General features: G+C 43.8%; 1 long non-coding RNA gene across 1 annotated transcript; it reads left to right on the top strand.

Moving 5' to 3' along the window:
• The first annotated feature begins 44,215 nt into the window (after positions 1-44,215).
• LOC115460461 lies at positions 44,216-64,913 on the top strand. The gene is made up of 4 exons (XR_003940504.1): positions 44,216-44,319; positions 63,199-63,364; positions 63,502-63,583; positions 63,954-64,913. It is a non-coding gene; the product is annotated as an uncharacterized LOC115460461 (long non-coding RNA).
• The last annotated feature ends 7,176 nt before the right edge of the window (positions 64,914-72,089 follow it).

Raw genomic sequence — 72,089 nt, 5'->3', positions numbered from 1 at the left:
AAGGTATTTTTCTGTCCCTGGAGAGCTCACAATTTAAAAACAAAATCACAAAGAACTAAAGCTCAATTAGAACCTGGGTCCTTTGTTGCCCAGCGTACCGTACTATCCATCAAGCTACTTCTCAACTGTATATGGAGGTTTATTAAGATGTTAATTTAAAAAACACTTTAGCACCATGATCCTAAGTAGTTCCTGAAGCTGTCATAGGAAGTAACATTGAATGCATATGACACTGCCCTCTATAGCTTAGGAGGACTGTGCACAGCTTAAACTTTCTCTCTCTCCCCCCCCCCCCCCCCCCCCCCCCCCCCCTCTCTCGGTCAGGAAAGAAAATAGGTATTTCTTTTAGCCTTCACTCTTCACACTACTTTAAATTCCTTTTTTTCTGAGCAGTGCTGCAAAAAGGCTTGACCCTAGATCCCCCCTTCTTCTTCCTCCCAAGCCCCAGTGTCAGACAGATGTTTTTCTTCTCTCTGGAAAGAAAGACTTGTTGTTTAACAAAACATTGAACAATTCATGCCTGAAGAGCTGTTTGATTTTTAAGACAGCAAGCCCTAAACTGTATATTTGCGGTGCATGCTGCTAACGCCAGACTCCTCTCCCCTCCTCTTCCTGGAGCATATCCAGCTGATGGAGCAATGTGCTGTGTTATGTGAGAGAATCCACACCTCCTCCCCCTATCATCCACTCCCTCCCTTCTGTAGCCAGACCGATAGAAAAAAAAGCTGTGTTGAATGTTTAAACAAACCTACTGGTTTTACAATCTTTTTTATTTTTTCTGTACACAGAGATCAGCAAACATGCTGATTTTAACTTAGTGTGAGCTCAAACAGGCTGACAAGTGGCGTCTATCTCTCTCTCCCCTCAAGCACTTCCCATTCCCTTTTTTCAGCAGTCATGTTAAATGGAAAAATCTGCTGTTTTTAGCCATCAGAGCCTCATACAATGGTCAGTGTGTTTTAAGACATAAAACCCCAGAGCCACACAATGACAATGTTTTTTTTATCAAAAGTCATGCAAAACACAGGAGTTCCTTTAGCAAAGAAGACTATCCCCACATCCCCCTCCTTTTCTATCACAGCAGACAAAGACATGTGAATGAAATGTATAGTCCAGACATGTCTGGACAAGCCTGCAGGCAGATCATAAGGGGTGTAAAAAGACAACATATTGTAGGGAAAGTATTGGGTTAATCATTTTTTACATATATAGCTTCTGGACAAGAAGCACTGTACTTTGTTCCTAGACATGCTTTTGGCTAGCTTATAACACATGTTTATCCAAGCTTAGAAGGTATGATACAGCTGCATGTAAATAAAAGTACAAGAATGTACTAATTGTATGGGTCATGAAGTTCATCCAAAAGGAGGTTACTGGGAAAATGAAACGTAATGATGCAGGTGCAGGATGAGGTAAGACATGGAGAAATGTAGATGGGAAACTGGGTAGATAGACCATATAAGGGAATAGATAATTGGACAAACAGGATAGGAATTGATCTAATGGTGAAAGAAGGTATAAAATAACAGGGGAATTTGTATAGAGTTAGACAACAACCTCCTGCTTGTGTGTTGGATTTATCTCCAGTGTGCTGGATTAATCTCCTGGATGTTGTCTCCTTGCAAGTAATAAAGCTGCTTTAACTGCTTTAAGCCTGACTTGGTCTTGTGGTGTCCGTGAGTATTGGTAAAATTCTTTTAACACATATAACAAGACAAAAAGCATTATACCATTCTAAATACACCACCCAGTTACATTTCATCTATCAGGGGATCAGAAAGAAACATCATCTAAACATAGATACCTATAAAACCCTTAACATACAGAGGGTCAGAAAGGGTAAATAGCTCTTGTTGCTAAGCCACCTAGATTACTGTAATGCCATCTAGGCCGGTTGCAAAGAACAAATCATTAAGAAACTCCAAACTGCCCAAAACACAGCAGCCAGACTCATATTTGGAAAAGCGAAATACGAAAGCACCAAACCCCTAAGAGAAAAACTACACTGGCTCCCACTAAAAGAACGAATTGCGTTCAAAATCTGTACCCTGATCCATAAAACCATTCACTGAGGACCCGGTATATATGTCAGATCTCATAGACCTACCAACCAGGAACACAAAAAGGTCAGCACGCACATTCCTGAATCTCCACTACCCCAGTTGCAAAGGACTTAAATATAAATCAACATATGCATCCAGCTTTTCCTACATTAGCACGCAACTATGGAATGCGCTACCAAATGCCATAAAAACAACGTACAACCTAACAATCTTCTGAAAATTATTAAAAACCAACCTGTTCAAAAAGGCATACCACAATGATCCATCCTAAATATCAGACAAAGAAACTCTTCCAGAACTAGACAAAACCGAACTCTCTATACCTGACTGCTTGTTATGATTGGGGTCAGAACCCCTCTCAAACTTACCTCTTTCCTGGGGGTCAGCTTCTTAGCTGGCTTCTGTTTCTTTTGTCTGTCCTTTCTGAGCTGGCTCTGTCTCTCTGTGTTGGCAGCTTCCAGCAGCATTGGGTTAATTGTTTCACTTTACTACAGCTGTGTGGGTGGACTGAGTTAGCTCTACCTCTTTTTGGGTGTACTGGCTTCAAGTGCTTCACGGTGTTGCATTGGTGTGGGTTGGGTCTCTCTGGGTCAGTGTGCTTTTGCCTAGGTCTAGGGAGTGTGACATCATCAGGGAGGGCCTTGATAAGGAAGTGGTGTTGTTTCCTTCAGAGCTTTTGCAACGGTGGTGTTTGCTTTAGGTAGGGTGGTGCAGTGTGCACTTCTGACTTTGTGTCTAGTTTCCCTGCTTGCTTTTGCTAAGGTCCAGGTTAGTGTTAGTGCAGTGTGCACTGGTGTTTGTGTGTTTAGCTTTCCTGCTTTTCCCTTATGGTTCCCCTGCTTTTCCCTCTTGGTTTTGGAAGCATTGCTGTGTGTAGGGCTTTGGAAGCTCTGTTACTGTTAGAAGTACTTCAGGATTTGGTGTTGTTAGGAACACTACAGATTTTGCTGTTAGAAGTACTCCTGGTGTTTGTGCTATTGGGAGCATTGCAGTCTTTATGTTTGGGTTTTGGTGCTGTAGGAAGCACCTTGTTAGTTTGGTGTCTAGCTTGCCAGATTAGTGCTTAGGAAGCACCTTGTTAGTTTTGTGTCTCGCTTGCTAGGGTAGGGCTTAGGAAACTCCTTGTTAATTTTGTATCTAGCTTGCTAGAGCTGTGCTTAGGTAGCTTGTTAGTTTTGTGTTTAGCTTGTTAGTGTAGAGCTCTGCTTGTAGCCTGGTGCTTAGTAGCACCTGTGTTAGCATTGTGTTTAGTTCCCTGCTCTGTTAGTTTAGGGCTTAGGAAGTCCCTTTGTTGAGCAGGGCTTAGGAGCTCCTGTTTAGTATAGGGCTTAGGAAGTCCTTTTGTCAGTTAACTGTTAGGAACACTCCTGCTGGTTTAGGGCTTGGGAGCACGTAGATAAGTTTAGGTTTAGGAGTACTTCTGTTTCCAGTCCTGGTCCCTGTGTCATCTGGTATCCGGTAAGTCCTGCCGGCCACTGAAACCCAAGGGCTCAACCCTTGGGGGGATAGTGGCCGAGCGCAGGTGAAGCTGAACGGACCAGTCCAGTGTGCTCCAATCCAGTGTGTTCCAGTCCGGTGTGTGTTCCAGTCTGGTGCGCTCCAGTCCAGTGTGTTCCGGTCCAGTGTATGTCCAGTCTGGTGTGCTCCAGTCCAGTGTGTTCCGGTTCGGTGTGTGTTCCAGTCCTGTGTCCTCCAGTCCGGGGGATTGCAGTCCAGTGTTCCAGTCCTGTGTCCTCCAGTCCAGGGGATTCCAGTCCATGTGTTCCGGTTCACTGGGCAGTGCCTGCAGTCCCTGCCGGTGTGCTTGCCCAGTGTTGGTTGGTGGGTTTTGCCTGCTGCTGTCGCTCCTCGGCAGCAGCCCAAGGGCTCACGTTTTCTCCAGAGCTCGGCCCCGCGGGCTCTGAACCTGAGAACCTGACACTGCTTCAGTCACTCTGTCACTAACGACAAATATAAATCAACATATGCATCCAGCTTTTCCTACATTAGCACGCAACTATGGAATGCGCTACCAAATGCCATAAAAACAACGCACGACCTAACAATCTTCTGAAAATTACTAAAAACCAACCTGTTCAAAAAGGCATACCACAATGATCCATCCTAAATACCAGACAAAGAAACTCTTCCAGAACTACACAAAACCGAACTCTCTATACCTGACTGCTTCAGTCACTCTGTCACTAACGAACGTTAATGCACTACCACCTTATTTCTCACGCCGGAAATGAATTGATTATCTAATTTACTCTATAATTTACTCTACCATTTATGAACATATTGCACTATACAACATTGCTGGTCCCTGGCTGTTGCTAAAGGCTGTCGCAGCTGTGCAATGTGGGGACTATGCCAGCACGCATGCCTGAGATGTCACCCTAATGTAAAAGCACAGAAACTACAAGCGCTTTGCAAGAGACAGTGCTTGCAGCATATTGTAGGCATCATTCTGATAGATGGGTATAAAATGGAAACACTGATGTTTGTTTGTTTATTTATTTATTTATTTATTTATTTATTTTATTTCTAAATTTACAAACATAATACACAAGTATCCATTTGTTACATTAAAATCCGGGGGGAAAAACACCACAGAAAAAAAATTAACAGAAAAAGGGAAAGAAAACAATAATGGCACAATTATTCCTTCTGCAGACCACAATACTTGGGAGAGTGGCTATAATGACAAGGAGGTGAAATAAGGACAACATTTTTTTTTTACTTAACAAGAAGGAAAGGCCCAAGACTGACTAATAAAGAAATACTGATGGTTTTTAATGAAACTATTAACACCATCACTGACCTCATGGAATCGTAAAATCAGCACCTAATCCTTTTGAAAAGCTAAATGCTATGGCAAACCGTTTGAAGGAGCGAGGTTATATAAATTATATCCATTGTATTATCCTTGAAAGAAAACTTGGATCCTTTTACAAACGTCTGTAGTTCTCAATATGTTTGCATCTGTTTCAGACTTTGTGACATGTTGAACAGAGACAACATGTAGAAGTGTAGATCACAGCCTGCGCAGACTATGGTCGTTGAATAAAATATATGAAAAGGTAGTAGTAACCGATGTACCATATATCAAAATAATAAAAATCATAAACTAATGAAGCATCACATGTGTTCTTATGAAACTGTGCAAAACATTCAGTGCCTTTGTCTTTTTTCCTACATGTCAGTGGTCCTAAAATATGTGTGGTGTTAATGGCAGTATGGGAGGGTGTTACATAGGAGGGGGGGCTCTCATTTGTCCAGATGTATTCCTTATAGACAAGTTTAACCAGAAACGCTCCCCTGAACAGGATATTATAGTCCAGGGCATGTGGAATCTACAGAGAGCAGTGGCAGTGATGTGGTAAGATTTTTAAATCATTATAATTGTCTCTTTGTACAAACTAACATGATCCTTAACTTACTAAAGGCATATGTGTTCTGTGCAGGAAGAACAAAATCATTTTGTCTATCAGGGACCAGCAAATAAGGACGAAAAAACCCACCAAAAAGCACATTTCCGTCGCCATTAAATGACCACGTAAGTGCTTGCAGGTTCTTAAGCTATTTTGTTAAATCAATCAAGGTATTTAGGTACTTGTGTTTAATGTGTTGGTATTGCATGTATTTTGACAGCGCAGAATATGAACAGCACCGTGAGCCCAATCACTCCTACTGCTCAAAGAAACATCTCACGCAGGATGGAGATTCTGTACAACAAAAAAGTAAGCATTTATGCTTTGAAAAGAGCAGCTGTTTTACATTATGCTGATTCTAATATGAAGTTACTTGCCTATAGATGCAGAGCCTTTTTCCTCAGCATTTGATAGTCATACAAAATGGCACTTGTAGATGCATCCATGTGGCATCCACATGGTGCTGTGTTGGTGGCCATCTTGACAACCCCCTCCCCCCCCCCCAGCAGCAGACACCTATGAATGAAAGGGCGTGCATTCATTAGTTTCATGATGTTCTACCTTTTTTTTAGTAACAGATCAAGAAAAAGAGTCAGTTGGCGAAACTTCATAATCAGCAGACCAGGCGCAGGCGCAGGCACAGTCGTGCACAAAACAAACCCAACCATATCATCAAAAAAAGAGGACAGAACACAAACAGCGCTGCAACCACCCATCACCCCTACTGTTCAAAGAAACATCACAACCAGAGCGGTGGTTCAGCACACCAAAAAAGTAAGTGTCTATGTTTTTTAAAAGAACAGCTTCTGCATCACATTGATTCTAATTCAAGGTTACTTACCTATAGCTGCTGCATCTTTTCTCATGGCTCTTGATAGTCTTACAAAATGGTGTTTGTAGCTGTCACTATGTGGCATCCACAAATGGTGTTGATGGCTATCTTGTTGGCACTTGACAATCTTACAAAGTCATATGTAGTTGTGGCCATGTGGACATCCACATGTTGCAGTGTTGATGGCCATCTTGATGATCTCAGGTGACAGGGACCTGCGATCAAAACAGTGCTTGTTTGTTAATTTCATAATTTTTGTACTTTTTTTATCCCCCAGATCAAGAAAAAGAGCCAGCTAGTGAAACATCGTGAGCTGGGCAGCTGGCGCAGACACTGCGATACACCACACCTAGAGGCAAATCCAATCATGGAGATCCTGCGCAGGCAAATCAATACACCAAACCTAGAGACAAATACAAACATTGGGAAAAACAACCAAGGTGCACAACCAAGATAAGAGGAAAATGTCAGAGCCACCCTCACAAGAAAAAAGGGTGAAAGAGGGTGCGTCATGACACCAACTCAGATATGGACACCACCAGTAGTGATTATGAGGCCAGAAATGATTCTGAAACTGTGAGTGGTTCTGTTATAGACACGGTTTCTGAAAATGTTACAGTGGACCCTGAACCAGTGAGATAAAGTTTGTGAACAGGTGGACTAGAACCTCACCCTACTTTAATGGCATCGGTTATTCAGATGAATTTTGTTTTGTTAATATAGACACAACAAGATCATTCAGCAATGTTCAAAATGTCATACGGCAAGGTATCCAACAAGCTTTAGATATCATAAACAGTGGAGCATTGCCCAAGGATTGCTTACAAATAAGATTTATGCCTGATGGTTTATATAGAGAAATACACATCAATGAGAACATGTCTCATTGTGATGGTTATCAGAAACAGAGGTGGTGATGGGAGTTGTAATAGGCCTTTACAAAGTATTCTTGATAGCCACATTATCGGGGGGAAAAAAGAAGACATTTAGTAGATCTAAATTATGTGGGTAAACACTTGTGCTTTGCAGGGAGTCTCAAGGCACTCACGGCTGCTGTAAAGGTAAAAGATGTAGAATTGTTGCAAAAAGCTAGAAAATTACACGCTGAACAGGGATGGTCAAAAAACAAAAAAGTTATGTTGAGCGACGTAATAGTTTTTAAACAACATCTGGGTGTAAACATACAGGTCCTACATCATACAGATAGAAATGGCTGGTGTCTTTTTAAAACAAGCAACCATCAGCTGTTCCTCAAGACCTATTACTCCATTTTGATCATTTTTATGGCATCTTGGATATCAAACACTTCTATGGCAAGAAAATCTCTGTAAACACTGTGAAACACTTTATAGCCGTAACCACACATGCAAATTATGCTGTCATCTCTGTTTATCCGACACATGCATGGTTCAGGCAGATGGTAGAGAGAGGTCTCCTAACTGCCGGCTGTACTTCCATTCTAGGGAATGTTTAAAACAGCATACAGCCCTGACGTGCAAAAAAGAGATAGAATGCGTATCTCAAATATTTTGCGATGTGTAACTCTTACACAGATTAAAAGCACAAATGCAAAGTCTAAAAATGTCTGCAATGCAATGATCCTTTTCTGAAAGTTGAAAAACATTTATGCTGCATGACACAACTGGCTAGGCCTAAAACATCTGAAAGGTATAGCATTTATGACTGTGTATGTATGCAGGAGTTGGGAATTCAAGGGGGTGAGCTGCCTTCCTGAGTTCTTAGGGTCTTTTATTGGCAAACAGTTCAAGGATTACACTTTCATAGCTCACAATTTGAAAAGGTACAACAGCTATTTCATTGTCAGTCAGCTGATGCATGAAAAGATGGATGTGGGTTTGATATCGCTGGACAGTAAGCTTTTACAAATCAGGGTTGAAGTGCTGGGCATTTGCTTTATAGATTCTCTAAATTTTCAGCCCATGAAACTTAGCAAGTTCCCACAAGCCTTGGGGTTTGAAGGCAGCAAAGGGTACTTTCCTCACTTTTTAACACCATAGAAAATCAAAGCTATATGGGGGAAATGACTGAGGAAAAATATTATGGTGTTGAGAGCATGATGCCTGATGAGAAAGAGGCTTACACATGATGGTACAGCAAGAACAAGTATAAGATGTTTGATTTACAAAAAGAACTTGCCTTCTACTCTGCAGAATGTTTTCATTTTGCAACAGGGGAAATAATGAAAATGACAGAGAGGGTTGTATAAGTAGAAGAAATACCAGGAAGTAAGCCCGCAACCCTAAAGAATTGTACAGACCCATTTCAATACATCACACTTGCCTCCGTGTATATATGGCCATGTTCAGGTTTATATGTTTAAAACCGAGAACCATAGCTCTGCTATCGGCCAATGATTATCAATGGCAGACCAAGAAGAGATATTCAACAGCTGACATCCAGTAGCTGATGTACACTGAGGACAAGGAACATATACATATCAGGCATGATCTAAGAGGCAGCGAAATGTAGGTGGGTGACTACTTTCCTGACGGTTATACATCGTTGACAGCGACCGCACACACAGCCTTTGAATTTAATGGGTGCTTTTACCAGGGCTGCATGATCTGTTTTGATTCTAAAAAACAGAATCCATTAAAAGGCACCATCTTTGAGTTTCTCAACTATAAAACACGGTGCAAGGCAGATGACCTACAAGAGAAAGTATTTGGGAACATGAGTGGGACAGGTTGGTTAAAATGGATAGAGAATATGTGACCCAATTCCATGGGACACCCTTTTTGGAGGGAGAATGAATGCCACCTGTCTGTACTATCAGATTAAACAAGGTAAGAAACTACACTATTATGATTTTACCAGCCTATATCCTGTTGTCAATAAAACTAAAGAATATCTGATCTGTCACCCCCAAATCATTGTGAAAATTGTGGCCCCTTCTCTGATTATTTTAGGCTTGTGAAAGTCAAGGTGCTATGGTTTATGGTTTATTTACATTACCTATACTGTCATGATTGTCAGCTCTCAGCGGTTTACAATAGTTAAAAAAAAAAGGAAAAAAAGAAAGGAACTACAAAAATTAATAGGAAAGAGGATAGATTAAGCACAAAAAGGAGCAGGGATACAAATAGGGGATAGTGAATAGGTGTAGAGAGGGGAAAGAGGGGCGAACAGGAATAAAACCTGGGATAGAAAGAAGGGGTTGGGGGGAGGGGCGGCAAACAAATTGCAACCTCTCAGTTTGAGGTGAAGGCCTTAGTAAACAACCAGGTCATCAATTTTGATTTAAAATGTTTAAATAAGGATTCTGCATGGATATCTAATGGGAGGGAATTCCGGTGGAATTCCACTGCATGGACTCTTTTTCCTAGTACTACCTGTTAGGCTGCACAGTAAGGTCATGTTTCTGTTGTGTTGCATATGCACCGAGACGGGTCAGTAGGAAACATGCACCCACGATGACGGTGAGGGGGCCCTGATGGAAACATGGTGTACCATAGAACTAGAAATGGAATCACTAAAAAGTACAGGGTAGGAGGAATCTACGAAGTTTGGCATTTTGAACAGACCTCTTCTCACCTCTTTGCAGAATACATAAACATATATCTGCATCAAAAGCAGGAAGCATCAAGGTTTCCTTAGTGGTGTACTGATGCTGAACAACAGAGCAGGTACATTTCTACCAGAAAGAAGACGTGCTTTGATGCGCTGATCAGATAAGTGTGAACCCTGCAAAACTGTTCTTACTGTTTGTAGGGAAAATATGGTCAAAGAAGAAATCTACTGATCACAAGCATCGTGAGAGTTCTCAGTGAGCTGCACATATACCTGTTCTCCCCCGATTACGCCATGTCATCGTGTGATCTTATAGACTATGATGACACAGCTTGCATCACCCGGAAGCAGACAAAAGAACTTTGTGCACTACCAGGTAACACTAACATCTAAAGGGTTCTTTTAAAACCATGCACACCTGTCTAGAGCGGTACAGAGTTCTTGACGTGCTACAAGAATGCTGTCTTTATCATGACACAGACTGTCATTTTTGTGAGTGAGGGTGAGTGGAATCTTCCACTGGGAGATTATTTAGGTAAATTAATGAGTGATATCCCTAAGGATGAGCATATCACAGAGTTCGTCTCAGCTTGCCCCAAATCATATAGGTATAAGTTATCCAATGTAGAGACACACATGAAGGTAAAAGGAATCACACTCAGCAGTGAAAACAGCAATAAAATAAATGTTACAGTCTAAAGGACCTAGTTATGGATTATGATCCAAGTGTGCCAGCAGCTGAACAAACAAAAATATTCATCCAGCAAAAAGGGATTGTCAAGAAGAAAGCCCAATAGCTCATAGAGAGTCATGTTCTTTAAAAAAAACAATCCAAAGGGTCATTCATATAAGATATACTACTACTACTACTACTATTTAGCATTTCTATAGCGCTACAAGGCGTACGCAGCGCTGCAAAAACATAGAAGAAAGACAGTCCCTGCTCAAAGAGCTTACAATCTAATAGACAAAAAATAAATAAAGTAAGCAAATCAAATCAATTAATGTGAACGGGAAGGAAGAGAGGAGGGTAGGTGGAGGCGAGTGGTTACAAGTGGTTACGAGTCAAAAGCAATGTTAAAGAGGTGGGCTTTCAGTCTAGATTTAAAGGTGGCCAAGGATGGGGCAAGACGTAGGGGCTCAGGAAGTTTATTCCAGGCGTAGGGTGCAGCGAGACAGAAGGCACGAAGTCTGGAGTTCGCAGTAGTGGAGAAGGGAACAGATAAGAAGGATTTATCCATGGAGCGGAGTGCACGGGAAGGGGTGTAGAGAAGGATGAGTGTGGAGAGATACTGGGGAGCAGCAGAGTGAGTACATTTATAGGTTAGTAGAAGAAGTTTGAACAGGATGCGAAAACGGATAGGGAGCCAGTGAAGGGTCTTGAGGAGAGGGGTAGTATGAGTAAAGCGACCCTGGCGGAAGACGAGACAGGCAGCAGAGTTTTGAACCGACTGGAGAGGGGAGAGGTGACTAAGTGGGAGGCCAGCAAGAAGCAGATTGCAGTAGTCTAAACGAGAGGTGACAAGGGTGTGGATGAGGGTTTTGGTAGAGTGCTCGGAAAGAAAGGGCGGATTTTACGGATGTTGTAAAGAAAGAAACGACAGGTCTTGGCAATCTGCTGGATATGAGCCGAGAAGGAGAGAGAAGAGTCAAAGATGACCCCAAGGTTTCGAGCTGAGGAGACAGGGAGAATGAGAGAGTCATCAACAGAAATAGAAAACGGGGGGAGCGGGGAGGTGGGTTTTGAAGTCAAAATTTTAGCACACTGCCATACAGCTACTGATTATGTCCACACATCTTGTGTAATACACTCAAAAACATTTTTGCCAGTGTTTTATTTTGTGCCTATTTGCATTGCACTTATAATTTTGGGCTTGTATTTTTACACAATGTTTCTTAGGTTATCACTGCTAAAGCACATCAATCCCTGTATAAGGCACTGTTCTCTAACTATTTTATAAAAAGATAAATAAATTTCTTATCTGTAACTTTTCCCAGTCAATAAAACCCAGGAAGCTGCTATACATTTCATGCACGTGACCTTGCCTGCTGGAATAGAGAGGGACAGGGTGTGGGAGTAGTCTTCTTTGCTGAACGAACTCCTGTGTTTTGCAGGGCTTGTGCTGTATTGATAAGAAAACTCATTGTGTGGCTCTGGGGGATTCTACCTTAAAACACACTGACCACTGTGTGAGGCTTTGCTCTCTAAAAACAGCTGTTTTTTTCTTTTAACATGACTGCTGATAAAAGGGAGGGGAAGTGCTTGAGGGGATAGGGAGGAGGGCCACTTGTCAGCCCGTTTGAGCTCATACTGAGTTAAAATCAGCATGTTTGCTGATATGTGTATGGGGGGAAAAAAGGTTGTAAAACCAGTAGGTTTGTTTTAAAAATTCAACTCAGCTTTTTTTTTCTATCAGTCTGGCTACAGAAGGGAGGGAGTGGATGATAGAGAGAGGGTGAGGGGGAGGAGGTGTTGATTCTCTCATACAACTCATTGCTCTGTCAGCTGGATTTGCTCCACAAAGAAGAGGGGAGGGAGGGGTCTGAGGTTAGTGGTATGCACTATAAATACACACTTTAGGGCTTGCTTTCTTAAAAATCAAACAGCATGAATTATTCAATGTTTTGTTTAAAAAAACCAACAACATATGTATGACACTGGGGCTTGGGAGGAGAAGGAGGGGGTTTAGGGTCAAGCCTTTTTGCAGCATTGTTCAGAAACAGGAGTTTAAAGTAGTATGAAGGCTAAAAAATGCCTATTTTGTTTTGCTGCACTGGAGCTTAAAGTAGTGTGAAGGCTAAAAAATGCCTATTTTCATTCGTGACAGAGAGAGAAAAAAAAGTTTAAGCTGCACACAGTCCTCCTAGGCTGTAGAAGGGCAGTGTCGTGTGCATTTGATGTCCGTTCCTGTCAAATTACAACATCTAAGATGGCAGTGAATAGTGTGAAAGAGGAAGTGATCCACTAGTTGCAGCCATCTTGGAAAAGGAGCAGAGTTATGGTGTCATTTCCTGTGATGCCACCAAAAAGGGTGGGATTATATAAAAAGGGGCAGGGTTTGTGGATAGGGTTATGCAAGTAAGGCAGGTCTAGGGTCAGGATTATGCAAAAGGGGTGTGGTATGGGTAGAGCTGTGATGTAATATCCAGTGATGTCATCAAAGGGGGCAGGGCTGGGCATAGAGTGGGTGGGGTGTGAGTGGAGAATGGATGTAGCCTGGGATGATTATCATTTCTGATTGGCTGATGTGACCTGAAGTGGACATGGCCACCTGTCAAAATCAAGGATAATTAATGGTTGACAAATGCTAGTGAAGTATACTACTCACCATAAATGTGTGAGAGGATGGGCTGATTACCAGTGAGTCTGGGATACCCTCCAATCTGGTGACATCCAGATGTGTAGGACATGTCTATAAAGGAACTCCTGATAGGAGCCTATTCTGTAAAGGAAAGTAGGCACTTACTTTTCTTTATAGAGTACTAGGCACAAGGATTTATACCAGCCATAGAGTTGAAATAAATGTTCTCCCTTACATTCAGGAGGGATGCAAGAAACTCATAGTATTCTATAAGTTAAATGTGTTTGAGTCTACCCACGCTCCATCCAGACTCTGCCCATGTGAATGCCCACCTGAAAATGTGCATAAGATTTCTGGCATTTATGTGCTGGTATTGTAATCATTTACAAGCATTTTTGCCACATAAATGTTAGCACCTTCTTTCTTTCTATATTTCTTTATTTGTAACATTTATGTTCCATATTATCCCAAACAAGTTTGAGTTCAATGTGGCTTACACTAAACAGTATAGGATACATAACAAAGAATAATGCATAAGAAAGTAATTTGTTGTAAGAATCCAATTTTTTCAATACAATATCATAAACATAATTTAAAGAATTAGTCCATATTTCATGACACTTGGCATGCCTGTATAAGGAGTTTCTAATAAAAAATAAGTTGCAACTCCTCCCCAATACATTTATCCCTGTGTATCCTGAATTCCTATTTTCATATTTAAAAGATCTTTTACTAAGTCACAGTAGTATTTTTAGCTCATGGCAGAAATCAGATGGCAGTAAATGCCGAGACACCCATTATACTCCTATGAGCGTCTAAGTGTTTACCACTAGGTGATTTCTACCGTGAGATAAAACCCCTACCGTGGCTTAGTTAAAGACCCCCTTAATCAATTAATTTGGATCAAGGAAGTTCTATCAATTGCTTTCACCTTTTTTCTAACTGTTCACTACTCACTCTGATAGGAGTCACAGGCAAGGGGCAAATTTCAAAGGTTTTTACGTGAGTAAACACGTGTTTACCTGAGAGAACATGCTTTTTGACCATCCCCATCAACCCCAGCATGGATACAAAGAAGCATGCTGTTGCACAAAATGTATGCTTCTACTTGTGGGGGAATAGTGGAGGGGTCAGGTGAGGAAAAGCATGCTTATCTTTATTTCAGAATGTGATGTACCGCCTTTAGCAACAGCAGTAGAGGAGTGTACAAATAAAACAATAATCAGGTAGCGTTAAAAAGAAAAGTATAAAGCTCACTGCAGGCACTACTCATCCCCCCTTACCCACCCAAGCAAGCCAATCACATCTCTAGAAAGCGAAGATACTTACCTGTAGTAGGTATTCTCTGAGGATAGCAGGCCTTATATTCTCACAAGTGGGTAACGCATATGACAAGCATAAGAAGAGCTTTGTGGAGCACAATACATACTCCACCATGCATGCACAAGTGCCTTCCTGCCCAGTCACCTCAGTTGAGTATAACAGCAAAAAAGGAAAAATAATAAAGGAGACAACAACTCCAAGGTGGGAGGGATTATGAGAACATAAGGCTTGATGTCCTTGGAGAATACCTGCAACAAGTAAATAACTTCGCTTTCTCCGAGGACAATTAGGCCTATCTATTCTCACAAGTGGGCAGTGGCATACCAAGGGGGGGGGGCAGTCCGCCCCGGGTGCACGCCGCTGGGGGGGGTGCCACACGCCATCAGCTTCGTTCGTTTCCATGCTCCCTCTGCCCCGGAACAGGAAGTAACCTGTTCCGGGGCAGAGGGAGCATGGAAATGAACGAAGATGATCGACGCGTGGCACCCCCCTAGCGGCGTGCACCCGGGGGGGGGGGGGTTCTTTCGCCGGGGTGGGGGGTGTCCTTTCACTGGGGGGGGGGCACTGCACCCGGTGGGGCGGGGCACATCAGCGATCTGCCCCGGGTGTCAGCCCCCCTAGGAACGTCACTGCAAGTGGGGAATCCCTAGCATCCAGACTCACAAAAAACAACAAACATTGGTCAATTGGGAATTGCAACAGTAAGGACATAACTCAGATTAACCTGAAACTATATACAAACTAAGTGAGAGTGCAGCCTGGAACAGAATAAAATGGGCCTAGGAGGGTGGACTTAGATTCTGTACCCAAAACAGTTTCTGCAACACTGTGTGTCTGAACTGACTGTCGAGTCAGGTATCCTGCTCAAGGCAGTAGTGTGATGTGAATGTGTGGACTGAAGACTACGTTGCAGCCTTGCAAATTTTTTTAATGGAAGCTGACTTCAAGTGTACTACCGATGCAGCCATGGCTCTGACATTGTGAGCTGCGAAATGATCCCCTAGGGCCAGCCCAGCCTGGGCATAAGTGAAAGAAATACAATCTGCTAGCCAATTAGAAATGGTGCATTTCATGAGGTCGGGGAAATAATGTTGGCAAGATAATCGACTGGTTCAGGTGGAACTCTGACACTGCTTTCGGCACAATCTTAGGGTGCATGTGGAGGACTACTCTGTTGTGATGAAACTTAGTATATGGTGCATCCACCACTAAGGCTTCAAGCTCACTGAACCTACGAGCTGAAGTAACAGCCACCAAGAAAATGACCTTCCAGGTCAAGTACTTCAGATGGCAGGAATTCAGTGGCTCTAAAGGAGCTTTCATCAGCTGGGTGAGAATGACATTGAAGTCCCATGACACAGGTGGAGGTTTGACAGGGTGATTTGACAAAAGCAAACCTCTCATGAAGTGAACAACTACAGGTTGTCCAGAGATGGTCTTATCCTCTACATGGCGGTGATGATAAGCACTAATTGCACGAAGGAGAACCCTTACAGAATTGGTCTTGAGACTAGACTCTGATGTGTAGAAGGTACTCAAGCAGGGTCTGTGTAGGGCACACAAGGGGATCTAGGGGCTTGCTGTCAGACCAGACTGCAAACTTCCTCCATTTCAAAGAATAGCACCTCTTAGTAGAGTCTTTCCTGGAAGCCAGCAAGACCCGGGAGACACCCTCTGAAAGACCCAAGGAAGCAAATTCTAGGCTTTCAACATCCAAGCTGTGAGAGCCAGAGACTGGAGGCTGGGATGTAGAAAAGACCCCTCGATCTGCATGATGAGGGTTAGAAAACACTCCAATCTCCACAGCTCTTCAGAGAATAACTCCAGAAGTAGAGAAAACCATATCTGCCATGGCCAGTACAGCGCGATCAGAATCATGAGTTTCAACAAAGTTTTTCCCAATAGAGGAATGGGAAGATATGCATAAAGAAGACCTGTCCCCCAACTGAGGAGGAAGGCATCTGATGCTAGTCTGTCATGGTCCTGAAGCCTGGAACAGAACTGAGGGACCTTGTGGTTGATGTGAGTGGCAAAGAGAGTGGAGGAGTGGCCTAGTGGTTAGGGTGGTGGACTCTGGTCCTGGGGAATTGAGTTCAATTCCCACCTCAGGCACAGGCAGCTCCTAGTGACTCTAGGCAAGTCACTTAACCCTCCATTACCCCAGGTCCAAATAAGTACCTGTATATGTAAGCTGCATTGAGCCTGCCATGAGTGGGAAAGCACAGGGTACAAATGTAATAAAAATAAATCCACAGAGTTCTATTGCAAATATTAAATTCATCTCACATCAGTTTTATTTTTATTATCAGCATCATTTTGATTTTTGCCACTTTACCCAGTGTATTTACATGACCATTAAATTGTTTTACAAATGTTTTCTGTGTGGTAATCATAGTGTGTGCTTCGCAGTTGCACTCCAAAGCATGTCAACGAGAAAACTGCAACCTGCACTGACAGGCTGAAAACTACTTCTAAAGAGCTCTCTATCCTCTGATGACAAAGGCAGGCTGAGCTTGTTCTATTCTTGCCTGTTGCATGCTGCAATATTCTGTTCTCATTTCCCTAGAAAATCAAGACTTCAATACAGGAAGTAGGAGCAAATCTAGAATAAGATTAAGGTGTCCTGGCCGACCCTAAACTCTGCCACTGCTAATGAGTAGGATCTTGCTGACCTGCTGTGTTTCAGTGCAAAACTGGAGTCATAATATACAAAAGTACAAAAAGACTCATATCTTTGTCACTCATTGCCTGCAGCCCAGTCACCCCCCTCCTACAGGTGACCTACAAGCCTAGCATAAGAACAGGTGATACATCAGAGCTTCCTTTGCATCACCAAGTTCCACCAGTCATCAAAGGTTCTCCCAGACCTATGATGGTGAATAGTTTTTACTCACTGCATAGCGCACTGTGGTCCAAATGCATGCACTAGAGCAGCCCTCTCACAGAGGTGACTCATAGTGATCTTCCAGACTTCAGCAGCAGGAACATTTCCTTGTTATGTTTCGTACTTATTGATCAGTTCATGCTGGTAATCTCAGTTGTTAGCACAGTCAAAAGCTAACCAGTGATTATGTTTTCAGCTGACCTCAATCCTTCTAATGTACCTAAGAAAAACCGCATGCACCATGCAGACAATGTTTCCTAGATCTGCCTTCAGCACTGAGGTATGTATGTGATCTAGATTACAACATTGCCCCCTACTTCTATAAAAGTCATCAAAAACTATGCACGCAGTTTCATTGAATAATGAGTCAATTAGTGCCAATAATTGGCTTTTTAACAAGCAATTATTGGCACTAATTGGAATCAATTAAGATGTACAGTGCAATCCGCTTAAGTGCAAGGGTCTGGGACCAAAGAAATACATGCAGTTAACCGAAGCGTGCACTTAACCATTGTTACCCAAAGAAGCTTGACATCTGATGAACATATGTACAGTACTGTTTATTATATGTACAGTATACAGTCTCCGTTAACTGACATTAGGCTTACTTGAAGTAATCAGTCATAGTCCTCTGTACACTATTGTGTCTGTGAGTTCCATAGACTACGTCTGCTAGACGGTAAAAACTGTCATAGCACTGACATCCAGTGGCCTCCAGATAGGCCCGCACGGTGTTGAGACTCTCCAGCGCTCTTGCAAAAGTGACAGGAGGTTGTTGAATTTCATCAGCATGTGGTTCGCTGCTCATTTCATCATCTGTTTCATCATCAGCCGTTGCCTGTGTATAGGCGCATATCTCGACATCAGTGCTGTTGTCAGCTGTTTTTAGATCGTAATCAACAGCTACGTAGTGATGAAACTCCTCTTCAGTAACACCAGCTGGGATGTCAATAACCTGTTCATCTGACGCGTTTGCAACAGCTGCATCTGTATCACGATCCCAGGCTTTGCACAAACAGGCATGAACTCTGGAACAATGTGAGCCCTTGGCCTACTGTCGTCGAGTGGCAGCAGGAGGCAAACCCTCCCCAAGTAGGACTGGACAGGATACAGGGTACACTTGGCTTGGCTAGAATCAGATACTGGAACAAGCTTGGCTTGACTGGACTGGAACCAGATACTGGAACAAGCTTGGCTTGACTGGAACCAGATGCTTGAAGCAGAAACAGGATTCAGGATACTCAGGCAGGATTCAGGATTTCCAAACAAGCTTGCAGAAACAGGATTCAGGATACTCAGGCAGGATTCAGGATTTCCAAACAAGCTTGCCAGAAACAGGATTCAGGATAGTCAAGCAGGCTTGGCAGAAACAGGACCCAGGATACTCAGGCAGGATTCAGGATTTACAAACAAGCTTGGCAGAAACAGGAGCTGGAAGCAAACAGGGCAGAGACAAGCAGGAAGGGGACTGGAGCTGAAGGCAGAGGGGACTAGAACAAGCAAGACAGACTAGGCAGAACACAAAGTTGACCACACAGACAAACAGCAGAACTAAGGCTGAAGCTAAGGTAAAGGGGACTAGAACAAGCAAGGCAGACTAGGCAGGACACAAAGCTAACCCACACAAACAACAGAACAATGGCTGAAGCTAAGGTAGAGGGGACTAGAACAAGCAAGGCAGACTAAGCAGGACACAAAGCTAACCCACACAAACAAACAACAGAACAATGGCTGAAGCTAAGGTAGAGGGGACTAGAACTAGCAAGGCAGACTAGACAGAACACAATGCTGATCCACACAGACAAACAACAGAACTATGGCTGAAGCTAAGGTAGAGGGGACTCGAACTAGCAGGGCAACTAGGCAGGACATAAAACTAACAAACAGGGAAGAACAGAAACAGAAGTGCACACAGGCACCCAAATTAAGAAAGCAAGACACAGAAGTGCCTACAGGCACACAGACTAGAACAAGACAAGAAATTTCAACAGAAGTGCCCACAGGCACACAAACTAGAACAAGGCAGAAATGCTACACTGCACACGGACTAACCTGGGGACCTTTGGCATTGCAAAGGCCCTGAATGAAAGTCAACCACTTCCTTATAAACAGGACAGAGAAAGGTAATACACAGAACCCAAAGTGAGGCTTGTAACACAGAGGAAGTGGAAACCCTACAGGACAGAAACAGGAAATACACACTGAACACTGAAATGAGGCTTGGAACACACAGGACAAACACAACAATGCAGATAGAAGCCAGCTCATGAGCTGACCAGCAGAAATAAGGTGAGTCAAAAGAGGGGTCACGGCCACAATAGTGACAATCTGTTTCGTCCCTCTCCATATCCTTAACAAAGTTTGCCCGCTTGTAGCAGTTCACAATGGTTGCCTGTGTAACATGATTCCAGGCTTCTTTCTGCATATGTAGGGAATCCAACAGTGATAGATTACGAGTCAGTTGAACAGCATATTTATCCTTGCCAGTCTGGTCATCCATAACGCTCATCAGACGACGTAGCACAAGAGCCCGATAATGTTTTTTCAAATTGGCTATTATGCCTTGATCCATAGGTTGGATCAGAGAGGTAGTGTTTGGTGGCAGGAAGACTACCTTGACATTAGACAGCCTGACCTCATCACAATGTGCAGCACAATTATCACAAAGCAACAAAATCTGATGCTTTTGTGCCCGCATTCTAGTGTCTAACTTCTTTAGCCACTGCTTCCAAATTTCCACAGTCATCCATGAATTTGCGTTAGTCTCGTATGACACAGGAAGTCGCTTAACTTTCTTGAAGCAACGGGGCTGTTTGCTCTTTCCAATGACAAGTGGTTCCAACTTCTCACTCCCATCCATATTGCAGCAAAGGAGGATCGTCAGTCGGTCCTTCAATGTTTTACTTCCTGTAGTTTTGGCTTGCACTGACCTCTTTATTTTTAGTTGAATTTTGTGTATTTATTTTAGAACACAAACAAAAAATCAGTGGCACAGTTCTTTCACTCAGTATAAAATGTGGCAATTCAGATCCAAACTGGAGGATAAAGACCTCAGAAGCTTAAGTCTACTCAACTCTATCAACACTGTTGTAGGTAAAATCACTGGTCAAAAAAAACACCTGATATTTAACATCTTCTGAAATTGTCACTATTTATTTATTTATTTATTTATTTATTATTTTTTTTTAATCTTTTCAATTTTTTTTTAGTTCAAAATTTTTACTGAAAAAATATATAACAACCAACAAAATAAATGCCATCCATTATGACTTATATAAAACAGAAAAACGTTTTCTTCAAGAATAGGATATTATCATCCATAAGAAGATCCAGGAAGCCCTCCCTACCCTCCCCACCACTATCGCAGCCATGTAGTCAGCACTAACCAAGACAAAAAGTAATACACATTTTTTGCTTGCAAAAACTGCAAAAAACATTTCTTCATGCATGCAACCATCTCTTAAATGTAAGAAAAGTAAAGCACTTATCTTCACTAAAAGATCCCAATGGGGACCCGTTTCACTTCAAGCTTCGTCAGGGAATTGATAGGTGCTTCAAAATAACCAAATATTTCAGCCTTAAGCCTCTGAAGTCAGTTTCCTCCCATTTGGATCTGAATTGCCACATTTTTTGCAGAGTGAAACAGTTCCACTGATTTTTTGTTTGTGTTTTGTTAACATATTTTCGAAGTTTATTTTAGAATAGCCTGACAGCAGTATTATCAGTTCCAGGGTGCAATCCCCCTTCCCTCCTCCCCCTTCCCTCCTCCTCCTCCTTCCCCTGGTACCAGTGCTGATCTGCAGTTCCTCATATGATAAGCCCTGTGCCTCTTTTTAGAGTGAAGGCAGGGCTGAATTTCTCCTTTTAGGTCACTTTTGGATAGATCAGAAGAGGAGAAAGGCACTGAAAGGTTGATCGGTATTAGCACTTGTTAGGGAGACTGCAGGCCTCAGCAATTTGTCACCAGGACTTGGTTTCTTTGCATGAGAATTGCCAGTTTTAAATCTGTAGGTATCATCTTATTTTCTTTTCCATGTTTTATTTTGTTTGATTTCTATTGATAACCTAAATCTGTAGTGAAATGTGCTCAGTGAACTCCAGTGTAGTCCATTAGACAGGCTATGAATAGATGCATTAAATCCCTGGCTGGCTACAGTAGCTGATATCAACCACATACCCACACTGGCAGCTTTTAAGATCTGCATGTGAAATGAGTTGGTCATCTCAACCACAGTAAAAGAAAAAGAAGAAAAGAGAAGAGAAGAAAAGACACACACTGGCTATTACCCTCCCCTCCCCATTTAGCCAGGCCTTGCAGAATAGCACTCACAGGTGTTGATAGGGTGGGAGGGCAGGGTAACAGTTTCTACCCTTGTTATCTGGTCTGCCCCTATTACGCCTTCCGGATATAAGAAGCACTTCAATGTAGTGCACCTGGAACTTTTCATAAGTGCTAAAATTGCTGGAGAGATTTAGACAATAGTTCTAGAAGAAATTCCCACTGTACTTCCTAAACCACAGATTAATTCTCAATTAGACATCAATTTGCAGACCTTGTGATAATAATTCAGATCCTTTCTCTCTATCCACAGCGTAAACCTGTTATTCTGTCCTAGAGCTGCTCTGTTGTACTGGACACACCTATGCATCTTTCATTTCTAAATTAATGCGTGTCCGGTATCAGTTATAACCACAGGAATTAATGCCTATGAACTGTGTGAACCAGATGAAATAATAACCTATTGTAAGGCTTGAGAACTACTTAGAATCCTGCCTAGCATGCCTACCTATATAATGGAGTCAGGAAAATGAAGTTTTGCTTTAAAAAGTTACATTTCGGTAGCTCACTTGTTGCAATTAGGGTGATTGTTTTAATAAACCACATTATTCTTCAGCCTGCTGATCTGCTCTCTGCCTTGCTGCACGCGCTAATTTGGAAATTAACACCAGGCTATTAATGGGAAAATGGAAATGCATTTATTTTACAGTCATGCTAAAAGTGGCCTCAGCATACAGGGAAACTCACATGCTAATCTTAGCGTATGGCCCCTTTTAGCGCAGGTTAGTAAAAGGGCCACGATATTTGTATCTGTGGTTGATGCCTACTGCTGTCAGCATTTTGGTGCATCGAATCTAATAATGAACCTGCACAGATGTGAAGTGTTTTTTTAGACTGCGACTCAGCTATGCCAATCCACTGCATTGAGCATAGATTATGTACATGCTGCATCATTTTAATATATTCATTTATAAGTACATAAGCACCGCCATACTGGGAAAAGACCAAGGGTCCATCAAGCCCAGCATCCTGTCTCCAAGAGCAGCCAATCCAGGCTTCAAGAACCCGGCAACCCCCCCCCCCCCCCCTAAAAAAAAAAAAATGTTTTTATAATGTTCAATGGACTTTTCCCTCAGGAATCTGTCCAAACTCCCTTTAAATTTCGTAAGGCCAGCTGCTGTCACTACATTCTCCGGCAACGAGTTCCAGAGTCTAACTACATGCTGAGTAAAGAAAAACTTTCTCCTATTTGTTTTAAATCTACCATATTCTAGCTTCATCTTGTGCCCCCTGGTTTTGTTGTTGTTTGAAAATGTAAACAAATGCTTCACATCTGTCCGCTCTAATCCGCTCATTATCTTGTAGACTTCTATCATATCACCCCTCAGCTGCCTTTTCTCCAAGCTGAAGAGCCCTAACCTTCTCAGCCTTTCCTCATAGGGAAGTCGTTCCATTCCCTTTATCATTTTCATCGCCCTTGTCTGCACCTTCTCTAATTCCTTTATATCTTTTTTGAGATGCGGCGACCAGAATTGGACACATATTCAGAACACACCCCTGATGCAGGCATGTTGCTGAAACACGGCTCACGTTGGGTCTTTTTGAGTTCATTCATACCAATTATTGGGGTCTATTGTGCTTTCTCCTGTTGTGTTGCAGTGGCCATGGCCAGAAGGATGCTAGGCTGCATAGACAGAGGTATAACTGCAGAAGAAAGGAGGTGTTGGTTCCTCTGTAAAAGTCGTTGGTGAGGCCCCACTTGGAGTACTGTGTTCCGAGCTAGAGGCCGTATCTTTGCTAAAGATGTAAAAAGACAGGAAAAGATTCAGAGAAAAGCGACATAAATGGTATGGGGTTTGCATAGCAAGCCATATGAGGAGAGACTTGCTGACCTGAATATGTATACTCTGGAGAAAAGGACAAACCGAGGTGATATGATACAGACTTTCAAATATTTGAGGGGTATAAATCTGCAGACAAACATTTTCCAGAGACGGGTAGGGAACTAGAGGACATGAATTGAGGTTGAAAGAGGGCCAACTCAGGAATGTCAGGAAGTGTGTTTTCTCTGAGAGGGTGGTAGATGCCTGGAATACCCTTCTGTGGGAGGTGAGAATGGATTCAAAGAAGTTTAGCAGAGATTAGGTAGCAACACCGCTAATTGGAAAGCAAAACTAGTGATGGGCAAGACTTCGACAGTCTGTGTCCTAGTCATGGCTGAATAGATTGGGATGGGTTGCAATGGAGTTTTTCAGGGGCTTCAGAAATTTAGAACAAGGACAGTGCCAGACAGACTTCTACAGTCTGTGCCCTACCATCTGTAATGAGTTTATCTTGTTGGGCAGACTGAATGGACCGTACAGGTCTTTATCTGCTGTCATCTATTATGTTACTATGCCATTAACGCATGGCCAGTTTGTACAGTTACCATGTGTGCGCTTACCACCAACCATTATGCAGGCAGTAAGGGCTTCACAGTATCCGTGCGCTAACCAGTTAGCAAATGTAAGAATGCCCACTCTCTGCCCATGACACACACCCTCAAAAAAACTTTTTAGCATGTACACATTTGGCAGTTACTGCAGAACTTCTGAGCATGTCCCAAGGTACTCCATTTCAAGCTGAATTAGATGTGCATTAGTGCCTACTGCATATTAGTAAAAGGGGCCGCTAGGGGAACCTTTTTACTAAGCTGTACTAAGAAATGGGCTTAGCTTGTCCTTACACAGAAATGTTTATCACGGTCATCAAAAAAGGCTTTTTTGGTGGCCCTTTTACTAAGGCAAAGTAGGCCTAACATGGGCTTCCCAGGTGCTAAAAGAGCACTACAGCGGGATGTGCTGAGTTATCTCATGGCAGTGTAATAACTGAGATTGGGTGGCAGAGCTGGTGGTGGGAGGCGGGGCTGGTGGTTGGGAGGCGGGGCTATTGCTGGGCAGACTTCTACGGTCTGTGCCCTGAAAATGGCAGATACAAATCAAGGTTAGGTGTACACAAAAAGTAGCACATGTGAGTTTATCTTGTTGGGCAGACTGGATGGACTGTGCAGGTCTTTTTCTGCCATCATCTACTATGTTACTTTCTGCTTAGAGCATGCTAATCCAACGCTGAAAAATATTTTTTATTTTTCAGCACAGGAGGCCTGCCTATGGGTGGAAAGTAGGCGTCCCTGCGCTAATCAGGTAAAGCAGGTACATTATCATGTGCTACCCAATTAATGCAGGAGTAGTGTGGGAGCCCTTACTGCCTGCCAAGCGGCTGCTTTTCCCCTTAGGCCAAGCATTCTCGGTTTTAAAACCAAGCATGCGCGACATGAGAGAAAAAGTAGCCGCAGGGGCAGAGCAGGCAATTGAGGCAGAGTGAAGAGCAGGCTGGAGGAAGACTTCTTCTGTGGATGGGGCCTCAGGATCCCCGCTAGATAAGTTATTTGTAGTTGCGGCAGGGGGGGGTGGCAGCAGTGGCGATCCTGGGGGGCGGTAGTGGTAGTGATTCTGGGGGGCAGCAGCGGTGACAATCTTGGGGGGGGGGGCAGTGGCCCTGTCCCGAGCCCGGCGGCAGCCCTGCCCTGGGCCCGGCTCAGTCTCTCGGCTTATTTGTTGATTATGTGGCCATGAGCTAATGTTAGCATTAGTGTGCGGCCATAAAAAAAAATAATTAACACTAAGTGCTCCTGCGTTAAGTCAGAGTATTCAGTTAGCATATGCTCATGTCAGCGCACTGGCAGAATAGCATTTTCACAGCCATTCTCCATCCGTGACAAGCCACCTCCCAAAAAAGATATTAAAAATATACATAATGCACACTTACACATTAGGCTATTCTTGCTGCATTAGGCAGGTGTTAGTACCTAACACAGTTTAGTAAAAAGGGGCACTTTTACTAAGGTAGAGTGAAATTTGGGCTTAGCACATTTTAGCACAGAACTTTTCCAGAATTGTGCCCGGATTTACTGTGGCATTAAAACCAGGCACTTTCCTCTTTTTTTTTCAGCAAGTTATGGGCTAATGTGCACATTAGTTCATGAGAAGTACAAAAAACAAAATGAAATACTGCGGGAGCACTTAGAACCTCCTATTTAGGAGACGCTAAGGGGTCCTTTTACTAAGGCGCAGTAGAGCTACCGCACGAGTAGCGTGTAGTAAAACAGCACTACTGCACAGCGCTCCCAGGCACCCTGAGCTTACCATGCACCATGCTCCATGGTAGAAAATTACTTTCTATTTTCTACCATGGTGGCGTTCCCGGCAGTTATCCACAATGTGCCTATATTGGTGCGCCCTGCCCAATTACAATCGGGTTAGCACATCAACCCTTAACGCCGATTAAATAGAAGGCAGTAAGGGCTCAGGTAGTAAATGGCCATGCGCCAATTTTTTTATTAGCACATGGCCATTTATGACCTCCATTTTTAAAAAGTGGCCCCAGGGTAGGGGATAGGGGATAGGTTATTTGGGAGGAAGGGGAAAGAGAGAGAAGAGACAGGGAGATAGAGAAGAGATATTGGGCATTGAGGGAGCATAGGGACAGGGACACAGAACAGAAGTGATGGACAGAGAGGAAAATAGGAGCCACAGGGACAATGTTGATCATGGGGAGGGGGGATGCTGATCACTGGGGAAGAGATATGGACTCAGGATGGAAATGGAAGACAGATTAAGATAGGGATGCAGAGGAGAGAGAGGGGAAATGCTGGATGGAAGTGGGGAGGAGAGAGGGGGCAGACGATGGAAGTGGGGAGGAGTGAGGGGCAAGCTGTAGGTAGACACAGTCGAAAGAGGGAAATTGAAGATTGGATAGTAAGAAAAATGTGGACAGAGGCAGAAAATAAATTGAAGAAAGCTGAAAGGAAAATGAGGAGAGAAAAACGACAAATGAACAGGAAATCCTGGCAATACACTTAAGAGAAGATGACAAAAGTAGAAACCAGAGACTGGGACCAACACAATTGAAAAAAAGTAAGTGGCCAGACAACAAAGGTAGAAAAAATAATTTTATTTTTAGTTTAAGTAAAAGTAGTTTGGTAGCTGTGTTATTTTTTTATTTTATTTGTAGTTGTTAATATGTAATGTAGTGAATGGAATATGTCATGTTTGAAATTTATGTCTGCTATCTTTATAGCAGTACAAGGGGAAAATATTTTTGTTTTTCTGGTGTTTGTCCTGCATGCCAGAGTCTGTGTTTTGGGGGGTTTCAGCTGAAGTTTTGTCTACATATTTTATTAATGTATGGTCAGTCTTAGGGGTTCTTTTGTTGGACCCAGTGACCAGTTTACTATTTTCAGTGATGCCTTTTTATATGTGCCATGGCTGGTAAAATAAATGTGACTACTGTGGGGATGCGGCGACTTTAGGGGTAAAGCCATATATAGTGACCCTGCCCTTCAGGTTGACCCTGTATGACTACTGGTACCTTTCTTCCTACAAAAAAAAAAAAAATCACTGGATATGACAGTACATAAAAAAATAAATCACCCTTGGGTCCTGGCTAGGCTGTTCACATGAAAGATTAATGCCAAAGCGGACATATATATTATTATCAATAAAATAGCAATATGGCAAAGCAATATACAAAAATATACTAATTATTACACACACACATCTCTCTCTCTCTCTCTCTCTCTCTCTCTGATATGTATATGTATATGTAGAGTTACCATATGGCTCCAGAAAAAGGAGGCCAGATTGAGCCAGTCTGGGTTTTACTTCCATTGCTTTCAATGGAAGCAAAACCCAGACTGGATCAATGTGTCCTCCTTTTTTTGGAGCCCTATGGTAACCCTATGTATATGTGATTACATCATTACAATAAACCCTGAGAATAAAATACCAACTTAGCAAATAAATTAGGCTAGACTATGAGCCTGCAAAACCTTAAATCCTTCTGAATATTGGGCTTCCAGTATATTTGGACTCAGTTCTACAAGTAGTCTAGGAGTTGCCCATAGCCAATATGTTTTTCCTGATATCCATAATGAATATGTATGTGATAGATTTTCCTCCACTGCATGCATATTCATTGTAGATTTCATGAGAACCATATCACGGCTCTGCCGTGCCTTTCACACCTACACACCTTTTCTCCTGGTAGGTCCCGAGGTGTTTGAGACTCACATCAAGCAGTGTGGCTGCCTCTGGTGTCCTGCAGTGAGATGCTTCCAGGTTGCTGGACCTTCTAGGATGCGCACATGCCGAAGAGGCCTTTTTTATATTATCGGTAGCAATCCTGGGAGACCCCACAAGGGGCATTACTTACTGCCCCGCGGTATTTAAGGAAGGGATGGGCTTGCTCCCGGAACCTTCACCACAAGGTCTCCAGCCCTAGCCTTGCCTCGTGTGTCTGCCTTGTTTGGTTCCTGCTTTGCCTTGCCAAGTTCCTACCTTGTTCCTGCTCCAGCCTTGCCTCGCTGAGTTCCTGTCTTGTTCCTGCTTCACCTTGCCTTGCTGAGTTCCTGTCTTGTTCCAGTACTAGCCTGCTTTGTCTCCAATTTCCTGCCAAGCTCCAAGCCCTGCCTTGTCTCTGAGTTTCCTGCCAAGCTCTATACCTGCCTTGTCTCTGAGTTCCTGCCAAGCTCTATACCTGCCTTGTCTCTGAGTTCCTGCCAAGCTCCAGCCCTGCCTTGACTCCAAGTTCCTGCCAAGCTCCAAGTCCTGCCTTGTCTCTGAGTTTCCTGCCAAGCTCCAATCCCTGCCTTGTATCTAAGTTCCTGCCCAGCTCCAGCCCTGCTTTTTCTCCAGACTTTGCCTTGCCTTGGACTCTTGATCTGCCCCTTATCTTGTCTAGTCTTACCGTGTTGTGCCTGTCTGAACTCAGTTTTAGCTTAGTTCCTTGTTTTGCCTTGTCCTGTCTGGGTTCCAGTTCTTGCCGCATTGCCTAGTCCTGTTTTGTGTTACTCCTTGTTGTGTCCGGATCCAGTTCTTGCCTTGCCTTGTCTGAACACAGTTCTAGCCTTGGTTCCTTGACTTGCCTTGTTCCTGTTTGGGTTCAGTTCTAGCCCTGTTGCTTTGCTTCCTTGCCTCATTTTGTCCCAGTTCCTGTCCTGTCATTCTTGCCTTGTCTAGATGTGCCTAGCCTTGCCTTATCCTGTCTTGCTTAGTCTTGCCCTGCCCTGTCTTTCTTGCCTTGTCATACCTAGCCCGGTCTGCCCTTGTTCGAATCTTGCCTCAGTTCCTGCCTTGTACAAGCCCAGGGGACTTGTCTGCCGCAGCTCCGTCTGCGGCCCAAGGGATCAACGTCGATGTGGTCAACACAACCAGACTAAGGGGTAATCTAGGGATACGTTGAGAAGCTCTCTTCTACAGCATAGAGAAAGAATATGGAGTTCCTTAAGCCTCTAATGCAGCATACCAAGCTTGGTGATCCACAGAGGCAATTGATTTTACAGGGTATCCACTATAAAAATCTGTGAGATAAATTTGCATATATTGTCTACTGTAAAATATTGTTCTACATGCTCAAGGCTCTTATAAAATTATCCTCTAAATATTGCTCTTGAGCAATGACCATTACTCAGCATGTCCACCCCCAGCCATTCAGAAGACTTAACTGGGGTACTGAACCAGGGACTTTCTTCGTGTCACTAAACCATCAGGCTAACTCATTGTGACTGTTATCTAGTTTTTATAAATGTCAAATATGATTCTTGCTACCATCTGACTAGCCCCTCCCATTTCCTGGAATTAGCATACACATGCATGGAAATAGTATAACAGGGCACCTGGTAGGAACCTATTCTGTAATGGAAAGTAGGCACCTATTTTCATTTATCGAATACTAAGTGTAACCAGGTGCATACACATATACTACTACTATTACTACTACTACTACTACTACTTAACATTTCTAAAGCGCTACTAGGGTTACGCAGCGCTGTACAATTTAACATAGAGGGACGGTCCCTGCTCAAAGAGCTTACAATCTAAGAGACAAGTGAACGGTCAGTCCGATAGGGGCGGTCAAATTGGGGCAGTCTGGATTTACTGAACGGTAAGAGTTAGGTGCCGAATGCAGCATTGAAGAGGTGGGTTTTAAGCAAAGACTTGAAGATGGGCAGGGAGGGGGCTTGGCATAAGGGCTCAGGAAGGTTGTTCCAAGCATAGGGTGAGGCGAGGCAGAATGAGCGGAGCCTGGAGTTGGCGGTGGTGGAGAAGGGTACAGAGAGGAGGGATTTGTCCTGTGAACGGATGGAAAATATAGGAGGGAAATCTAGAAATGGCACTCAAAATTCAGCACCAGAAAAAACTGGTGCCAAGCGCTATTCTATAAAGAGCACACGCCCTTTATATAATAGCTCGTAGTGCTGATTCCCATGCCTAATTTTGGGTACCAGACTTATGCCTGCTGAAGCCAGGTGTAAATGTTGCTGCTTAAGTTAGGCGTGCATGTACAGTATTCCATAACTATGTGCATAACTTTTTAAAAAGCCTCTGACATGCCCATGCCGCTCCCATGCCCCCCCCTTTTTGGATACATGCTATGGGTGTTAGGTGCCCTCACAAATTTTAATGAGTGCCTATTAACATCAATAATTGGTTGTTGGCACCCAGTTATTAATGGTTAAAAGCTCATTAGCCAATTAATTTGAATGCGTATCTCAGCAGTGTGCCCAAATTTGGATGCCGTGTATAGAATTCAGGGGATAGCATTTAGGCACAAGCACTTACACCAGAAATACTTGTGCCTAAATGCCAGAGATGCACATGTAACTTATGGTGTTCTATAAGTTATGTGCATAACTGGGAGTCCCACCAATTTCATGCCCTAGCTCAACCCCTATGAATGCCCCATTGCAAATACATGCTATGCAAGATACATGCATACTTACAGAATCATACTTACACAGAATATTTGTATGTATGTACATATGTGCATACATACATGTCTGTGAAGAAACAGTGTATTTTAGCCTGTAAAATGTATTGGATATTTTCCTGTCTTAATTGTCCTGAAGTTTATTTCTCCTATTTGGCCAGCAGGTGGTGTTTCTTTGCTGTAAAGCTGTTTCAGAGAAATGAATGCTCTTTTCTTTCCTATAGTTTAATAAAAACAGGAAGCAAGATGCATTATATTTTTGAAATGTTATGTTCTGGGCTCTGATTGGCCTGGAGTTCAAAGCTAACTAGCAGTTACTGGTTTTGAGTTGAGTTTTAGCCAGGAAGAAAAGAGAGCAGGATCTCTTTGCTGATGCTCAGTAAATAAATTTATATGTCCTGATCTTCCCAGGTACTTTTTAGAAAGTACGCAAATATTTAGTTAGTATTATAATTGATCCATATTGGTTACTGATTGCACATTTTATTTTGTACACTGTTCAATTTTTAAAGACAATAAACAATTTAGTTTATTGCCTCATTGTCTAGACTGATAAAAGAATCCTGGTGGTTTGTGTATTGGGTCTGTAAGTGCTTTCTGGTAACTGTGGGACCACTGGGAGTGTGGCTCCAGTAACCTAGAAATCGCTGGGAAAAATTTGAGAGCCGGAGACTCATCCAGAGGCAGTTGTGACCAGGTCGGTGGATGGAGGGTGCTAGTGTAGAGCACAAGTGGCAGGTGCAGACGGACCTGAGCTGTGCAGGAGATAGACCCTCTAAGTGACCGCGAGGTAACTCCAGGTGGGTGGCTAGGCATTTCGTGACATCTGGCAAGCTTCCCAAACGTACAAACATTCTATTCATGTTATTCATGGAATTGTGGATTTTTCCCAAGTCCATTTAGTAGTGGTTTATGGACTTGTCCTTTAGGAAACCGTCTAACCCCCTTTTTAAACTCTGCTAAGCTAACCGCCTTCACCACGTTCTCCGGCAACGAATTCCAGAGTTTAATTACGCGTTGGGTGAAGAAATATTTTCTCCGATTTGTTTTAAATTTACTACACTGTAATTTCATCGCATGCCCCCTAGTCCTAGTATTTTTGGAAAGCGTGAACAGACGCTTCACATCCACCTGTTCCACTCCACTCATTATTTTATATACCTCTATCATGTCTCCCCTCAGCCGTCTCTTCTCCAAGCTGAAAAGCCCTAGCCTCCTTAGTCTTTCTTCATAGGGAAGTCATCCCATCCCCGCTATCATTTTAGTCGCCCTTCCCTGCACCTTTTCCAATTCTACTATATCTGGCCCACAGGCGGGGTTTAGGGCAGGAAGAGGCCTGCTCAAGGCTGGGGTGTAGCCCTGTAAGGTGCACCCACGGAAGGAGGACAGCCATAAGGGACTGTGCCAGGTGGTAACAGAGTGTTTCTGTGGAGGAGAACAGCCCTTGGGGTTACAACTGGCTAACAGGATAGGCATGGACAGGGGCGTGTATACATATATAAATAGACCTGAGGTATGAAATCCCCTATAAATACACCTGTGAAGAAAGTGGTATAGGTGTTCCCCACAGAACAGTAGGAGACTGGGATTGATTTTAAATAAGAGTTTATACAATTGACTATGGTGAAGAATTATTGAAGTTGCAATGCGCCTGTTGCAGATGTTACAATAAAAGCTGAGTTTGTTATTAACCCATCTGGCGTGCTGCTTGGTTCCTGGACTGAAGAGTGGAGTGGAACTCTGAAATGTAAAAGTGTCTCTCAAACCCATGGATCGCTATTCCAGACCACTGACCCACTCCCAGCTAACCTGCAAGTGGACTGGAAATTAAATGTGTGGTAAGAGTGGCCCGAGAAAGAGTGGAGACTGTGGAGGAGTGGCCTAGTGGTTAGGGTGGTGGACTTTGGTCCTGGGGAACTGAGGAACTGAGTTCGATTCCCACTTCAGGCACAGGCAGCTCCTTGTGACTCTGGGCAAGTCACTTAACCCTCCATTGCCCCATGTAAGCCGCATTGAGCCTGCCATGAGTGGGAAAGCGGGGGGGGGTACAAATGTAACAAAAAAAAAAAATTCTGTGGTCCAGAGCTAGTGCATGGATGAGACCCGGGTTACACAAATAATGCATGGTAAAAGGAACTGGCATGCACTGACAGCTACTAATGGATGCTAGTACACTTTACAAAGCCTGTGAGCCTATTCTATAAGGACATATACATGCGTGTTCTTATGGAATACTAGTATCAGTTGGCATTGGCATACATTTAGGTGTAAGTAGGTCTATGGCTGGCGTAAATGCGACATGTAAGTGCCTAAATTACAGGAGTCTACAAACTAAGCATGTAAATGTCTGCCCTACCCATGTGGGTGCCCCCTTGCATTTACACACCAAGCCATTAGTGCCTTAAGATAATAGAATAGCGCTACATGCATGGCTGCCATTCACACGTGTACGTGTACACTTACGCACAAGGATGGCAGTATTCTATAAACTGAGTGTGCAAATGGCACTTCTCTTTAGGCAACCTGTGATATAATAAGGGGGTAAATGTAAATAAAGCATCCTAAAAGTGGAGGGGAGGAGTTGCCTAAAGACCAGGGGAATTGGGTTTGATTACATTGGGTTTGATTACATTGCAGCTTCCTGTAACTATGGGCAAATCACTTAACCCTCCATTACCCCAGATATAAAACAAGTACCTGTATATAATATGTAAACCGCTTTGATTGTAACCACAGAAAGGCAGTATATCAAATCCCATCCCCCTTCTATAAAAGGAGTACATTGGTAAATAATGCTTCTGCCAGTGACTACCACAGAAAAACATTCCATTTACTGGGAATTTTCAGACAAAAATCCGAAAAATACCGATTTGTTTGGTTCACTCCTCTTTTGGGGATATTTAGACTTGATCGTGGCAAACTCTAATGAGGTGGCCATAGCATATGCAAAATGAATAAATAGAGGAAGCAACAGCCACTGATCCTGGCGCTCCCACGCATGCTCAGTTCATGCTGCTAAACTGAGCATGCATAGGAGTGCTGCTGTCAGTGGCTGAAGCACACCATCGACTTCATCGCTGCTGAGGCAGCACTGGAAGAGGTTTGGGATATGGACCAGCAGGCAGGGCTTGGACATCCCCACCAGCCATTCCATGGGTGCAACAATTTTGGAGGGGGCCAGAGCCAAAAGTGAAGGGGCCCAGACCCTCAAGTCCCACCTCCCTCTCTGTGGCTATGTCACAGGTTGGGGAATAAGGCTAGTGCTGGGTAGACGTCTATGACCTGTGCCCTAATTATGGCTAGACTGATCGGGAGTGGGACTTCAATGGCAACCCCAGCAGTTGCTGCCTATAGTTGATTCTCACACAGTGGAGTATGCTGGAAGTGAGACTGAACTGCATAGCCTACCTCTTGTGTGTTTTCCCCTAGCTTTGCTATGAAAATTATAGCTCCACTCTTACTCCCTTGGCTTTTCTGTTATGTTTTAACCTTCCTTTCTGTTTTCCTCCCATATATTAGTAAGCCACTCAGACAGTGTTCTGATGGGTGGGATAGAAAGTACATAAATAAACTTGGAAACTTGGAATAAGACTGGTACTGGGCAGACTTCTACAGTCTGTGCCTCGAACATGCCAAAACAGTTCAACTATGCACGATACCATATGTTATGAGTTTCTGTTGTTGGGCAGACTGGATAGACTGCAGGTCTTTATCTGCCATCATCTATTATGTTACTATCGGGCTTATTTTCGAAAGAGAAAAACATCCAAAAAAGCGGCACAAAGTGGCGACATTTTTCTTGCAAAAATTTCCAAATCGCTATTTTTGAAACACATTTTCAGGTGGTTTTCTATGTAGTTCATCTGCAATGAGTCCAAATCACAAGGAGGCATGTGAGGAGTGGGATTTTGGTGTTCCCACAACTTGGGACATTTTTCTGCCATAATGGAACAAAGCAAAAACGTCCAGGGCTAAATGTTGGTTGTTTTGGTCTGGACCTGTTTCAATCACAACTAAGTCATAAAAGGTGCCCTAAATGACCAGATGACCACTGGAGGGATTAAGGCTTGACCCACCCTTACTCCCCCAGTGGTCACTGACCCAGTCCCACCCACCCCCGCCAAAGGTGTGAAAGAAAGAGTATATTCCAGCCTCAATAACAGCGTCAGATGTTGTGCCCATTCCTATTACAGCAACAAGCAGGTCCCAGAGCCTAGTGGTGGGTACAGTGCACTGTATAGAAGGGGGTCCCAGGCCCATATCCCACTCTTGGTACTCTTGTGGTGGAAAGTGTGAGCCCTCCAAAACCCACCAAAAATCTACTGTTCCCATATATAGGTACAGGAATATGGGCTACTGTAGTGGTATACAGTTGGGTGCAGTAGATTTTTGTTGGGTTTTGGAGGTCCCCCCCCCCCCCCATGCAATATAAAGGGATAAAGGTGAGATGTGCACCTGGGACCTTTTATGCAGTGGTGTGCTGGTAAATGTTTAACAACAGGCTCTCTCCCCGGTCCCCCTCTGCGCCCCCCCTGTCCCCCTCTGCGCCCCCCGTCCCCCTCTGTGCCCCCCCCCCAAATTGCAGAGCTCACTATAGCCGGGGAGAGAGCCTGGGGGTGGGGGTGGCAATGCATTATCCAGGAAAAAAAAATTAAATGATCCCAGGTTCCAATGTAATTTATGTTTAATGTGGGATAAAATGCCATAAATAAGTAAATAAATATAAACTTTTAATGTTGAGCACCTGATTCTCAAAGTGAACATATTCCAAACACTATAATGAAAATAAAATGATTTTTTTTCTACCTTTGTTGTCTGGTGACTGTTTTTCTGATCATGCTGGCCCAGTATCCGATTCTGCTGCTATCTGTCCTCTTAACTCCGTTTCTAGGGCTTCCTTTCCATTTATTTCTTTCCATTTCTCCTTTCTTCTTCATTTCGAGTCCTCAGCTTCTGCCTATTTTCTTCATCCATGTGCAGTTTTTCTCCTCTCTTCCTTTTCCCTCATCTCATCTCCTTCCTCACTCTTCTCTCCCCTCCATCCATGTTCAGCATTTCTTCTCTCTCCCCTCCTCTCCCCTGCCCTGCATGCACCCATGTCCAGCAGTGACCCTCCTCTCCCCTGCCCTCCATCCACCCATGCCCAGGAGTGACCCTTCTTTCCCCTGTCCTCCATCCACCCATGTCCAGCAGTGACCCTAATCTCATCTGCCCTCCAACCACACATGCCCAGCAGTGACCCTCCTCTCCCCTGCTCTCCATCCACCATGCCCAGCAGTGACCCTCCTCTCCCCTGCCCTCCATCCACCCATGTCCAGCAGTGACCCTCCTCTCCCCTGCCCTCCATCCACCCATGCCCAGCAGTGACCCTCCTCTCCCCTGCCCTCCATCCACCCATGCCCAGCAGTGACCCTTCTTTCCCCTGTCCTCCATCCACCCATGCCCAGCAGTGACCCTCCTCTCCCCTGCCCTCCATCCACCCATGCCCCGCAGTAACCCTCCTCTCCCCTGCCCTCCATCCACCCATGCCCAGCAGTGACCCTTCTTTCCCCTGTCCTCCATCCACCCATGCCCAGCAGTGACCCTCCTCTCCCCTGCCCTCCATTCACCCATGCCCAGCAGTGACCCTCCTCTCCCCTGCCCTCCATCCACCCATGCCCAGGGACTCCCTTCTCTCCCCTGCCACCCCTCCCGCGTTGTTCACCGGCGACTTCTCCTCCCTCCCTCCGGATCCGTCCCTCACCGACCTGACTCTTCTAATTCTTCGGCGGGGCAGGCAGTCTACCAGCGCTGACTCTATCCTGCCGGTTTGCGCTTCAAAATGGCCGCCGAGACTTCAGTAGAAGTCTCGCGAGGCCGCCTCTGGAAGTCTTGGCAGCCATTTTTAAAGCGCAAACCAGCAGGGGAGAGTCAGCGCTGGTAGCGGGCAGGCAAGACTGCCTGCCCCGCCGAAGAATTAGAAGAGTCAGGTGAGGGACTGGATCGGGCGGGCGGGAGGGAGGAGAGCCGGCTCGCAGTGGGAAACAATCGGCTCGCAAGTCGGTACAAAATGTAACAACTGGCTCTTGCGAGCCGGTGTGAGCCGGCTCCAGCACACCACTGCTTTTATGTGAAGTCTACTGCAGTGCCCTCTAGGGAACTCCACTGCTCTGTTGCGATGTCTGTGTGGCCAGTCTACTAAGAATGCTGGGTCCTCCTACATGCCAATGGTTTGATTTTGTGCATTTTTCACTTAGACTTTTTTTTCCGAAAATGGTCACAAAAGAAAAACACACCGAACACAAAACATCTAAAAGCATCTAGGAAATGGCCATTTTTTGAAACAAAAAGACAGAATTTATTTAGGTTTGAAAATGACCATGTTCACCACTTGATTTTTGGACATTTTCAGCAAAACATCCAAAATCATATTTAGAGGTTATTTCAAAAATGCCCTGCCACATAACCCTCAAGCCAGGTGTACAAAAGTGAAGGCCAAAATTAATCCAGTAGGCTAGATGGAACAGGTTGAGGTCTTCTGCCTGCACAGGCCACCTTTTCCTTAGGCTGTGTCCTCAGGAGCTGGCGGCCAGCAGGTTTTGGCAGAGAGAAATAGCAGGTTCCCCGTCATGTTCTATAAAATAATGAGTGGAGTGGAAGGGGGATATGTGAATCACTTGTTTACCCATTCCAAAAATACAAGGACTAAGGGACAAGCACTGAAGCTACCAAGTATTAAATTTATAACACACCAGAAAAAAATATTTCTTCACTGAATATGTTATTTAACTCTGGAATTCACTGCTACAGAATGTGGTAAAACCAATTAGTTTAGCAGAGTTTAAAACAGTTTTGGAGAAGTTCTGAAAAGAAAAAAACATTATTAATATGAACTTGAAAAAAATCCATTTCTTATTCCTGGCATAAGTAGCGTAAAATTTGTTTTACTCTTTTGGGATCTTGCCAGGTCCTTGTGACCTGGATTGGCCACTGTTAGAAAAAAAAGATGCTGGGCTTGATGAACCTTTGGTCTGTCCCAATATGGCGATGCAATGCTTATGTAATGTCTCCTCAGGAGCATCCTTGAGTTCAGGGGCCGACCTGACAAGAGCCCCCAGCACCAGCTCTGATGATCCTTATATATGTGGTGCCTTGTGCTTCCACCTAAGGTAAAAAGTATTTTAATGGGTAGGATTTGCCTCCCTTTTTTCCAGGAAATTACAACAATGTACTGCGGTACACTGAACACTCTTAAGCTTTCTCCATTTCTCTCTTACCTGTAACCTTCATTTCTGACAGACTTAACAGGGTTGCCAGGTGGAAAATTTCTTTCCAGCCCAAAGGAGCCCAAAATCCAGCCCAAAACCCGCCCAAACTCAAACCCCGCCCCTGACACCCCCCGCCCCCGCGTCATCACCCCCGCCCCCGCCGTCATCAACCCCGCCCCCGCCGGCATCGGCCCCGCCTCCCCCGTCATCGGCCCCGCCTCCCCCATCACTAACCCCGCCTCCCCCGTCACTAACCCCGCCTCCCCGTCACTAACCCCGCCCCCCACGTCACTAACCCCGCCTCCCACGTCACTAACCCCGCCCAGAAACGTCATTAACCCCGCCCACCGCGGCCGAAAAAGCCTGCGAAAAAACCGCCCCGAAGCCAAAAAGGAGCCCAAAAAACCGCAACCCGCCGCGGGCAAAAATTTCCCGCGGCGGGTCGCGGAAAACCGCCCAATTGGGCGGTAAAACCGCCCACCTGGCAACACTGAGACTTAACTTTGTGAGCAGACACCCTCTGTATTGACTCTCTCCTCAGAAACTCCTTCCTCCTCCTCCCAAGCACAGGTTGCTATGGAGATGAGAAAAGATACATTTCACTGGCAGAGCCCACAGTCATATCACATCAAAACTGACATAGAAATCTCACAGACAAAATGCCAGCCTGCTTAACACACACAGACATGTCTTATTGAAAACCTCTTTTTAAAGGAGGCTTCAATTATGTGCTTATGAAGAAGCATGCATCTTGAAGAAAGAAGAAAAAGGTGCAATTAAACTGCTGAATGATGTAAAGAAGTGGATTTCCAATTTTAAGGAGGAAGAAAGAAAAGTTCTAGTAACTTATAGCTTGAAGAACTGAAAATATATATGAATCCTAGACAGGAAACAAGATGACTACCATCAGAAAGGGTGTATCATAGAGTTGGGAGGACTACCAGCTAGGCCCAAGTCCCATAGAGGCCTCAGCTGTGGGAGGCAAGAACTGTCTATCAAGGCTTTATCATTTCTGAAAGGAATTTCTGTGTACTGAAGAATTCTTCCTTTTGAAATGTACATTTTCACCAGGCCAAGCTGTTACTTTATGACAGCCAAAGATGGATTAAATCCCTATGGATAAAAAAAACATCTAACCTGTACAAACATAATAATGATTCTTTGTCAAGCAGCACCCACACAGTTAGAGTCACAGAATGAGTCACTCTACCTAGTCAAAGCAACAACAAAGTTTATTAGAAGGGGAAAAGACTTAGTTCAGACAGTCATCTACACACTGGTAGCTCTGAAATTCGTTTCCAGCTTTACCACCTGCTTTCAGGAATCTGAATAGTGAAGACAAATTGCTATTGAATTGTATAGTCACCTCATGTCACCTGCACTGACATGTTGCAACAATACAATGATTTTTGTAAGCAATAAGGGAGATTTAAAAAAGCATTAGACCTTTTGACAGATGATTACATAGCATGAAGACCCAATTCAGAAGTCAGGAGAAGATGGGATAATGAAGGAACTAGGGGGTAGAGGAAAAGGGTGAAGTAGTAAAACAAGGGAAGAGGAAATGAGACTGTCTAGATTTTACAGTGGCAAGTTGTTTGATGCCAGCTCAATTTAACTTTTAATTAAACTTATTCTAACAAAAGAAAACATAACATTGTAATAGAAACTCAGAGATACAGGTACTGACGGCATTGACTTTAGGTCAATGACATCCTGAGCTGGATCTGTGCACAGTCTCCTGAGTCATCCAATCCTCTCTGAGTCCTGCTTTTTGTAGCTGTGTGTTAAACACTTGGAAAAATTTTCTGCTCTTAGTCACAGCTATTCATTCTGCATATCATGAAAAACAACCCAGGCCTTAACGTTCCTGTATATGTTGTTTTGTTATGTCATCAACTAGTGTTGTTCGTTTTAAATAATTCCTTGTTACAGACGCACATATTGGATACATAGTAACAAATACATAAAGGGTACAAATTCTCAACATTATTGTTATAATGCCTCTATATCACTCCATGGTACGACCTCACCTTGAGTACTGCATTCAGTTCTGGTCACCGTATCTCAACAAAGATATAACGGAATTAGAAAAGGTTCAAAGAAGAGTGACCAAAATGATAAAAGGAATGGAACTCCTCCCATATGAGGAAATGCTAAAGAGGTTAGGGCTCTTCAGCTTGGAAAAGAGAAGACTGTGGGGAGATATGAGTAGAAGTGAACTAATTTTTTACTCTTTCAAAAAGTACAATAACTAGGGAACACTCAATGAAGTTACATGGAAATACTTTTAAAACAAATAGGAGAAAGTATTTTTTTTTCACTCAATCAATAGCTAAGCTCTGGAACTATTTGCCACTTTAGGCAAGTTTCTGAAGGAAAAGTCCATAGTCTGCTATTGAGACACACATGGGACTAGTAGCATGGAATGTTGCTACAATTTGGGTTTCTGCCAGTTACTCGTGACCTGGATTGGCCACTGTTGGAAACAGGATACTGGGATAGATGGACCAGTATGACTAATCTTATGTTCTTATGAATATTACTTCTAGATCTATTACTGTTACTTCTACTAGATATACACAGTGCTGTCCAGATACACATAGGAGAAAGTCCATGTTCAATGGAGCTTATAATCTGGTCAAAACACACAAATAAGAGAAATCAGAGGCTTCAAGAAATAGAAAATGTGATTAAAATCAACAGGGCCAGGAGAGAAGCCAATATGGCAGCATTGGCAGAGCCACTGAGTTGAGAACTCTGGAAGAGGTTGTATTTTCTTATTTTTTTTTCTCTTTTACTGCACTTTTCTTTATGGGGGAAATGCAAGGGAGCTGTGTGACATAAATCATCCTCTTCAATGTTTCAACAAATCTTGTGGCAGGTTTCTATGCTAGAGTTTCTTGCAGGGGGATCCTTGGATTTGAATACTCAGGGGTAAGGTTATCTGTGTGGGTTACCATTACAACGTGTAGTTTTACTGTTGACTTCAGTTATTGGTAACTAGGTCTCACTGCATAAAATGGGACCTGTGCTAAAATAGCATGTCAGTGGTAAAATAGCATGTCTTAACAGTAGTCCATGTTGATAACTTCTCCCCAGAGGCCACACTTCCAGGTGCAAGGGAAAAGAGGCCTATTAGACCTGGAAACATTGTTGAGCCCAGTAGGCCCTGTTCTACCTTTGTTTCCGGTTGGCACTAGACTTTAGGCTTACAGGTTACAGTTTATATACCACTAACACCAAAGGTTTGAAGCAGTTTAAAATAAGATTAAAATCAAGACAACCTCTTGATGAAAAAGTTAACAACAAATAGTGAAAGCTCAATCATGACTAACAAAACGATTTTTTAAAAGGGAAGTTTTTAACTTCTTTCTGAAGTATAAAACAAGAGACATATGCTTGCCAGATTTTAGGAACTTCATAGGCAAAGAGCTTATCAATGATTTTAAAACTCTTAATACCCTTAGCTGAAGGGAAGGCAAAAAGGGAATAATTTAGAGTTCTTCCGCTCCTCAAGGAACCTGAAAATTCAAAATGGGGCAATAAGTATTCAGGACATTCACCATTCAAAACATGACATAGTATACAGGAAAATGTGAATAAAATCCTGGCCCTAATCGGGAGACAATAAAGCTTCATATAGAATTGGGAAATCTTATGTTTGTATAGAGAATAAATCAATCGCAGGGCCGGTCTTAGCAACTGCGGGACCCTGTGCAGACCAGTTCAGTGGGGGCCCCTGGCCCCTTCCCTTGCCTAGCCCCTGAACAAGAGGTTTATTAAAAAAAAAAAAAAAAATATATATATATATATATATATATATGTATCTGTTACTATCTATCCAATATGTGCATCTGTAACAAGGAATTATTTAAAACAAGCAACACTAGTTGATGACATAACAAAACAAAACAACATATACAGGAACATTAAGGCCTGGGTTGTTTTTCATGATAGGCAGAATAAATAGCTGTGACTAAGAGCAGAAATCCTATGCACATGGCAAAATATGTCACACTTAAGAAATTATAATACTATGCTGACATTCTGGGGGTAGAAAAAGGACAGTGGCTGTGAGTGAGCAGTATCCTGGCAGCTCTGTCCCCATCCTGTGGCCAAGAGGAGGAAGGGAACTTAAGAGCGTCAGTTTCTTCTGTGGCACAAAATCAGTCTTGTGAGATGATCCACACGATCCCAGGATGAACGTCATCTGTGAAAGTATAATTACACCCCTATTGTGGACTATATAATGTTAGGATAATTTACCAAGTTGAATTGATTTTCCTACTATTTTTCTTTTTCTGGAATCTTTATTTATGTTGGATTGCATAAATGTAAATTTGAATAAAGTATAATAAAAAAAAGTGTAATTACACCAGAGCTGCCACTAGTAGATAGGCTGTAATGGAGGAAGGGAGCAAGACCAAAGGTTTGCCTAGCGCCTAACATTCTTGTACCAGTCCTAATAATTATCCTTATGTTTATCCATAAAAATATGAAATAAAATATCATTTATTTGATGTTTCTAATCATTTAAAACAAACTATATGCTAAAATAACTTAGGAGCCCATTTTCAATGCCGCGGTAGGGATTCCATAGCAATGGCATGTGGCAAGTTGGCCTACCACCAGGCTACCACAGGAGCCTGGCGGTAGTTTTGGTATGCACCACATACTGTTTCTAGCACTTTATCTACTTTTTTAGCGCTGGGAGCTTACCCAGCATAATTGGGCAGTGTCACGTTCTGCCTGGTTAAAGCCAGTGGCATAGCTAGGTGGGGTGCCAGGGGAGCGGCCGCTCTTGCAAACAGAGTTCTGCCAGTGCCGGTGCCTATTTATTTCTCGTCGTGTTCCATTGAAAATGTGCACCGGCGGAAGTCCGCTCTCGCGTTGCTTTCGCTCCCCCCATGCCGTCAACCTGGCTCCGCTTCTGGTTAGTGCAAGAGCCCTTACCACCTCCTAAATACCACCTCGCTTACCACATGGCCATTTCCTTTTTTTTTTTAACTCCTTTTACCCCCTGCAGTAAAAGGCGTCCTTGGCACATGGCAAACACGCGCGCTGATACCACAGCAGAGGTCCTTTTACCGCAGCTTGGTAAAAGGACCTCTTAATGAAAAATTACTTTCATGAAAACAATTGCTGAAATAACACTTGAAATCTCAACATTATTTGCATCATATTTGCCAATGCACACTTGATTTACAGTGCACAAATTTAAACTCAGCTTATAAAAAGTTGCACTAAACAAAAATTTATATATATAGCCTGTCAAAAATTAGACGGAGCATTGCTCCTGCAAACTCACTAAGAATGTTACATGGCTGAATGGACAAAGCAATCTCTCTTGCCTTACAACGAAGGTTTGTAACTGTTTCATTGACAAACAATATACTAATAGCCTGACTGCATCAGTAAGTTTTTCTCTCCATGGGTTACTTTTATTAGGCTGCATTAAGCATTAATGCATGCTTAAAGTAGCAAAAATAGCCTAATGTGGGATATGATAAAGCATTCTGTGTTAGTTTTGGCATGTGCATGTGCTAAGTGTACTATATATATATATATATATAAATTTTTTTTTTTTTGCAGTTTTTTTGAGGGGGCATGTCAGGGATGGTGTACTGTTCTAGGCAAAATATAGTGTAGCTTAAACAGCCAACTTAAACCATCCCCAAGTAGAAGCTTTTCCAGTAGACTTTCAATTCTTAAGCAAATCTTTATTATAGTAGTCAGAATAAACAAAGAAAACCCAACTTACAGTTCAGTAGCTTAGACAGAATTGTAGCCTTCTGCACAGAGTCTGTAGCTAGCCACCCCAAGAGGACAGAGTTTTGCATTAAGCTCCACAGACCCTGATGCAGACCATCGAAACTTTAGCTATTGTCGGCTGTGGAATAATTGGGCCGTGGAATAATTGCTGATGGTGTTTATACCGGGAGTTTTTTTATGCCAGTGATGACTATGAGCACTCCTATACATTAAACGTCTTTCGATGGTGTGAAGTCTGTTGAGGCTTTTTCCTCCCCCCAAAATGTTCTCTATTTGCTGAGCGCTGCTGCAGGTTTTTATGAATGTACTCACAAGAGTTCATGTTTAATTTGTCTATATTAATAGTTTGAATTCCTAATATATACCAATATTTGAGTAGTCAATGATAGATATTGTGACAGAGACAGTGGGTCCTGCCACAAAATCCCCGAAATATATAGGAAACTATGGCCCAGCAAACCAGGCCAGGGAATAAGATACCCTAGAGCAGAGAAGTGTAGGCAAGCCAGGAGAAGTAGAAAAAAAGAATTACATTTTTTTTTATCATGGGGGAAGGGCAGGAGGAGAAATCCCTTTCAGGAGAAACTCAAGGAAAGCATATGGGAAGTCCCATGGAACTCAGGAAGGCAGAGGATAAGTCAGTTCTGGCCAATGGAAGACCAACAGAGAGGGACCCAATCAGGAAGAAGTACGATAGGAAGTAGAGTTTTTAAGGGGCCTTTTCCTAGGTTGAACGAAAAAAGGAGAGATCTTCCAGAAGTCTCTGAGATGGTTTGGGAGTCTGGAGAAGAAGAAGAACCTATGGATATTACTGAAAGGAACAACCAGGAAGAAATGGAGTTGGAGTCTTATGAAACCTAAGGTAGTTTTTCTTTTGGCTGTTTACTGAAACATTTTGTAGAAAGGCCAGTTGGAGAGCCAATTGGCTGTGAAATCAAGTGATAGTGGCCTTCCTCCTTTTCCCTGGCTCATACTATATGGGCAGGAAAAAGACTTTTGACAAGTGGCTTGAAGGAAATTGTGAATGTTTTTGTTGTTGTTGCTGTGGACTTTTAATAATAGCAACTCTTTTGGGAATCAAAGAGAACCCTCTCCCAAAGAAGAAGTTCAAAAGTGGAAGCGAGGAGTTATAATAAGAGGCTGGACAGATATTTGTTTTGTGTATGTGTGTGTATGTGGGGGGGGGGGGGGGGGGGTTGAAGCCTAAAGAACTTGGTTTTGGACTGTTAAGACAGAAAGAGACATAGTGGTAAATTGCATATGTGGTAGTGGGATTTAATTTACATATGCTAATGCATGGGACCGTATTTGCATGTATCCTCCTTGCTAATGAAATTATTCTGCTTAATGAAGTATCCATTATTTCAAAAAGAATTTTGAGTACCTGCAGCACCACTCTTCAACAGATAACAAAATAGCCCTCAAACCTTACGTCTTTTGCATCAAACTTTCCTAAGCGGCATAAAATTGAGGGGGAGACCTAGAACGATTTTACTTGTGTCCACTCTCCATGAGGGCTGTACCAGAAGTCCATGTCTGTTGTTATTTTTATCACTGTAATATTTATGTTGGAGGTGATTTCCTGAAATGATATTTTTTTTTATCATCTACCACTCCCTTTCTCTAATTTAAATGCATATCCACATAGTGCTAGAATTTTTCAGCTAGGGTCCTTTTTTGTCTGCAATGGAAAGATGTTGCCCATCATTACAGTATAGCCTTTTGCTCTTCCATCTATTGCCACAGGCACTTATATATCTAAAATCTTCTGCTTTTACACCAGGTTTGGAGCCAAATGTTAAAATTAGTTGTGCATCACAACCTCTCATCCCCTTACCATGAACGGATAGAACTTCTGAAAATAGTACAACACTAACTATAGTTTTAAGACTCTCCACCAAAATCTGGAAGTCTCTTTGTACTGCAGAGATGTTATTTCTAGTCAGGTCATTTGTTCCCAGATGGATAATAACATCAGTTCTATAATCCTTACTTTCTTCTCTGAGGTGACTAACAATTTGATTTATGTTCCTGCTAGCTAAAATTCCCAGGAGGCATTTAACCTTTTTCTGCTCCCTGAACTATGATCCCAAGTTGATTCCTCTAATAATGGAGTCTCACAGCAGTACTAGCTTTTTGTTTTTATTTTGAGCTCTTTTGACGTTGACTAAGGAATAAATGAAAAATTGGATGCATTGGCTGTCACTTCTATTTCCTGAACTCACTTCAGATCTTATTCCTGGTGCATCCTCATTTTCCAAGTTAGAAAAAGCATTACTCAGTTGTATCCTTTGGGCGGAGTGGGTGTTTCTGTATAACATGTCACACTCTACCAGAACCCTCAGTGATCCATTTATTCCTGGGTTGTTTGACTAGTTATATACGAACATAAATGTTGCCATACTGGAGGCCCTGCAAACCCAGTATCCTGTTTCCAGCACTGGCCAATCCAGGTCACAAGTATTTTATTTAAGTATTTATATACTGTACCACCTAGACCTAAGCAGTTTACAGTTTCTTACAGGTCCTGGCTGTTTTGCAAATGGGCTCACAATCTAAGTAGTATGTTGTACTTGGGGCAGTGGAGGGCTAAGTGACTTGCCCAGGGTCACATGAAGCTGTAGAGGGAATTGAACATGGTTTCCCAGGATCTCAACCCACTGCCGACAGACACCAGCGGGAATTGAACCCAGTTCCCCAGGTCCACAACTCGCTGCACTAACCATTAGGCTACTCCTCTCCTGGCAAGCACTTGAAGACCTACCTGTTCTAGAAATTCTATGGTTAACTAAATACAATGCTGTTGCTCCACAACACTTTTTAACTGTAATACACCACTGTAACTTCACCTAACAGTAAATTGTAAGCCACTCTGAACCAAAACTTGTTTTTGGATAATAGTAGAATACAAGAATGAATAAATAAATAAATTCCAAAACAGTAAAACAGATTTTAGGCTGCTTATCCTAGAAGAAAGCAATGGAATTTCCCAAGTCTATCTTTACTAACGGACTGTTCTTTTAGGAAATTATCTAAACCTTTTTTAAACCCTGCTAAGCTAATTGCTTTCCCACATGCTCTGGCAACAAATTCCAGAGATTAATTACATACTGAGTAAAGAAGTTTTCTCCAATTTGTTTTAAATTTACAACTTAGAAGCTTCATCATGTGCCCCCTAGTCCTAGTATTTTTGGAAAGAGTAAACAAGCGATTCAACTCTACCCGTTTCACTTTACTCAGTATTTTATAGACCTCTATCATATCTCCCCTCATCCTTCTCTTCTCCAAGATGAAGAGCCCTACTACTTTAGCCTTTCTTCATAGGGAAATCATCCCATTCCCTTTATTATTTTTGTTGCCCTTCTCTGTACCTTTTCAAATTCGGCTATATCATTTTTAAGAGTCAGTGACCAGAATTGCACACAGTATTTGAGGTGCAGTTGCACCATGGAGTGATACAAAGACATTATAACATTCTCAATTCTTTTCCTAATAATTCCTAATATTGTATTTGCTTTCTTAGCCGTCGCTGTACACTGAGCAGAGGATTTCAACTTATCATCAATGACATCTAGATCTTTTTCCTGGGAGGTGATTGCTAATGTGGGACCTTGCATCACATAGCTAGAGTTTGGGTTCCTCTTTCCCACATACATCACTTTGCACTTGCTCACTGGCACTAAACGCCTAGCCACCCACCTGGGGTTACATCACAGCCACACAAATCACCAGGATTCTTTATCAGTCCAGACAGGCAGAGGCAATAAACAATTGTTTATTATCTTAAAAAATATATTAATGAACAAAAAATGTGCAATCAGCAAACAATAAAAGGTAACTGAAATATGGATCAATTATAACACTACATAAGTACATAAGTATTGCCATACTGGGAAAGACCAAAGGTCCTTCGAGCCCAGCATCCTGTTTCCAACAGTGGCCAATCCAGGTCACAAATACCCGGCAAGATCCCAAAAATGTACAAAACATTTTATACTGCTTATCCCAGAAATAGTGGATTTTCCCCAAGTCCATTTAATAACTGTCTATGGACGTTTCCTTTAGGAAGCTGGCCAAACCTTTTTTAAACTCCGCTAAGCTAACTGCCTTTATCACATTCTCTGGCAACGAATTCCAGAGTTTAATTACACGTTGAGTGAAGAAATATTTTCTCTGATTCGTTTTATATTTACTACATTGTAGCTTCATGGCATGCCCCCTAGTCCTAGTATTTTTGGAAAGCGTGAACAGACGCTTCACATCTACCCGTTCAACTCCACTCATTATTTTATAGACCTCTATCATATCTCCCCTCAGCCGCCTAGTTTACTTTCTAAAAAGTACCTGGGGAGATCATGACATATAATTGCTCATTGAAGCCCCGCCCAGCACATCCCAGGATGCGCTGGGCAAGGCTGGACGCCACCTTTTTCCAGGTGGCGCCGATGAAAGAGGATGGAGGCCACTTCCCTCCTCCAACTGTAGGGGGTGGGGAAGGGCCACTAGACCACCAGGTGGGGGGGATTGACCTGCGGCCTACCGGGCCACCAAGAACATCGGAGGAATGCTGGGGGGGTTAGGGGGGGCTAGAGACCCACCGGATCTCCACCCCCCTTGAACCTGTGTTTGGGGGGGTTGGGGGGACTGGAGGTCTACCGGACCTCCAGCCCCTATTTCTCTTGGCTCAGGGCAGGGGTAGTTGGGGTCTGGTGGCCCCATGGACCTCCAGCCCCTGTGTTTGACAGGTCTGGGCTTCTGATAGCCCAAACCTGTCAAACAAGTGTGGGATGATTGTCAAGTGCAGGAGGATTGTGCCCAAGCGCATACTCAGGCACAATCCCCCCACACTTTTACCCCACGATCAGAGAGAATTGTGTGCTTAAATTTGCATGCAATTATCTCTGATCATAGGTGCGGTAAAGCCCTGCGCTATTCCAGTGCTATGTTTAGAGCGCTGTTTGGGCTTTTGATCCTCTGCCCATTTGCATCATTAATCCATGCTTATTTATATGCATATATAGTTGTGGGAATGGGAGTAGATAGGCTTAATTTTGAATCCTGGGGAGATTTGTTTTAGTGCAGCTTATTCTTCTCTTAACTGGGTCAACGTTTATCAAAGCAGAGAACTGGAGACATATGGGGCAAGTTTTAAGTTTCCAAACTGATTACCTGAGAGTTAAGGCACAACAGCTATTTCCTTGAATAATAGTCATTTTGATTATTTGATTGGATATAGACCAGTTTTATAACAATGAGAACATTAGAGAGAAAGACAATTGAAGGGGATGGGTTATGGATTGGGCAGACTATATAGGAAAAGCCAACCTGTGGTGCATGAGTTAGGAGGCAGGGTGGATGGGTTTATTAAGGGTGGTTGGGTTTACTTATGTGTCCAAGGTCCAAAGATCATGTCTAGATTGGAAGCAATCCCAAATCCTTTATTTATTAAAAGCCAGTAGAGAAAATAGAGAAGCCAAAGACCTTTTATAGTTTAATGTTTAAAATATAGCAGTTTATCGATAGATTGAAGTAGAGGAGGGCAAAGACAAGATTAGAGCCCTGCTATCCAGTTAAAAAAGCAGGGCAGAAGTAGGATTTTTTTTTTAAATGAGATTATAAAAGAAGCCAGAAAATGTTTAGCCATTGAGGAACTTGGTATCTGCAGGCTGGGTACTGTAAGGCCCAGGTTCAAACTCCACAGCAGCTCCTTGTGGCCAAGTCACTTAACCCTCCATACCTCAGGAGAATGCAATGCAATCCTGTATCATAGCAAGAAAAACCACAAGGGGGGTCACCAGGAGTCAGCTTGACTCAAGAACTTATCTGGATCTGGATTATTACCAGAGGGTCTGTTTAAGTACATAAAAGTGATATTAAAAAAAAAATTAATCTGGTTCTGGGAGAGGCCACCAACATAGGCTCCATCCAGAGTCTTCTAAGCAAAGGCCCTGAGTTTGGCCACCAGGTATCATCACTGCATAATGGGCAGGCTTCCTCCCCCACACCACCAGGGTTTGTGAATGCTACCTCTGCAGCAGTTCCAGTCTAAACTGGACCTGAGAACCCAAGCCTCGGTCATACACACAGTATAGCCATTGGACTGCTGGGCCAGTCCCTTCACTCTTGGTTCTAAGGAAGCCTTCAAAAGCTCACTGATTTATCCTGGCATTCCTCAGGAACCCTTGGATCCTACTTGCTCTGTTTTAGAATCAGTATTAAAATGAAGAGAAAGCCATGGGGGGGGGGGGGGGGGGGAATGATAAATGATTTCTCTCTCTTAATTTGGGGAGAATATTAGAGGTTTTGTATCCCAGTAAGAGAGATTCAAAAAACAAAAGGGACATAAAAGAACATTCACCGTAGTGAATGGAGTGGTAGAAAATGATATTCTTGTGCTGCAACTCAGGATGCTCCGCACTGCAGCCAGTCATGTTATCCCAATGCAAGAAGCGAAGAAAAGCCAGCGGTTCAGATTATATTCATTGCCATCAGGGCTGATGAGAGACAGAGCCAGGCCCGGGGCAGGGCTGCTGCCACTGCCCCCACCCACTTGGGTCGCCCTCCCCCACTCAGGCTACTACTGCCCCCTTGCACCCCCCCCCCCTCAGCCAGCCACCACCCCCTGCCCCTTTTACCTTCCTGCATCTGCTCCTCCCTCCGTCTGTCACTCTCCTGCTCCTGTGTGCCAGGACCTGGGTTATCGCATTAATGCAATCAGCCGGATCCTGACACACAGGAGCAGGAGAGAGACAGACAGTGCCAAACTCCCCTTGGAGGCTGGGCCCAGGGAATCTTGCCCTCCTACCCCCCTTTCGGCGGCCCTGATTGCCATTATGGACTTTAGCTTTGTTAATGCCATAATTTGCTTTGAGCAGTTTCTAGTAAAACAGGATAAAATTGTTTAGCTTAAAATAGATTTAAAAGTGCATGCATTCTGTGTTTTTGCTCTGCATACAGACCTTGGGCTTTTCTGAGGCTTAATTAAATAGAAATTACTGTTATCAGAAGTGTTTTGTGCACTGACAGTGGTGCAGACGGTCAGCTATCAAAACAAAATTAAAGCAAGTCACCCAAGAAGGTGTCCAACCCCAGATACTATCATGCTCAATTAGTGACTCACTCCAGTGGGAATAAAATTGGGTCTTTTGGCATTTTTTACTCAGCTGAACCAGTTCATTGGCATTTGAGTAACTGAGGGGGCACGTCCCGATGTGAGCTGACTCACCCGCAGTTATAGCAGTCATTTCCGAAGAGTGGGAGAGTCAGTGGAAAGCAAACAAAGGGGGAAAAAGAATATTGCTGTGCCACAGCAAGTCACAGGCAGCAGGTAGTATGCAAAAGTGCTCTCAGTTCTGCTCCATGCAGGGCTCTGCGGCTGTAGGCCCCCACAGATCGGGAATACTGGCCAAGATGTAGTGACTTCTGTAGGTGAGAGGAGTTTCTTAAATCCTGTCTAAGGAATGTTTAGTACAAGGTATCTACCATGTGTAGGCAAGTTTCATTTGGGCTCCTTTTACAAAGTGGTACTGCCGATTAGCCTAATGCAGCCAAAAATGGAGTACCGTGGGATGTGCTCAGGCATTCTGTAGTAACTTTGAAATCTGTGTAACCACAGCATGCTACAAAAATTTTGTGAGGTGGCATTCAGGGACATAAGTATATTGTATATTCTTATGACTTGTAATTCTTCTTATTGTTACTGTGTAAGCCGCATTGAGCCTGCCATGTGTGGGAAAGCGCGGGGTACAAATGTAATAAATAAATAAGTACATAAGTATTGCCAAACTGGGACAGACCGAAGGTCCATCAAGCCCAGCATCCTGTTTCCAACAGTGGCCAATCAAGGTCACAAGTACCTGGCAAAATCCCAAAACAGTGCATTTTCCCCAAGTCCATTTTAATAATGGTCTATGGACTTTTCCTTTAGGAAGCTATCCAAACCGTTTTTAAACCCTGCTAAGCTAATTACCTTTACTATATTCTCTGGCAACGAATTCCAGAGTTTAATTACACATTGAGTGAAGGAAAAAGTTCTCAGATTAGCTTTAAATTTACTACTTTGTAGTTTCATTGCATGCCCCCTAGTCCTAGTATTTTTGGAAAGAGTAAACAAGCAATTCACAACTACCTGTTCCACTCCACTCATTATTTTATAGACCTCTATCATATTTCCCCTTAGCCATCTTTTGGGCATTACTGTGCTAACCAGTTAATGCCTGCCTGAAGTGCACTGCACCCACTAAAACTGCTCCAGGGACCTGCATACTGCTGTGATGGAGCTGACATCTGAGGCTGGCATAGAGGATGGCAATCAATATTTTTAAAGATATTTTTTAGGGTGGGAGGGGGAGGGGGGTCGTCATCTGGTCATTTCGGGCACCTTTTTGTGCCTTGGTCGTAAGAAAAACACGACCAGGTAAAGTTGTCCAAGTGTTCGTCAGGGACGACCTTGTTTCTTTTTGATTATGGGTCAAAGACGTCCAAGTGTTAGGCACGCCCAATTCCTGCCTTCGCTACACCTCCGATATGCCCCCTTGAACTTTGGCCGTCCCTGCGATGTAAAGCAGTTGGGGACGTCCAAAATCGGCTTTCGATTATACTGATTTGGACAACCCTGGAAGAAGAACATCCATCTTCCGATTTATGTCGAAAGATGGGCGTCCTTCTCTTTCGAAAATGAGCCCAATAGTAATTTAAATAAGTGGCCAAGCGCTAATGATAACATTAGCACATTGAAAGAAAAAGATCTAACACTAATATCAAAAAATAATTTTGCTTATATCACAATTTGGAAGGACACCCTGTCACCATACACAAGAATTATAATTAAAAAACAGGAATTTCAATAGTCCAGAGAAAAGTCAGACTTTTTCACAAATCCTATTGAACTCTACTATCACTGGTTCCCACCATATACCGGAAACTAAGGGGTCTGTGCCTGCGGTAGTAAAGGCACGTATATAGGCCAGTTTTTACTGTATCTACAAAAAAACGGCTTTTTTTTTAATGGGACCGGAAAAGGGCCTGTGGTAAAAATGAAACCAGCATGTGCCCAAAACTGGCCTGAGCCCTTAATGCCACCCATTGATCTAGCAGTAAAGGCTCGCGTGCTACATGCACAGTGACTGGTCGGCGTGCTCCAAGTGCCGATTAACGCCAGACCTGGTGCACGTAGGAGGAAATAAATAATTAATTAATCCACACGTTATGGGCGCTCGCCACATCTGAAATTATCGCCAGGAAGGGCACTGGCCTGCTGCTAGTCTCATTTGGGTGCATGCTGCACGCGCGTAGAGCCTACCATGGCTTAGTTAAAGGGCCCCACAGGCCATTCAAAGTGCATGAGCTGTGTCAGCACTAGCTCACAGCCAGCCGTTCTAGTGGCTTAGTAAACCCCAGCATAAGAATAGTAGAAAGCAACTCTCAATATAAAAAAACAGAGAAAAAGAACGCTACTCCACAAAAAAAAAATTGGTATGTTCAACCAAAAAAAACAAATTAGTAGCAAACACCCCTGTTCACAAAGCCGCCCTAGTGGCTGCCGGTGCGGTAATGCTGATAGAGTCCATTTACTTTGGATGGGCTTTGTCAACTGCCCCTAGCACAGCTTTGTGAACAGGGGGAAAGTGTCCTTTCAAATAGAAAATTTTAAATCTCACAATGGCATATCCAGAAAGTTCTTTGAAGCTGTGCGACTAACAGCAATCAATCCCCCACCCCCACCCCTACTTATCTGGCTGGGCGGTCTGCTTCCTTTGTATCGGACAAAGAACAGAAGTCATTTAAATCATCTAAAATAATTCTCAAAATGACTTCTGTTCTTCAGATTTAAATGGACTCTTCCTGAAGGAGAAAGGAAACATTCTACTCACCCCCATACCTAAAGACGCAAAGAAAAGTGCCAGTGAACTAACCAACTACAGGCCAGTAGCATCCATTCCATTAATAACCAAGCTAAGGGAAGGGTTGGTGACCAAACAACTCACAAACTATTTAAACAAATTCTCAATACTCCACAACTCCCAATCAGGATTTCGGTCCAATCACAGTACTAGTCACTCTCATGTCTAACTTCAAAGAAATAATTGCAAATGGAAAGAACATACTACTCCTACAATTTGACATGTCAAGCGCTTTCGACATTGTTGACCATGGAATACTACTACATATCCTTGAGTATTTTGAAATTGGAGGTAACGTTCTCAACTGGTTCAAGGGATTCCTAACCACACGATCATATCAAGTGACATCCAACTTGATTACCTCAGCCACATGGATACCTGAATGCGGAGTCCCACAGGGATCCCCCCTCTCGCCGACTTTATTCAACTTAATGATGTAACCCTTGGCCAAACTATTATCAAACCAAAATCTCAACCCATACATATACGCAGACGACGTAACAATTTACATCCCATTTAAACATGATCTAAAGGAAATTTCCAATGACATCAACCAATGTCTCCACATCATGCATTCATGGGTGGATGCATTTCGGCTGAAACTTAATGCAGAAAAAAACCCAATGCCTAATACTTACCTCTCAACATAACAAGAACAAATTCACAGCCATTAACATACCAAATCTGAACCTTCCAATTTCGGACACCCTGAAAATTCTTGGAGTTACCATCGATCGAAACCTAACACTCAAGAGCCATGCGAAAAACACAACCAAGAAGATGTTCCACTCAATGTGGAAATTAAAAAGAGTAAGACCTTTCTTCCCAAGAACTGTTTTCCGCAACCTGGTACAGTCAATGGTGCTCAGTCATCTGGATTACTGCAACGCACTTTACACCGGCTGTAAAGAGCAGATAATCAAAAAACTTCAGACAGCCCAAAACACAGCAGCTAGACTAATTTTCGGCAAAACAAAATATGAAAGTGCTAAGCCCCTACGGGAAAAACTACACTGGCTCCCACTAAAAGAACGCATCACATTCAAAATTTGCTCCCTAGTTCACAAAATCATTCACGGAGATGCACCAGCCTACATGTCAGACCTGATAGACCTGCCACCCAGAAATGCCAAAAGATCATCCCACAAATTCCTTGATCTGCACTTCCCTAACTGCAAAGGTCTAAAATACAAATTAATACACACGTCAAACTTTACTTACTTGAGCACACAATTTTGGAATGCACTGCTGCGCAACTTAAAAACTATCTAAGAATTAACGAACTTCCGAAAACTACTGAAGACCCATCTCTTCAACAAGGCATACCACAAAGATCAACCTATGTGAATATACACAGCTCCTCCACATACATACAGAACTGTCTTATAATATTTGCTTGCTATACTAATATCATGTTTCATCATTATCATGTTACCCAAAATCATTCTTGATACACTATGATTACAATGTTGTTTCCTTTTATCATATTGCCCAAGATCCTTCTATAACACTAAATGTCTATTTTCTATTATATTTCCACTGATCATTATGTATTGTAAGCCACATTGAGCCTGCAAAGAGGTGGGGAAATGTGGGATACAAATGCAATAAATAAATAAATAAATAAATAAAATCCAATATGAAAGAAGCAGACCACCCAGCCAGATAAGTAGAGGGGAGGGGTTGCTGTTAGTCACCAGATAAGTGGGGAGGGTTTTTTTTGCTGTTAGTCACATAGCTTCATGGAGCTTTCTGGATATTCCATTTTAATATTCAGGGGCCTTTTACTCAGTGGCGTTCCTAGGTCGGCTGCCACCCGGGGCGGAATGCCGCTGTGCACCTCCACCACCCCCCCAGGTGCAGCACGACCCCCCCCCCCCCCCCGCAGCATCAACACCCCCCTCCCCCGATGCATCAGCATACCTGGCATCAACACATGCTGCTGGAAGGGTGTTGGGAGCAGCCGTGCGGCTGTTGGCTCCGCTGGCTCCCTCTGCCCCGGAACAGGAAGTAACCTGTTCCGGGGCAGAGGGAGCAGGGAACCAGCGGAGCCGACAGGTGCGCGGATGCTCTCTGCATCCCTCCAGCAGCGTGCACCCAGGGCGGACTGCCCCCACCACCCCGCCCTTGGTACGCCACTGCTTTTACTAAGCTGCAGTAAAAAGCGGCCTCGATAGTTTGGACACGTGAAATTGGCATGTGCTGGGCCATTTTTTACCATGGGTAGGAAAAAGGGCTTTTTTAATGGGGCAGTAACCGGCCGTGCGCTAAAATTAAAAGTAGCACATGGCTATTTACTGCATGAGCCCTTACCGCCACCCCTTGGCCTGGCTGTAAGGGCTCACACGCTACTCATGTGGTCATCAGGCAGTGCAACACCAATATGGCCACGCTATCAATTACCACTGGGAATGCCCCTGCGGTAGAAAACAGAAAAATCTTTCTACTGTGGGAAATAATGCACGCCAACTTCAAAATTACCGCCAGGTGTCCGTGCTTAGTAAAAGGGCCCCTTAAAGTTTTCTATTTGAAAGGATTCTTTGTTACTAATTTGATTTTTCTGGTTGACCATACCAGGGTTTCATTTTTTTGTTTTTTGCATAGTGGGTTTTTTTCTGTCTTTTCTTGTATTGAGAGTTACTACTACTACTACTACTATTTAGCATTTCTATAGCGCTACAAGGCAGCGCTGCACAAACATAGAAGAAAGACAGTCCCTGCTCAAAGAGCTTACAATCTAATAGACAAAAAATAAAGTAAGCAAATCAAATCAATTATTGTGCACAGGAAGGAGGAGGGTAGGTGGAGGCAGGTGGTTACAAGTGGTTACGAGTCAAAAGCAATGTTAAAGAGGTGGGCTTTCAGTCTAGATTTAAAGGTGGCCAAGGAAGGGGCAATACATAGGGGCTCAGGAAGTTTATTCCAGGCGTAGGGTGCAGCGAGACAGAAGGCGCGAAATCTGGAGTTGACAGTAGTGGAGAACAGATAAGAAGGATTTATCCATGGAGCGGAGTGCACGGGAAGGGGTGTAGGGAAGGACGAGTGTGGAGAGATACTGGGGAGCAGCAGAGTGAGTACATTTATAGGTTAGTAGAAGAAGTTTGAACAGGATGCGAAAACGGATAGGGAGCCAGTGAAGCGACTTGAGGAGAGGGGTAGTATGAGTAAAGCGACCCTGGTGGAAGACGAGACGGGCAGCAGAGTTTTGAACCGATTGGAGAGGGGAGAGGTGACTAAGTGGGAGGCCAGCAAGAAGCAGATTGCAGTAGTCTAAACGAGAGGTGACAAGGGTGTGGATGAGGGTTTTGGTAGAGTGCTCGGAAAGAAAGGGGCGGATTTTACGGATGTTGTAAAGAAAAAAACGACAGGTCTTGGCGGTCTGCTGGATGTGAGCAGAGAAGGAGAGAGAAGAGTCAAAGATGACCCCAAGGTTTCGAGCCGAGGAGACAGGGAGAATGAGAGAGCCATCAACAGAAATAGAAAACGGGGGGAGTGGGGAGGTGGGTTTGGGGGGGAAAATGAGAAGTTCGGTTTTGGTCATGTTTAATTTCAGGTGGCGTTGAGACATCCAGATAGCAATGTCAGACAAGCACGCTGAAACTTTGGTTTGGATGCAAGGTGAGATATCAGGGGTAAAAAGGTAGATTTGGGAGTCATCAGCATAGAGATGGTAGGAAAAGCCATGGGATGAGATTAATGAACCAAGGGAAGAAGTGTAGATAGAAAAGAGGAGGGGACCAAGAACAGAACCCTGAGGTACGCCGACAGGCAGAGGGATAGAAGTAGAAGAGGATCCACCAGAGTGAACACTAAAGGTGCGGAGGGAGAGGTAGGAAGAGAACCAGGAAAGGACAGAGCCCTGGAATCCAAGTGAGGACAGGATATCAAGGAGTATGCTGTGATCGACAGTGTCAAAAGCAGCGGAAAGATCAAGAAGAATGAGGATGGAATAGAGACCTCTGGATTTAGCCAGTAATAGGTCATTGGAGACTTTAGTAAGAGCAGTTTCAGTTGAGTGGAGAGGGCGAAAACCAGATTGTAGTGGGTCAAGAATAGCATGTGAGGAGAGAAAATCAAGGCAGCGGCGGTGAACAGCATGCTCAAGTAATTTGGAGAGAAAAGGAAGGAGGGAGATGGGTCGGTAATTAGAGGGACAAGTAGGGTCAAGTGAAGGCTTCTTAAGGAGAGGTGTGACCACAGCATGTTTAAAGGCAGTAGGGACAGTTGCAATGGAAAGTGAGAGGTTGAGAATGTGACAGATAAAAGGAATAAGAGCAGGTGAGATGGCATTAAGAAGGTGGGTGGGAATGGGATCAGAGGAACAGGTGGTATATTTTGAGGAAGAAAGGAGAAGTGTAGTTTCCTCTATAGTAACTTCAGGAAAGGAGGAAAAAGAATGAGGGGAAGGAGAGAGAGAGGAACGGACTAGTGGAGGGGGAGGTGGCGAGGTAGAGAATTTAAGGTTTATCTTTTGAACCTTGTCGTTTAAGAATTCAGCAAGGGTCTGAGGAGATAATGAAGGGGGAGTTGGGGGAGGGGGCACCTTGAGGAGAGAGTTCAATGTGGTGAAGAGAAGTCGAGGGTTAGAGCCAAGAGAGTTGGTCAGTTGGACATAATAATCCTGTTTGGCGCGTAAAAGAGCAGATTGGAAGGAGGTCAGCATGAACTTAAAGTGTAGGAAATCAGCAAGGGCCCGAGATTTCCGCCAGAGGCGTTCGGCGGAGCGGGTACAAGAACGTAGGTAGCGGATATTAGAAGTCAGCCAAGGTTGGGGTTTTGTGCGCCTTATAGGGCGGGTCATCAAAGGTGCAAGAGTGTCTAAGGCAAAGGACAGAGTATTGTTGTAAGAAGAAACAGCCTTGTTGACAGACGTGGACGGTGCCACAGTAGAGAGGAGGTTTGAAACATGGGAGGATAGAGATGAAGGGTCAATATTGTGAAGATTCCTAGATAAATTAGATATAATAGGACGGGACTGGGAGGGAGGAGATTTAAGTGTGAAAGTTATAAGATGGTGATCACAGAGGGGAAGATCAGAGGCAAGGAAACTAGAGGGTGAACAGTTGGAGGAGAATATGAGATCAAGACAGTGACCATTTTGATGAGTGGGGGAGGTGGAGCATAGTTGGAGATTAAAGGAATATTAGCAGGAATATTAAAGTCACCAAGGATGAGAGAGGGGGAGGAAGGATCATGGAAGAAGGCAAGCCAGGCATCAAAGTCACTGAGAAAAGATGAAAGGGACTTATCAGAGGGACGATAAATGACCGCTATTCGAAGAGGCAGAGGAGAGAAAAGGCGGATAGAGTGGACTTCAAAGGAGGAAAAACAGTGAGATTGAGGTGGAAGAAGGGGTTGAAATCTGGAGGAGGGAGAGAGAAGTAGTCCAACACCGCCCCCGCGACCAGTAGGGCAAGGAGTATGTGAAAAAAGATAACCACCATGGCAGAGGGCTGCGACTGAAGCAGAGTCATCAGGGCAGAGCCAGGTTTCTGTTATGGCGAGCAGATGGAGGTGACGCGAGATAAAAAGGTCCTGGATATAGGGGAGTTTGTTACAGATAGAGCGGGCATTCAATAGGGCGCAAGAGAAGGGCAGAGAAGAGGAGGGGAGTAGAGGAATAGAGATGAGGTTAGAGAGGTCACGGTGAGATCTATAGAGTTTGGATAATAGTTGGTGAGGAGGGCCAGGATTGGGATTGATGTCACCGGCTGAGAGTAAGAGAAGGAGTAAAAGAGAGCGGAGGAGAGTAGGAGAGGTGTGGCCACACAGGCGTTGAAGGTGAGAGGTATTTAGGTGGAATGGGGAAGGCAAAATGGAGGGAAGAAAGAGACGGAGATTAAAAGCCAAGAGGAAGGAAGAGGGTAGGAGAGAAGGTGAGGTGATGAAGTCGATGGATGGGCAGTGAGTTCCTGTAGTGGAGAGAGGTAGGGGGTGAGGGAAAAGATTAGGAAGGGACAGGGCTAGGAAGAGAATGTGAATAGGGGCCATAAATGACTGAGGTACTTTAGCAACTGAGAAGAAGATTAAGGCACCCAGAGCGGAGGCCCTGGGTGGATCGGAGTGGACCTGGGTGTCACCCCGGAGAAGGCTGTAAGGATATGCAGATGAGCTGCAAGTCCTCCACAGCACCTGAAAGGCAGCCGGTGGTAGAGCTGGGCACCTCTCAGCTGAGGAAAGGCTTACCAGGGGTTAGGCCGAAGCCAGCATTCCTCCCCCTGAGGGTCACCTGATCCTAGCCAAAAAGCACCTGGAAACTCTGTGCACTTGGAGCGAGGGCCCTGGGAAGCTCGGGGTGGACCTGGAGTCACCCCGGATACAGCTGTGAGGAAATGCAGAAGAGCTGCACGTCCTACACAGCACCTGGTGGGAGTGCTGGGCACCTAGAGCGGAGGCCTTGGGTGGATCGGAGTGGACCTGGGTGTCACCCCGGAGAAGGCTGTAAGGATATGCAGATGAGCTGCAAGTCCTCCACAGTAGTTTTCTACTACTCTTGGTTTCCGGTATAAAGTAAGAATTAGTGACAGTACAGTCCAACTGGGGTTTGTGAAAAAGTCAACAACTTTTCCCTGGATTATTGAAGTTCCTGTCTTTTAATTATAATTCTTTTATATGATGATAGGCTGTTCTTCCAAATTGTGTTATAAGCTAAATATTTTGTAATATTAACATTGGAACATGGCCATTAATGCAAAAATAGACAAAAAAGCATTTTTATGGTTACAGTAAAAATTGCCTTAGCACATGGGAAACCCCCACATAAGGGTGTGCTAAGACCACTTTTCACCACAGTTTAGTAAAAGGACCCCATAATGAAACAGCTTCTCTGCCCGATCTGATCTACTGCAGTCCTCAAAACTTGGAAGAGTTTATCCTGCCAAAAGCCTCACTAAAAAATGTTTTAAGATCTTCCATTAACAACTTATGTGAAGTTTTGGCTCAAAGACACAGAGGCAAAGAATTCTATATGAAAGGGGCAAGATAAAGTAAGTAGCTGAATTTCTAATATAGTAAAGGTTTGAGTGAGCAACTGAAGGAATAGTCAAAAGGTTTGCATACTGTGATCTAAGACAGAATACAGTACGTGTATCCCAAGGGGTACGCGACACCTAAGCAGAGGATACAGGGCACCTTGCAAGCTATCCAATGTAAATGCCAGTATTCTGCTGCTGCAGCTCCCTGACTCTGCCACCCACAATAGGTGCCCCATATAGCCCAAATTGTGCCCTCTCCTCTCTCTCTCTTCAAACCCCACGCCCCATCCTCCTTGGTCATCTTGCTGCCTTTCTAAATCATTAGCATTGACTGCTGTGGTGGCAGCAGAAACAATGTGGTAGCACATGGAGCCATTTCCCTGCAAGCATCACATTGTTTCTGCTGCTGTCAAGGCATTTGCTGATGAATTGGAAAGGCAGCAAGGTGAGAGGGGAAGAGAGAGACCAGGAGATGTTGACCTGGTGGGTGGAGAGAGAGAGACAGAGTGATGATGATCTGGGAGGAGGGAGAGACAGAGAGAGAGAGAGAGACTGGGTGATACTGATCTGGGAGGGGGGGAGAGTGCGAGAGAGAGAGAGAGACTGGGTGATGCTGATTTGGGGGGAAAAGACTGGGTGATCCTGACCTATGGGGAGAGACAGAGAGAGATGTGGTGATGCCAACCTGCAAGGGGGCAGGGGAGACTGAGAGTCAGAGAGTTGATGACTGCATGGCAGCAGAACAGACAGAGAGAGAGAGAGAGAGCCTCAGAGGAGATACCTGCTTCAGAGGGAGAAAGAGAGACTATGTGTATCACAGAGGAGATGGCTGTATTGCAGAGGGGGGAGACAGAGCATCACAAAGGAGAGGGCTGCAAGGTAGGGAAAGAGAGAGTGAGTGTCACAGAAGAGAAGGCTGTGTGGCAGGGGAGAAGAGAGAGTGTCATAAAGGAGAGGGCTATATGGTAGGGGGAGGGAAAGAGAGAAAATCAGAGGGCTGCATGGCAGGGAGAGAGAAACAGAGACAGAGAGAAGGGCATAATCGAACGGGGCACCCAAGTTTTCCTCAGGGCGTTCTCGCAGGATGTCCTCGCGAAGGGGCGGGGAAACCCGTATTATCAAAACAAGATGGGCGTCCATCTTTCATTTCGATAATAAGGTCGGGGACGCCCAAATCTCAACATTTAGGTCGACCTTAGAGATGGTCGTCCTTAGAGATGGTCGTCCCTGGTTTTCAGCGATAATGGAAACCGAGGATGCCCATCTCAGAAACGACCAAATCCAAGCCATTTGGTCATGGGAGGAGTCAGCATTCATAGTACACTGGTCCCCCTGACATGCCAGGACACCAACTGTGCACCCTAGGGGGCACTGCAGTGGACTTCACAAATTGCTCCCAGGTGCATAGCTCCCTTACCTTGGGTGCTGAGCCCCCCAAAACCCACTCCCCACAACTGTACACCACTACCATAGCCCTTAGGGATGAAGGGGGCACCTACATATAGGTACAGTGGGTTTCTCATGGGTTTTGAAGGGCTCACATTTACCAACAAGGTAAGGGAGGATGAGCCTGGGTCCGCCTGCCTGAAGTGCACTGCACCCACTAAAACTGCTCCAGGGACCTACATACTGCTGTCAGGGAGCAGGGTATGACATTTGAGGCTGGCAAAAAAATATTTTAAAAGGTTTTTTTGAGGGTGGGAGGGGGTTAGTGACCACTGGGGGAGTAATGGGAGGTCATCCCCGATTCCCTCCGGTAGTCATCTGGTCAGTTCAGGCACCTTTTTGAGGCTTGGTCGCAAGAAAAAAATGGACCAAGTAAAGTCGGCCAAGTGCTCGTCAGGGACGCCCTTCTTTTTTCCATTATCGGCCGAGGATGCCCATGTGTTAAGCATGCCCCAGTCCCGCCTTCGCTACGTTTCCGACATGCCCCCGTGAACGTTGGTCGTCACTGTGAAGGAAAGCAGTTGAGGACGCCCAAAATCGGCTTTCGATTATGCCGATTTGGGCGACCCTGGGAGAAGGACGCCCATCTTCTGATTTGTGTCGAAAGATGGGCATCCTTCTCTTTCGAAAATAAGCCTGAGAGTGTCACAGAGGAGAGGGCTGCATGGCAGAAGAGTGAAGAGGACTACATGGTAGAGAGAGAGAGAGTGAGAGAGAGTGTGTCAGAGAGGTGAGGGCTGCATGGTAGCGGAAAAAGAACAAGAGTGTGTCACAGAGGAGAAGGCTCCATGGCAGGGGGAGAGACCTCTGAGACCTTTGGATAATTTGCATTCCGTTGTTATACTCCCCACCCCATCTACTCCTAATCTATTTTATATTAGCATTGTAAACCACGCAGTAGCCATGCTGGACCTCGTGTGGTATATCAAGCCTCTGGAAATAAATTCAATAAATAAATGTGTCACAGAGGATATGGCTGCATGGCAGGGGCGAGAGAAGGGGAGCGAGAGACAGAGTCATAGAGAAGAGGGCTGCATGGCAGGGAGAGAGAGAATATGTCACAAAAGAGGTGGCTGCATGGAAGAGATAAAGAAGGAGAGAGAGACACAGAGGAGAGGGCTGCATGGCATGGGGAGAGAGACAGTTTCACAGAGGAGAGAGTGTATGTTGAGGAAGAGAAAGAGAGAGTGAGTGACACAGAGGAGAGGGCTGCATGGCAGGGGAGAGAGACAGAGGTTCGTAGAGGTTGAGAAGGTAGAGGAAAGCAGAACCAGATACTGAGACCAACATATTAGAGAAATAAAATGACCAGTTAACAAAGAAAGAAAAAATTATTTTATTTTCTACTTCGTGATTGGAATGTACATCTCCCAGACTGATTGGAGCTCCGGGGTACTTGTTTTAAATTTTTCAATTTAGGGGTTATTTGGCTTGAAGAATTTGGAAACACTGATCTAAGAGAACACAATGCTGGCACTGGTGATGTTCCTGACAACACTCCCCTCTTCTAGAGATGCTGATGTTTTCTAAGGTTCTCCCCGATGCTGACTCTGATGCTGATGATGGCTGTGATCATGCTTCTGAGGTAATGCCTACTGGTAGTATTGTAGAACTCTGGAATCACTGCAGCACTACACATTTGTAACCTTTACTTGTACAGTAATTACTGCTTACAGCACTTTTTATTTTCTGCATTTATCTCTCTCCCCTGCTGTGCTGCAGATACTAGGATCCAAAATACAAAAACAGGAGGGGTCCTCTACCACGAGAAAGCACACAAAGTAAAAGTAGAGGCTGACCAAAGGTGAGTCACCACTGGAGATATGAATCCAACAGTCTTTATTATATACTTAAAAGGAAGACCTGACACGAGCCGTATTTCGATGCACGCAAGCATCTACTTCAGGGGTCATACAGTGGGATCCAAAACAATATACAGGACAGCAACCCTGCTCTTCTCGGTGGTTTTGGATCTTACACAAATTGTTTGTATAGTCAAAACAAGCAAACGAGCTTCTAGTAGCAACTTAAGTCTCCAGATGGTTTGCCTGGACTAATTGTCATCTGAATGCTCATTCCTTCCCTGTAACTTTGTGTCACTGTTACTTAGATAACAAATCACTTTAAATGAAGTACTATAACACCTCTTGGGTTTTTTTTTTACCGCCCCAAAGCTCTCTGAAATGATTCCTGGTGCCATTCAGGACTTGGCTTTCTCAAGCAACAGTCAAGACAAACAGAACACAACGATAACCTTAAGTTGTGTAAAGAACACCAGCAGGAATACTGAAATAGCATTAAAACTGCAAAAAAGAAGCTATTATTTATTCAAGCCACAATCATTTCAAAACAATAGGAGGTGATCAACAAGATTGACCATGCACAATAAGTCTAGGGAAAGAAAGCAAGTTTTCCTTGATCAGTGATGGTATGCATGTCATTTAATAAGGCAGTACAGAGAGTCTCTGTGTTATGCCAGTCATGGAACCCTGCTTGTTTCAGATGATGGACCAAGGATTTGGCTAGGAAATTAATAAGTTGTGTAGACTGTAACTTTTTCCATAATTTTCAAGAGAAAGGAAAGATTTGAAACTGGGCATTAATTTGACACAAATAATGGATCAAGAGAATATTTTTTTAAGAATAGGCCAAATAATTGTTTGCTTCCAAATGGGTTGCATTTAGCCAAAGGAGACACTTTTGCAGACCATAACTAAAATGCCTGGTAGAAGATCTGATAAATATTATTTTAAAAGTTTGGATGGCAATTGATCAAATCTTAAGTTGGCTACAAGAACAGACACATTATAGTAGAGAATGGCCTGTTGAAAGGAGTCCAGGATGATGAGAACCTTTTGTGTTGAAGTCCTGTTTTCTAAGTCAAGGTGATCAGAATCAAAAATTAGCTTGTTAGGCCTGATTGAGTAATATGATGGACCAAAGACTGGGAAATTGAAGGAATAGTGACAGTAAGCTCCTTCCTAGTGATACTAATTTTAGAAAAAGGGTAAGATGCTAATGCATCAATGGATGAGGGTAAAAAAGAATTGATGGCACAGATAATAAAAGGAGGAGTTATTGAAGTAATTGCCTGTCTTTGTCTTAATAGGCGTTAGTGGTAAGGCACTGAATTGGATTACCTCAAATTATCCATTTGGCCTTACCATGTGACTAGTGGTTTTTGTTGCTCTCTATCTCACGCCTTGAACTGAGGCATTACCCAAGGGTCAGTTCTTGCCTCACACCTATTTAAGCTCTTTCTTATCCCACTAACCACTCTGATACATTCTCATGGAATAACTGGTTATTACTTTGCTGTTATACAATTTGTGATAGGCATCAATTCAATCAGCGTATGCTAAACTCTTATCTCAAAAAGAGTGCACTGGTTCTGTGAAAACAAATTGAAATTAAACTCATTTCTCATAAAATATTTCTTCTCACTGAACCCTAGAGCCCACCTTATAGGCCATATAATTTCTTAATCTTCCTCTTAGAAAATATTAAGTTATCAAATCGGTTCACATTTAAGTTTTGAGACACAAATTTTCACTGTTACTCAAACTTTTTTTTGTGCTATGCCAGCTACACACTGCTGGATCCCAGCGATTTACAGAATGCATCAGTTTTCTCCTAATACGACTATTTCAATTCCTTTTTAAAATGACTCATGCCTTCTGCAATAAAAAGACTACAAATGGTCCAAAATACTGCAGTAAAGATGCTCCATAATGCTATAGATCAGATCATGGGACCTTATTTTTGTTTGTTGAATATTGACATCCGGTATCTTATTGGACTACTACTACTACTTCATTTCTAGAGCGCTACTAGGGTTGTGCAGCGCTGTACAGTTTAACAAAGAAGGACAGTCCTTGCTCAAAGGAGCTTACAATCTAAAGGACGAAATGTCAAGTTGGGGCAGTCAAGATTTCCTAAATAGAGGTGTAGTGGTTAGGTGCCGAAGGTGACATTGAAGAGGTGGGCTTTGAGCAAGGATTTGAAGATGGGCAGGGAGGGGACCTGGCGTATGGGCTCAGGGAGTTTATTCCAAGCATGGGGTGAGGCGAGGCAGAAAGGTTGGAGCCTGGAGTTGGCGGTGGTGGAGAAGGGTACTGAGAGGAGGGATTTGTCTTGAGAGTGGAAGTTACGGGTAGGAACATAAGGGGAGATGAGGGTAGAGAGGTAAGGAGGGGCTGCAGATCGAGTGCATTTGTAGGTTAGCAGGAGAAGCTTGAACTGTATGCGGTACCTGATCGGAAGCCAGTGAAGTGACTTGAGGAGAGGGGTGATATGAGTATATCGGTCCAGGCGGAAGATAAGACGTGCAGCCGAGTTCTGAACAGACTGAAGGGGGGATAGATGGCTAAGTGGGAGGCCAGTGAGGAGTAGGTTACAGTAGTCAAGGCGAGAGGTAATGACAGAGTGGACGAGAATTCGGGTGGTGTGCTCAGAAAGGAAAGGGCGAATTTTGCTAATGTTATAGAGGAAGAAGCGACAGGTCTTCCTCTATAACATATCTTTATGGATATGCGCAGAGAAGGAGAGGGAGGAGTCGAAGATGGACCAGTTTTCAATTATTGGTACTTACTTATAAAGCCTTACTGGGCATTATAACCTATACAGATTCTGGGGGGAAATGCCACTCAAACGTTTCTAAGGCACACCCATTGCTTGAGAGATACAAGCTGCCATCAACAAGAACTTTAGCTAATACATCACAAGCAAATTAGTAAGGAGGGAGGGAAATGGCAACCCCACTATAATAGTATACCTCCCCCTCAGTAATTTGGTTTGTAATCATTTCACATTTATGAATGCTATTTTCTGCTTTAAGCCTCTCGCCTTCCCCTTCTGTCAATACTGAGCAAAAGAACTTACTTAAGATTTCTGCTTTTCTGCAGGGCCACCTCTTCACTAGTCCATGTTCTCACATTATCTTGCCTAGTCCACTTTTTTTTTCCTCTCATATAAAGAAATTCTTATTTCCTTCTTTTATCGATTGGGTAATTTTGTCTATCATTTGGCTTTTCTTCTGCTAAACACCTTTTCTGACTTCCATTATATTTTCAGATCGTTCTGTATATGGGTTTTTTTTCCTTTTATATTTTGTGAATTCTAATCTTTTTTGCTTTGGGGCAGGATTAAACCCCATTCTCTCCTGCCCATCTCGGTTCCTCCTTGAAAATGTCCGCGTTGTTCTCTGTCAGTAGTTTCGCGGTATAAGCAGTAGTATATACAAATATATTTCAGAGATAGCTGACAAAACTCAGTGCAAACCAGGTTAACAAAGGAAAAAAGGTGAAACTATTGAGACCATCAGAAAGCATTGAAAAGCACGGAGAGCAGCGCGATGGGCAGGAAAGAGGGGGCTCTTTCCTGCCCCGACGTCACTAGACCACCAGGGAACATGGAATCCTGTAAGTACGGAACGGAGGTCCAAAACCCGGACAAGACGCACCGGAGCACCTAGGTTTTAGAGGAGGGAAAGAGGAAAATTTTTTTTTCCTATTTCCCTCCTCTAAAACCTAGGTGCGTCTTATGGTCTTATAGTCCGAAAAATACGGTAATGTAAATTATTATAAATATTATTATATATAAATTGTTCAAAATCCTCTTCCTGTTGTAAGCGGACCCATCATCCAAAAAAGCAAACCTTACTTACCAATTCGAAATTTAAAGCTTAAAGTGTCATGGAGGGGCATAATCGAAGGGGGCGACCATCTCTAAGGGTGCCCATCTCTAAGGACATCCCGGTGAAGGGGCAGGGAAACCCGTATTATCGAAACAAGATGGGTGTCCATCTTTCGTTTTGATAATACGGTTGGGGACGCCCAAATCTCAACATTTAGGTCAACCTTAGAGATGGTCAACCTAAATGTTGAGATGGTCGACCTTAGAGATGGTTGTCCCCGGTTTTCGGTCGGCGATAATGGAAACCGAGGACGCCCATCTCAAAAACGACCAAATCCTAGGCATTTGGTCATGGGAGGAGCCAGCATTTGTAATGCACTGGTCCCCCTCACATGCCAGGACACCAACCAGGCACCCTAGGGGGCACTGCAGTGGACTTCACAAATTTGTTCCCAGGTGCATAGCTCCCTTACCTTCAGAGCTGAGCCCCCCAACCCCCCCCAAAACCCACTACCCACAACTGTACACCACTACCCTAGACCTAAGGGGTGAAGGGGGACACCTACATGTGGGTAAAGTGGGTTTCAGGTGGGTTTTGAAGGGCTCATATTCACCAGCACAAGTGTAACAGGTAGGGGGGATGGGCCTGGGTCCGCCTGCCTGAAGTGCATTGCACCCACTAAAACTGTTCCAGGGACCTGCATACTGCTGTCATGGAGCTGGGTATGACATTTGAGGCTGGCATAGAGGCTGGCAAAAATTTTTATTTTTTTTTTAGGGTGGGAGGGGGTTGGTGACCACTGGGGGAGGTCATCCCCGATTCCCTCCGGTGGTCATCTGGTCAGTTTGGGCACCTTTTTGAGGCTTGGTCGTGAAAACAAAATGGGCCAGGTAAAGTCGACCAAATGCTCATGAGGGACGCCCTTCTTTTTTCCATTATTGGCCGAGGACGCCCATCTCTTAAGCACGCCCCAGTCCCATCTTTGCTATACCTCTGACACGCCCCTGTGAACTTTGGTGACGGTAAGGGATCCCTGCCACATGGCCATGCCGTAAGAGTTCGCTTACCATATGGCCATGTGTGCTAGGATGCCTCCCCTTGCCCCCCTCTCTCCCAATCCAGTATTTCTCCCCTTGTCCCCTCTTTCCTCATCCAGTATTTCTCCCCTTTCCCCCCTCCCCATCCCTTCCCCTTCCTCCTCTCACCTCATCCAGCAACTCTCCTAGGGCCACTGCTGCTTCTCCCAACTAGCAGCAGCGGTGGGGAAATCAAGAAATAAAAGGTATGAGGCCACAGTGCTCAGCCATGCGCTGTGAGCTCTGCTGATCCACTGCCCTTCTGACGTCAACTTCCTGTTCCGGGGCAGGGGATCGGCAGAGACAACAGCACGTGTCCTAGCACTGCAGCCCCGCATCTGCTACTCCTTGCTGTGCCTGTGGTGCTGCTGATCATTGGGAAAAGCATCTGTGGCCACGGGAGACAGGCAGGAGATGAGCGGGAAGGGGAAAAAAAGGTGCCAGTACACTGTACCAGCGCTTACCGGCACAAAAAAAGCACTGCTTTAAATGTACAGTGCTCTATATACAAACAGGGCATAAATAAAGTCATAGCACATATTTGCTGGTTCTACACACCTAAATTCATTATTTTATAACTTTGCAAATATCTCTAGAATCATTTAGACATTTATTTAAAATTTCGGGTGTTAGTAGGTCTCCCTGCACCTCACTGAGCATGCACAAATTTTCACACTGTTTCTGGCTGTTGCTGGGCTGCCCTAAGCCCCCCTTCAGGTAAACAAAATAATTTTAACCACAGATTACACTCTTCTTATTAACAATACAAAACAATCAATTTTTGTCATTGTTCTCATATATAAAAGTACTGAAACTTAGCTTAGTCATTCTGATGCAGGTCAAACCCTCCTCCAGGGCAGCAATACTCCAAATGGCACAGCACCAAAAGCACTGAGGCAGGTTGGTGTGGGGCCTTGCACATCTGTGCATTCCCAAGGCCTGCCAGCTTCTGCCCCCTCTGAAACAGGAAGTTTGGAGGGGGAGGGAGCAGACAGGCCTTGAGCATGGACAGATGCTCAAGGCCCTGTGCCCAACAGTCTCTATGCTTTTGGTGCTGTGCCAGTTGGAATATCGGCACCCCAGGGAAGGGAGGTAAGGCACTAAACATTTTGTGGGGGGCGGGGAGGTGGAGAGAACTACTGGTAGCCATGGGGAGGGGTTAGGGAAGTGTTAGATACTATGGGGGAGGAGAGAAGAGAAATGCTGGGTACCATGGTGTGGGGGGGGGGGGGTTCAAAGGTACGGAAAGATGCTGAATTCCGTGGGAGGGAGGTGGATCATGGGTGGGGGTGGAGCTTGGCAGACCCAAACAAAAAGGCATTCCGCTGCCCCTGTATGGGGCACAGATCATACAAGTCTGCCCGATATCGGCCCTAGTTCATTACAGTCACAGTCGCCATCTGAGCGTCACTCGACACATCCACACACATACAGACATTTGACGTTTAGGTTTTTTTATACCTTCCATTTTCTAATTAGAGATCTTCTGTGTTCATCCCATGCCTTTTTGAATTCCATCACCATTTTTGTCTCTACCAGCTCCCTTGGGGGGGCATTCCAGGCTGCAACCACCCTCTCCATGAAAAAGGATTTCCTGACATTACTCCTAAGTCTACCACCCTGCAGCCATAATTCATATCCTCTAGTTTTACCATTTTCCCTTCTCTGAAAAAGATTTGTTTCTATATTAATACCTTCCAAGTATTTAAACATCTGTATCATATTTCTTTTTTCCCCTTTAAGCTATAAACACTTCTAAGCTAACTGCTTTTACTACATTCTCTGGCAATGAATTCCAGAGTTTAATTACATGTTGAGTGAAGAAATATTTTCTCCGGTTTGTTTTAAATTTACTACTTAGTAGCTTTATTGCGTGCCCCCTAGTCCTAGTATTTTTGGAAAGGGTAAACAAGCGATTCACATCTACCCGTTCCACTCCACTCAGTATTTTATAGACTTCTATCATATCTCCTTTCAGCTGTCTTTTCTCCAAGCGGAAGAGCCCTAGCCATTTCAGCTTTTCCTCATAGTGAAGTCATCTCAACCTCTTTATCATTTTCATTGCCCTTCTATGTACCTTTTCTAATTCTGCTATATATTTTTTGAGATGTGATGACCGGAACTGCATGCAGTGTTCAAGGTGCGGTCACACCATGAAGCGATACAAAGGCATTATAATATTCTCATTTTTGTTTTCCATTCCTTTCCTAATAATTCCTAACATTCTATTTGCTTTCTTAACTGCCACTGAACAGAGGGTTTCAACGTATCAATGATGACACCTAGATCTTTTTCCTGGGTGGTGACTCCTAGAGTGGAACCTTGCATCTTGTATCTATAACTTAGGTTCCTCTTTCCCACATGTATCACATTGCACTTGCTTGCATTAAACACTAGAACCTTCCCCCTTTTGGGACCTGCTGTCTGCTGTAAGAGGAATGGCCATTATATCTGCAGCTGTCATACAGCCTCTATGTACTGTCACTTTTTGGAGGGGTCCAGTCACCACTGGGAGATTAAGAGGGGTCGTCTGGTCAGTTTGGGCACCTTTTTGGCACTGAGGTCCCCTTTTACAAAGCAGCTTCCATTGCTTTGCAGCTTGGTAAAAGGACCACTTAGTGACTGTTTCTTGAAATCCAGCAATAAGAATATGCAAACATCTTTATAACAGGTTCACAAACTACATTGATAAACCCACATTAAATGCAGAGATTTATCAAATTGGTTCACAAACCTTCTTTCATGGGAGAGGCCGAGTTGCTAGAAGAATCCACAACAGGACTTCAGAAATCCACAGGGTATGTACCGAATTCCACTCAATTTATATAAATTTCTTTGGACTTCTGGTGATTTTTCATGAGTATAGGGGAATTATGTTAGTCCACTCAGGAGAGGGAGAGAAAAGTCTGGAACATGTATTAAAAATTAAGGGGGTGTATTAACTAGAAATGATGGATTAATGCTCTGATATGCACGTCATCCTGCTTACTGATTATAGTTTTCTACAGTCATAGATTCCAAGTGTGTAAGAATGTTACTAGTGAATTTAATTTTGCATGCATAAACTTACACACACACACACACACACACCTCTCTCTCTTTTTCTCTCTCTGTCACAGCAAAAGGATTTATACATCTATTGACATACTGGTTTGCTGGGAGAAACCTTATGCTGTTATTTTCCTATGAGATATAAGTGTAGAGATCAATTTCTTATCTTGGTCTATTAAAAGTTATTCCCGAACAACTTGTAAACCGATTGTGTTTTTTGCACTGAAGTTATGCAAGTACAATTCCACAGTATGTTACAATACTTTATAAACTGTATTGACATTGTCAGTGTGAGATGCATTTACTGTAGGAAGTACATTTATAAAACTCAGCTGTGTGCTGCTCCAGCAATAGATTGGTTAAAAAGCCCTTTGTGTGAGCTTTCACGTAAAACATGCTAGAACTAATTCACCTCCTCCCTTATATCACAAATAGACTGGTCAGTGCCCAGACTGATATTCTTTCTGTGTACTATACCTGTCTGGTGGCTGATTCAAACTTTAGCCTCAGCAACCATGTCTAGAAATTCCCAGTCTTTGGACTTGTTG

Source organism: Microcaecilia unicolor, chromosome 1, assembly GCF_901765095.1.
Source record: "Microcaecilia unicolor chromosome 1, aMicUni1.1, whole genome shotgun sequence".
Taxonomy (NCBI): Eukaryota; Metazoa; Chordata; class Amphibia; order Gymnophiona; family Siphonopidae; genus Microcaecilia; species Microcaecilia unicolor.
The sequence above is the reverse complement of the archived record's forward strand: the minus strand, read 5'-3'. Positions and strand labels throughout refer to the sequence as shown.